Consider the following 72,089-nt stretch of genomic DNA (forward strand, 5'->3'; position numbering starts at 1 on the left):
CAATGCAAATGGACAGAGGTGAGAGATGGGGTGATGGGTATGAGGATCAAAGAGGAGGCTAGAGTGACTGGATCACAGACTGGGGCAATCAAGCATTCAGCAGTCAACAAGCATGGACTATGCACTTACTACGGACTAGATGCTGTACTAGTGCTGGGGATACAAAGAAAGTTAAAAAAATAGTCAATGCCCTCAAGGAGCTCACAGTTTACTTAGGAACAAAACATGTAAATAACTATGTAGATACAAGATATATATTGGTAAATTGGAGGTAATCTCAGAGGAAAGGGATTATTTTTGAGAGAGACCAGGAAAGGTTTCTTGTGGAAAGTAAAATTTTAACTGAGAATGGAAGGAAGAATTAATGGAACTATGAAATTATGTATCCATTATGGAAAGTAATTTGAACCTACGGACCCCAAATTACTAAATTGTGCATACCCCTTTACCATGTGGTACCACTATTAGACTCATACCTCAAAAATATCAAATAATAAGGAAAGCATTCATATGTACAAAAATATTTTTAAAAGCTCGTTTTAGGTAGCAAAAATTGGAAATTAAAGAGGGTGCACATTAATTGGACAATGGCTGAATAAGTGATTAAAAAACTCTCATGAAGTAAGAATAACAAAGGGGATGGTTTCAGAGAAACACAGAACACTTTGTGAATTAATACAGATTGAAGTAAGCAGAACTAAAAGAACAATTTATATAATAACAATAGTATTATAAAGACAAACACTTTGAAAACCTCAAGAACTCCAGTCAACACAATGACTAACCAGGTTTCCACAGGACTCATGATCACACATGCTATCTGCCTTCTGAAAGAGAAGGGTGCAGATTGAGACATACTTTTTGTTTAGACATGACCACTGAAGGTCATTTTGCTTGACTTTCATGCCTAGTAATTAAGAGGGCATCAGTTACCTTGGAAAGAGCAGTTTCAGTTGAGTGATGAGGTCAGGAGCCAGACCACAGAGGTGTGAGAAGTAAGAAGAGAAGAAGTGAAAGCAGTAAGTATAGATATCTTTTTCTAGGAGTTTGAGAAATAGAAAAGAGATATAAAATGAAAAAGTTGTAGTGTCTAGTCAAAGTGGCTTTTTTTTAAAAAAAAATCTGGGGTGACCTAAGCATGTTTGAAGGAAAGAACTAGTAGACAGGAACAGGCTGAAAGTTAGAGAGAGAAAGGGGCAGTTGGGAAGGGTAGTAATCTGCTAAGATGGGAGGGAGAGATGGAGGACACAAGTGGAAGGGTTGCCTTGACCACCTCTCCCTATAGAGCTACCATGTTAGCAGGGTGAGGGAGGGGTGTGGAGAGTGCCTGAAGGTACAACTGATGCAGGAGTGGATGAGTAAGGATGAACTGTTAAGTAGTGTTGTCCAGGGAAAGCTAGGTCTCAGTGAGAGTAGCATGAGATGAAGAGCGAAGAGAAAAATTTTGATCATAATGCAATGAGAAATTCTAGAGGGCACTCTGGAAGGTGTGAGTGGGTTTGAAGATTAATGAGGACCGGGATAGGGGAAGCTGGGGGTTGTAGAGAGTTTGCTCCTGCATGGCCTGGAATTAAGTAATACAGAGATAGTGAGAGTAACAGGTGGCAAGAGTTTGCTAGCCATATGGTAGTAGTGCGGGGGAGGAGGAAGATGAATTATAAGGCTCACAGCTTCCAAGTTGTGTGGTATGTTGTTGTCAGGCCTGAGCCAGGGGCATAGGACCTCAGCCGTTCTGTCTACTCCTCCAGGTTTACTGGGTGGGGGCAAGATGGGTGGGGTTGCGATCAAGTTCCCCTCCCTCCCTGTCCCCTCAGCCAACAGAAGACACCAGATGTAATGGAATATTGCTGTTCAGTAAGAAATGATGAATGTGAAGCATTCAGAGAAGCAGGGAGAAGGCTTAAATGAACCAGTGCATATGGGAAGAAGAACAGCTAAGAAAACTGAATGCTATGTGATTATAATAGACAAGCATGGCCCTAGAGAAGAAACGAGAAAATGTGCCTCCCTTTCTTCCTTGTAGAGGTAAGAGATTACGGGCATGAAACATTGCATATACTGTCAGACTTGTTTGATGCCTTAGTTTTACTGAACTGGTTTTTTTTCCCTTTTTTTCTCCTTTGCAACAAAGGATGGCTTTCTGGGTAGGGGAGGAATGAGAGATAGATTTGGAAATGAAGATGACATAAAAACAAAAGAGATGAATTCTCTTTGGAAACAAGAACAATGGAATTTAACTGAATGCTATGAGATTATAATGACCAAGTTCGGTTCTGGAAAAGAGATGAGTAAATGTACCTCCCTCCTTTCATTGTGGCAGGGGGTGGGGGATAGATGATCTGTACATTGTGCTCTGCTTTTTTCCCCTTTGTTACAAAGGAAGGCTCATTGGGTAGGGAAGGGCACAGGTATATTCATAAATGATTATGACTTTTCAAAAAGTCATCAATAACACATTTAATAAGAGTCATCGGAGAGGTGGCACAGAGAACTTGGAAGCAGGAGGAAGTATGTTCAAATCCTGCCTCAGATGTTTAACTAGCTGTGTGACCCTGGTCAAGTCATTTAATCTCTCTAGGCCTCAGTTTCCTCCTCTATAAAATGAGGGGGCTAGACTTAATGACCTTTGAGGTCCCTTCTAACTATGATCTTATGAACAAGTGAGGCAGAGTCTACAAGAGCCACCCTGCCAGGGCCTTTATGTCCTCTCTTTATAGGTAGAATTTTCATGTAAGCAGCCCTCATAGGCCTACTCTATTTGTACTTAAAAGATAAAGAGATTTCTGAAATTTAGTTTAGAACCCCCAAATGCAAGCTTGACCATTTGTTTGCTTCCCTAGGGCAAATGCTGTGCTCTGTTATCCATTATTTCCATCTTCTCTAGCCTGGTTTTCTTTGTAACTAGGGATGAAAAATTAATGCACTAGTCAGGGTTAGAAACTTAGAGAAGCTTGCTAGCTAAGCCAAAGAAGTTCACCTCGTGAATCTGGCCTTATGTTACCAATACACTCTATGAAACGCAGCCAATGAGTCAGAATGTATACTTTAGGAAAGTGTGAGCTACACTGAGGAAATGGCAAACCACACCAGTATCATTGCCAAGAAAACCCCAAATGGGGTCACGAAGAGTCGGACGTGACTGAAATGATTGAATGACAACAACGTTCTAGTCCTGACCCCACAGCTAACCTTGTGCAAGTCTATTAACCTTGGAGCCTCATTTTTCTCATTTATCAAATGAGGCGGGTGGATAAGATGATCTCATAACTCCGTTATAGATCTGAAATTCTCTGTTCTATGGATACTTCCTTCTCTATGTTCTTAAATTTAAGCAACTCTGAGGTTCCACCTAAATATTAGCATGGATTACAAAAAAGAAAAGGAACAGTAAATATGAGAAGAACTATTGGAAGACAGGCACATATTCATTATTGGTGGACTTGTCAATCAGTCAAACTTCAAAAGATTCAATCTGGAAAGAAAACTCACCAAATTGTTCTTATTTTTTGACCCAGTAATCCAACAATTGGTTATATATCCCAAGAAAGTTAAAGACAGAAAGAGATATTTATATACTAAAGACATTCATAGCAGCACTCTTTTGTGGCAGCAGGGATTTAGAAACAAAGTGGATTTCCATTGATAGGTGAAAAGCTGAATAAATTGTGGTATAGGAATGTAATAGGATAATGCAGTGAGAAATATTGAAATCATGAATCCAGAAAAACATGTGCGGTTAGTTTGAACAGATACAGAGTGACATAAGCAAGACCAAAAGATTAATAGAATCAATAATTACAACCATTTCAATGAAAAGAGCACTAGAAGGAAGCTGACTTTTGAGTAATTGGGGGAAAAAACCCAATAATGGTCTCAGAAAATAGATAATGATACATACTGCCTATCTCTCTTCAGAGAGCTGGGGGGTAATGAGTGCAGAATATTGAATATATTATCAGACACAGTTACCATATCAAGTGCCTTTGCTTCATTGTTTTTGCTTTTAAAATTGTGAAGGGGAGGAGTGGGGAGATGAGAGTATTTTGAGAAATGACTGTGATGGAACTCCATAAGGAATCAGTGAAACTTAAAATGAAAATTCTGTTTTTTGTTCTAGGGGTCCTTCCAGCTCTGGTATTTTTTGGCTTTATATATTTGTTTTTCTGAGGTCACAGAACTTCAGAGATGGAAAGTACCTGAGGAGCCATCGAGATGACCCCACACCTAAACAAAAATCCACTTCATTATCTCTAGGTCCAGTCGTTCAGCCAATTTGAAATCCACTTAAACATATTACTATCTAACTCACATCTTGCTGTCTTATCTAGGACAGCTAAAGAGACTTTGTCAAAGGTACCTTCCAGAACTGCCATTCTCTGTTCCAAGGAACCTTCCTGTGATAACTCTCTCTTTCGTGATCTGTCCCTTCTAACTGTTATGTTTTCTAATCAAAATACTGCATGGTTCAGTGAGTAAGTGTCTTATTTCAAACACATTATTTTTTCATGTTCAGCTAAAACTACAATATAACAAAATGTTCATATGAGTCCCCAGAGAGAAGAAAGACAAAGGAAATGAGCAGAAAAGATTATGTTCATAAGCTTGACCTGATCACTTGGGGAGGGGGGGTGTATGGGTTGGGGGTGGAGCTCTTCACTCCACAGGGAAGATGCAGGCTGGCACTGTGTCCAAGACAAGCAGGGACCCTCAGCCTCTCTGAAGTCTCCTCACATAATCTGGGCAGGAGAGCAGAGGCCGACAGTGTTGACAGAAACATAAATTAAGCCAGCCACTTTTCCCTGATTTGCATTTCAGTGAAGGTGAACAGAGAACAGTTTGGAATGCATTTGGGAAATTCTACCCTTAATACCCTCTGGCCTATCACATTCACTTATAGAGGTCAGTGTCCATGAGGGCACTGTGAGGCACAAAGTCTTCATAAGGGGAGAGAATAGTCAAATATAATGGCAATTGGCCGTTTGTGGTCATCTTTCCCACATTGAACAGTCAGAGAGGATACATGGCCTATCAAATGGAATAAATTTCCAAAGCTACCAATGATTATAAAAACTATCAAGTTCAACAAGGAACAATGGACAGCAAAATAGGGGATGTGAGTTCTTGTCCTGGGCTCTTCTCTTAAAAGTAAGCCCGTTTACAAGGGGGCGGAGCCAAGATGGCCCCATGAAGGCAGCGGCTTACCGGAGCTCTCTCACAAGGTCTGTCAGATTCCTATAAAAAAGTGAATTTGAGCAGATTTGAGAGTCAGAAACCGTGAACAGTCTGCGTGGGGCAAATTTCCGAGCCGGGAGAGTCTGAAAGGCCGAAGGCACGAATCTGTAGGCTCGGAGAGTGCTCGGCATGCAGCGTGCGGAGATGCTCCAGACCAAAGCGGAAGCGGCCGGCCAGGAAATCCACGTGGGAGACAGGCTGGGAGAAAGCTGGGTGCCCAAAACTGGCAGAGATCCCCAGGCCTCCCAACACAGGACGGCAGTCTGTGGAGGCGAGGAGAGGCAGCACAACACTACCAGCCGGGAAAATACCTACTCCTGAGGCTTGCAGCCCGAGGAATGAAACGCGGCTTCGGGGAGGCATAATGACCAGGTAAACGGCTCTAACCACCCCCCCTCACCCAGAGAATTCCTCAGGAAAAAAAAAAGAAAGCTGGAACAGAGGAGAAAGAAGTGGGGCTTCAGTGGTCAAATAGTAGAAGTTCATTAGTCCCAGAGGGGCAGAGCTGGCAGGGGTCAACACCAGGAGCCCAGACATAATCTTTCTCCCCCAGGGGAAGTGCCAGAGATCAGCTCAAACAACAAACAGCTGAGACCATTTCTGAAGAGCAACAGTGCTGGAGAACACCCATAGGGAGTGAGACGTCAGGGAGCCAGACCCCTCCCCCACACCTCAGGAAACTGAAGGCTATAATTCTAGACTCAACATCCCCAGAATAAGAAAGCTGGGACAGAGAGCCCTGAGCCCCAAAGGAAGAAATTTGTTGTAAAGCCAGGAAAAGGCAAACCAACATGAAGAAGATCACAAAAAACACCGAGGACAATAGATTCTTTTTATGGAGACAGGCAGGATCAAAATACCAATATGGAAGAGGACAGCAATGACACTGTAGATACATCTGATACCTCAAAAGGTAATATGAACTGGTCTCCAGCCCAAAAAGCACTGCTGGAAGAGCTAAAGGAGGATTTTAAAAACCAAATTAGGGAGCTAAAAGAAAATATGGAAAAAAGATTGGCGAAATGGCTACAGAGATTTAGAGTCTAGAGAGAGAAAATGACACCTTGAGAGGCAAAATCAACCAACTGGAAAAGGAGACTCAAAAGCAAAATGAAAACACTAACTCATTAAAAATTAGAGTTAAGCAAGTGGAAGCTAATGAATCTATGAGGCACCAAGAAGTAGTAAAACAAAATGTAAAGAATGAAAAAATAGAAAAAAAAAGTGAAATATCTTATTGGGAAAACAACTGACCTGGAAAATAGATCCAGGAGAGACAATTTAAGAGTTATTGGTCTACCGGAAATCCACAATGAAAAAAAGAGCCTTGACAGTATCTTCGAAGAAATTACCAAAGACAACTGCACAGAGGTCCTAGAACCAGAGGGCAAAATAGTCATTGAAAGAATTCACCGATCACCCCCTGAAAGAGATCCCAAACTGAAAACACCAAGAAATATTATAGCCAAATTTCAGAACTATAAACTCAAGGAGAAAGTACTGCAAGCAGCCAAAGAGAAGCTATTCAAATATCGTGGAACTACAGTAAGGATCACGCAGGATCTCTCAGCTTCCACATTAAAAGACAGGAGAAATTGGAATATGATATTCCGAAGGGCAAAGGATCTGGGACTACAACCAAGGATCAACTACCTAGCAAAACTAAGCATAATTTTTCAGGCAAGGTGATGGACATTCAATGAAATAAGAGAATTCCAGACTTTCCTGATGAAAAGGCCAGAACTCAATGGAAAATTTAATCTCCAAATACAAAACTCAACAGAGACATAAAAAGGTAACCAGGGGAAAAAACCCTCACAAACCTTATTAAACAATAAGGGCAGGTTGTCTGCATCTTTATGTGGGATTATATCATCATATGTATGTTTTATATATATACATATATATATATATATATATATATACGTATATATATATATATATATATATATATATATATATATATATATATATATATATATATATCAGTCTTGGGAATGGTACAGCTATTATGACAATTGAAAGGGATACACATAGATTGTGAATGCCTGTATAAATTAACTGATGTAAAGATACAAAACATAAGTAAGAGATATAAAGGGAGGGCTATGAGAGAAGAGGTAAGGAGGTAGTAGAAAAGGGTAAATTACACCTAATGAAGAGGCACAAAAACATACTATAGTAGAGGGAAAGAAGGGAGGGAGAAGATCAGTATTTGAGCTTCACTGTCATCTGATCTGGTTCAAGAAGGGAATAACATACCCTGACAAGTTTAGAAATCTAACTTGACCTACGGGAAGTAGGAGGGGAAGGCGGGAAAAAAGGGAGGGGGGTGGTCAGAAGGGAGGGGAGAAGTAGCAAGTGGAAAATGGTAATATAAAGGAGGGGAATAAAGAGGGAGGCTAAACTGAGGAAGGCAGCGGTCAAAAGCAAAACTTTGTTGAGGAGGAGAAGGGGAAAGGGAGAAATAAAAGCATAAACAGGAGGAAATAGGATGGAGAAAAAGACACAGATAGAAATCATAACTGTGAACGTGAATGGGATGAACTCTCTCATAAAACAGAAGCAGATAGCAGAATGGATTAAAAACCATAATCCTACAATATGCTGTTCACAAGAAACACGTTTGAAACAGGGGGATACACACAGGGTAAAGGTAAAAGGCTGGAGTAAAATATATTGCACCTCAGCTAAAGTACAAAAAGCAGGTGTAGCAATCCTAATCTCAGACAAAGCAAAAGTAAAGATAGATTTAATTAAAAGAGATAAGGAAGGACGTTATATCCTGCTAAAAGGCCCCATAAACAATGAAGCAATATCATTGTTTAACATATATGCACCAAGTGGTAAGGCATACAAATTCTTAGAGGAGAGGTTAAGGGACTTACAGGAAGAAATAGACAGCAAAACTATAATATTGGGAGACCTCAACCTCCCCCTTTCTGAACTTGATAAATCTAACCTCAAAATAAATAACAAAAAACTTAAGGAGGTAAACAGAATTTTAGAAAAGGCAGATATGATAGACCTCTGGAGAAAACTGAATGGGAAAAAAATGGAATATACTTTCTTTTCAGCGGTACATGGCATATACTCAAAAATTGACCATGTACTAGGGCATAAAAACCTCACAATCCAGTGCAGAAAGGCAGAAGTAGTCAAAGCATCCTTTTCAGATCATGATGCAATAAGAATTATTTTTAATAAAGAACCATGGAAAAATAAGCTAAAAACTAATTGGAAACTAAATAATCTAATTCTAAAGAATGCGTAGGCCAAAAAACAAATCAGACAATCAATAACTTCATTCAAGAGAATGACAATAATGAAACAACATACCAAAACTTATGGGATGCAGCAAAAGCAGTTTTTAGAGGAAGTTTTATATCCCTAAACGCTTACATGAATAAAATAGGGAAAAAGGAGATCAATGATCTGGGCATACAGCTGAAAAAGCTAGAAAAAGAGCAAATTGAAAATCCCCAATTAAATACCAAATTAGAAATACTGAAAATCAAAGGAGAGATTAATAAAATTGAAACCAAGAAAACTATTGAACTAATAAATAAAACAAAGAACTGGTTTTATGAAAAAAACAATAAAATTGATAAACCTTTGGTCAATTTAATTTAAAAAAAAGAAAGAAGAAAATCAAATTACCAGCATCAAAAATGAAAAGGGTGAGTTCACCTCTAATGAAGAGGAAATCAAAACAATAATTAGGAATTATTTTGCCCAATTGTATGCCCATAAATGTGACAAACTTAGAGATATGGATGAATATCTACAAAAACATAAACTGCCCAGGTTAACAGAAAAAGAAGTAAAATTTCTAAATAACCCCATCTCAGAAAAAGAAATTGAGCATGCCATCAATGAACTCCCTAGGAAAAAATCTCCAGGGCCAGATGGTTTTGCATGTGAATTCTATCAAACATTTAAAGAACAACTAATTCCAATACTTTGTAGACTATTTGGGAAAATAGGTGAAGGAATCCTACCAAATTCTTTTTATGATACAAATATGGTACTAATACCCAAACCAGGTAGAGTCAAAACACAGAAAGAAAATTATAGACCAATTTCCATAATTAATATTGATGCAAAAATTTTAAATACAATATTAGCAAAAAGATTGCAGCAACTCATCACAAGAATAATACACTATGACCAGGTAGGATTTATTCCAGGAATGCAAGGCTGGTTCAATATTAGGAAAACTATTAGCATAATTGACTATATCAACAACAAAACTAGCAGAAACCATATCATCATCTCAATAGATGCAGAAAAAGCCTTTCACAAAATACAACACCCATTCCTATTTAAAACACTAGAGAGCATAGGAATAAATGGAACCTTCCTTAAAATTATAAATAGCATCTACCTAAAACCATCAACAAGCATTATTTGTAATGGGGATAAGCTAGATGCATTCCCAATAAGATCAGGGGTGAAACAAGGATGTCCACTATCACCCCTACTATTCAATTTGGTACTAGAAACGTTAGCTGTAGCAATAAGAAAAGAAAAAGAAATTGAAGGAATTAGAATAGGAAAAGAAGAAACTAAATTATCACTTTTTGCAGATGATATGAAGATTTATTTAGAGAATCAAGTAAAAAACTACTTGAAATAATAAACAACTTTAGCAAAGTTGCAGGATATAAAATAAACCCACATAAATCCTCAGCATTCCTATACATTACTGACAAAGCCCAACAGCAAGAGATAGAAAAAGAAATTCCATTCAAAGTTAGTGTAGACACTATAAAATATTTGGGAGTCTATTTGCCAAGACAAACCCAGGGCCTATATGAACATAACTATGAAACACTTTTCACGCAAATAAAGTCAGATCTGAATAAATGGAAAAACATCAGTTACTCATGGTTAGGCTGAGCTAATATAATAAAAATGTCAATTTTACCTAAATTAATCTATCTATTCAGTGCCATACCAATCGAACTACCAAAAAATTATTTTACAGAGCTGGACAAAATTGTAACAATATTCATCTGGAAAAACAAGAGGTCTAGAATATCTAGAGTATTAATGAAAAGAAATGCTAGAGAAGGTGGTCTAGCCATACCAGATATTAAACTGTACTACAGAGCAGCAGTCATCAAAACTACCTGGTACTGGCTAAGAAACAGAGGTGTGGATCAGTGGAATAGGATAGGAATACAAGATGGAGAAGTCAACGACTATAGCAATCTACTCTTTGATAAACCCAAAGACACCAGCTTCTGGGCTAATAATTCACTATTTCACAAAAACTGTTGGGAAAATTGGAAAATGGTAGGGCAGAAACTGGGCATAGACCAATATCTTACACCATATACCAAAATAAAGTCAAAATGGGTTCATGATTTAGGAGTAAAGGCTGATACTATAAGTAATTTGGGACAGCAAGGAATAGTTTACTTATCAGATTTATGGAAAAGAAAAGAATTCATGACCCAACAAGAGATAGAAAGCATTACAAAATGCAAAATGGATAATTTTGATTATGTTAAATTGAAATGTTTTTGTACCAAAAAAGCCAATGCGACAAAAATTAGGAGGGAAGCAGAAAAATGGGAGAAAATCTTTACAACTAGTATGTCTGATAAAGGCCTCATTTCTAAAATATACAGGGAACTGAGCCAAATATATAGGAATACAAGCCATTCCCCAATTGAGAAATGGTCAAAGGATATGAACAAGCAGTTTTCAGAGGAAGAAATGAAAGATATCTATAGGCATATGAAAAAATCCTCAAAATCACTACTGATTAGAGAAATGCAAATCAAAGCAACTCTTAGATACCACATCTCTCCTGTCAGATTGGCTAAAATAACAAAACAGGAAAATGATAAATGCTGGAGAGGATGTGGGAAAATTGGAACATTGTTGCACTGCTGGTGGAGTTGTGAGATGATCCAGCCATTTTGGAGAGTAATTTGGAACTACGCCCAAAGGGCCACAGGAATGTTCATACCCTTTGACCCAGCAATACCACTCCTAGGGTTGTATCCCAAAGAAATCACACAAGTGGGAAAAGGACCCATATGTACAAGGATATTTCTAGTGGCTCCTTTTGTGGTAGCCAAGAATTGGAAATCAAAGGGATGCCCATCAATTGGGGAATGGCTGAACAAGCTGTGGTATATGAAGGTAATGGAATACTACTGTGCCATAAGAAATGGGGATGATACGGACTTCATAACAACCTGGAAAAACCTACACGACATAATGCTGAGTGAGCGGAGCAGAGCCAAGAGAACACTGTACACAACCACAGATACATGGATTCCTTGAGGACCAACCCCAACAGACTTCGCTCTTCTCAGCAACACAAGGTACAGGCACAACTCCAAAGGACTCATGATGGAGAATGCTATCTACATCCAGAGAAAGAACTATGAAGTTTGAATGCAGATTGAGGAACACTTCATGCTCGCCTTTTTCTCTTCTCTTTTGTTTTTGTTTTTGGGTTTTTTGGTTTTTTGTTTTGGTTCTGTTTCTTCTTTCTCATGACTCATTCCATTGGTCATAATTCTTCTCCGCAACTTGACTAGTGTATAAATTAATTCAATGCAAAGTTATTCGTGGTAGTTATGTGAGATTCCATGCCGTCTTGGGGAGGGAGGGGAGAAAATCTGGAACTCAAAATTATGTAGAACCGTCTGTTGTAAACTAAAAATAAAAATAAATATTAAAATAAAAAAAAGTAAGCCTCTTCCTCTATCTGGGCCTTCTCCCTTCTCTGTTAAATAACAAGGAATTTGAACTAGTAAGGCTATATCAGGTCCCTCCTTTCTCTGTCTCACCAATAAGTATTGCTTTTTTCCATGGCTATAATGAAGCAGAATGGGAAATGGACCTAAATGGGACAATTTGTGGTTTCTCTTGATTTAACGATCTCCAATCAGGCACGATATTTGTCTAGAATCAAAGTGTGATTGGAAAATAATCTCCTTCGTGTGTTAACTGGCCAATTGCTCCCAGCTGCTGCCTGGTGAAAAAAACACCTCACTGCTCAGTGCTTGGATAAATAGAATTCCATCACCTCATTACCATTTGGGCCCAATAATAGAGCTGCCGATGAGTAGCCAACCATGATGCCTGGGGTTTGCTACCATCTTTCTGTCCTCTCACCTTCAAGAGTTGCTGCAGAGAAGCAACGTAAGTTTGAATGATGGAGACCAAGCTGTATCTATTACTGATCATTAGGGTTTTTGTTCCAGGGCATCTCAGCTGAGTGCAAGACAACCTTGTGACCATTGTCAAGGTCATGGAAACCTCCGGCAATTGTCAGGATGCCAATCATTCCGGCAAATTCTACCTGGACAACATTTTTCACCAAATTCAATTTGTCCAAAAATTCTGAAAATTGGAGGATGAAAAATTTAGATATAGATCAGCTTGACTTTGAGAACACTTTATATCATTTTACAGAACAAGATAGTTTTCCAGGGGAAAGAAAATGCATATTTCAGAAGACTGTTAGCTAGCTCACTGGTTAGAAGGTAGTACTGAAAAGGCCAGCACAATGAACTTGAGTGTCATGTGGGCTAATCTTGCTTTATTCCCACGCCAAAAGCTACACACACCTGAGACACCCAGATAGCATTCAAACAATAATTCAATGCCACTGATTCCAAGTATGTAGCAACAATCTTGCTATCAGGTACTTTTGTAGCAACAATCTTGCTAGAAACTACTGTGGCTCTGTAAAACCAACAACAACCAGCACACAGAAGGCTGCTAACAAGTTCTTTGATCTGTTTTTCTAAGGAAAGCAACTTCAAGGGTTTAACAGTCTCAGTTTAATCAAACATACATATACTTATATCATTCACTTAGTTCAAGGGGAAAAGATCAGCCCTCTGAACTTCAAGGCAAATACAAACAGAAATTACAAACATCAACAAACAGACCTTGTCTGAACAAATCACAATACATAGTTACTAGAGAAGAACACCAATGGGTCTGAGTTAGCAAAGCAGGGGGAGCAGTTACGGCTTGCCCAGAGTCTCAACGCTCCTTCCATGAGTGAGCCCCAAAAGTCAAACACCAAGCTCCTCACAATTATATCCAGTTTGGAGCCCTGAAGGCTCTGACCTCATCCAGGCTGGGTGTATGAAAGTTTTTCCCCATCCCCAGCATCGCAGTGCTAAGAAATACTCTTAAACAAAAACAGCAAAAAGGTTTCCTACCCATTCAAACAAAAGAGAGACTTGATAGTCTTAGCATCCCAAAAGGGAAGAACAGGGAAAAGTCTAATTGCCTTAACAAAGGGTTCAAGCCAGAGTACTCAAACCACTTCAGAAGGTGATGAGCCAAAATCTCAGACAGATCTCAACTACCTCAGGAAGATTTTATCATCATGACTCACCTAACACTCAGATGGTTGGATATACAATCAGTGGGAAGATACCAAACATTAATACAGTATACTGATGCCCAGACGGAGGGAAAGCACCAACATATCCATGTTTCCATAAAGCTTGTCATCCTGAGGGGTAGAGATATCAACATTCCCACATGCACCTGTGATAGTAGCACATAACAGATAAGATGAAGCAACTCACAGATTTCAGCCTTCCATTGCTTCTGTCCAGGAAACTGACACCAAGGTCCAGGAAGGAGATCTGCTTGACTCTAGTAGGGCAGAATTATGAGAAATGATGTATTTCAGCTCGATGTAAGGGAAAATTTCTTAATAATTCAAACTGACCAAAAGGGGAATGGGATGCCTTGGGAGGTAGTGAGTTTCTTTCACTATATGTTTTCAACTGTATATTGAATGACAACTTATTATAGATAAAGATTAGAGATTCATAATTAAATGCAGCTAGGTGACACAGTGCCTGGAGTGCCGGGCCTGAGTCAGGAAGACCTGAGCTCAAATCTGGCTTCAGACACTTATTAGCTGCGATGGGCCTGAAATCAGGAAGGCTCATCTTCCTGAGTTCGAATCTGGCCTCATACACTTACTGGCTGTGTGATCCTGGGCAAGTCACTTAACTCTGTTTGCCTCAGTTTCTTCATATGTAAAATGAACTAGAGAAGAGAATGGCAAACCACTCCAGGATCTTTGGCAAGAAAACTCCAGTGGAGGTCACAAAGAGTTGCACACGACTGAAAGACTGAACAAAATTAGATGGAAGTTGAATGAGATGAACTCTGTTGTACTTTCCAGCTCTGAGATATCATGAGAGTATGGAAGGCTAGTACATAAGATCCTCAATAGATTTCAGGAGGTCTGTGAACTTGGATGAGAAAAAAAGTTTTTTTCACTGACTTCTAACTGTAATTTAATATTCCACATAACTTTTAAAAAATATGATTCTGAGAAGGGATCCATAAGTTTTACCAGACTGCCAAAAGTGACTATGACAGAAAAAGATTAGATCTAAAAAGAAGCATAGAGCTTTTAATATGATATTCCAGAAGTCAAAGGAACAGCAGCAGCAGCAAGAACAGCTAGGATTATAACCAAGAATAACCTTCCTCCCAAAACTAAGTATAATCCTTTTGTTGTTGGTGGTTGAGTCATTTTCTAGTCATCTCTGACTCTTTGTGACCCCATTTGGGATTTTCTTGGCAAAGATACTGGAGTGGTTTGCCATCTCCTTCTCCAGGAAACTGAGGCAATCATGATTAAGTGACTTGCCCAGGATCACACAGGTAACATGTATCTAAAGCCATATTTGAACTCAGGAAGATGAGTCTTCCTGACTCTAGGTCTTGTGCATGCACTATCCACTGTACCACTGTGTTGGTAACCAAAAATGGGCTCCTTAGCACTTAGTCAACAAGTGCCCTAGACTAGTTTGGCTTTTTCCCCTGAACTGAATGCTGTTTGTATGTTGGATTGGAGTAAGCTTGTCGGCCCCTTCACCTTGCTTCCCTTGCTTAAGCAGATCGAAAGAACCTGTGCTTTCCCCAGCGTACCTTACACCCCCACAGAAGCCGGATGGTTAAAAACAGCTTCCGTTGGAGCCAGAGGCTGCCACAGCCACAGCTGAAGCAGGAGCTGCTGGTAGCAGAGCTGACATATGTGAGGATTGAGGAGTGCTGAACAAGGACTTGAGGTCAGTGGGTAATCTTTGTACCATAGAGGGGAAGCATGTATATGATTTTGCTTTATACCATCATGCTTCTCTGTGGCCTCCTGGTTACTCTTTCAAGGTGTACTTATTGGGCCTGGAAGCTTTTGATCAAAATATCAAAATGGGGATGCTGGTTTGTGGGTTGGTTACTGTGGAGCCTAAATATATGCTTTGATTCTTCTGCCTCCTACTTTGAAGATTCCTTATATCTCACAGTTCTGAACCTTTCAGACATATATATGATCCTCTTTGAAATTATAAACTCTGCCCTCCTAATATAACCACCTGGCTATAATCCTATACAGTATAATCCTATACACAGGGGAAAAATGGACATTTAATGAAAAAGAGAATCTTCAAGAATTCCTGATGAAAAGACCAGAGCTGAATAGAAGATATGACATTGAAACACAAGACTCAAGAGAAGCATAGAAAGGTAAAAATGAATGAGAAATCATAAGGAACTTAACAATAGGAATCTGTTTATATCCCTATATGGGAAGATAATACATATAACCCCTTAAAACTTTATTTTCATTAGGGCAATTAGGAGTCTATTTAGACAGAGGACATGGCTGTGTCTATTATGTTGGGATGATCTCAAAAGAAGAATGGAAGGGTGAGAAAGAGGGATGCACAGAAGGGGGAAGAAAGAGAAAGAATAAGGAAAAATATCTCGCATAAGAGAAGTATACAAGGAAGAGTTTTTACAATGGAAGGAAAAATAGGGGGTAAAGAGAAACATGCAATGCTCGAAACTTAATCTCAAATTAAATGATTTAAGAAAGGAAGAATATATACATACACATACAGTTGGGTACATAAATTCATCTTTTCCAACGGGGAAGAGGCTAATGAAGGGATGATAAAAGGGAGGGTAGATTAAGAGAGGCAGGGATCAGGAGCAAAACAAACTTTGGAGGAAGTGACATGATGAACACAAAAAGAGAAGGATATATAGAAGCTGGTAATATACACAATTCACAACAGTGAATGGGATGAACTCACCCATAAAACTGAAGAGTATAGCAGAATGGATTAGAAGCCAGAATCTAGTATGATGTTGTTCACAAGAGACACACTGAATACAGAAAGAAAAACAGAGTTAAAATAAGGGACTGAAGTACAATCTATTATGCTTCAGCTCAAGAAAGACAAGGGAATAGCTTATTTCTCATTTACTAAGTCTAATTTTAAGGCTTCTGGTTCCAAGAAAAGGTTACATAAAGACATGCAAGAAGAACAATAGTGAGCATTTATTAAGTATGAGTGTACTATATGCAGAGAGAAATACAGTTTAGTACTTGCTCTCATAGAACTTACAGCCTATGAGAAACTAAAAACATACTTCAGCTCCACTGCAGAACATTTACGGAGGTATCTCTGGGTCCAGGTGCTTTTTAGTTTGGGGAGAAAATAAAAGACCTATTATAAAAAAGACAACTGACCAATACCACACACAATATAAGCTCCAAATGAATACCTGGCTTAGATATAAACATGTCACATCATAAACAAATTAGAATGATAGGGAAGAAGGTATCTTTTCTACCTATAGATAGGGGAAGAATTCATGACATAAGGAGAGAGGTGACAAGATAAAATGGACAACCATGTTTACATAAAATTTAAAGGGTTTTACACAAACAAAACCAACATAGCTGAAATTAGAAGGTAAACCATTAACTCAGGAAAAAAATGTTTAAAGAAAGCTTCTCTAACAAAGGTCCAATTTCCAAGATATAGAAGGAATTGATTCACATTTATAAGAATAAGAGCATTTTCTCAATTCATAAGTTATTAATGGATATGGACAGTTTTTAAAGAAGAAATCCAAACTACCAACAACCATATTAAAATGTTCCAAAGCCCTAATAACAAATAAGTATAAATTAAAATAACCCTGAGGTTCCACCGCACGACCGTTACATTAGCAAAGTGGACAGAAAGGGAAATTGACAAACGTTGGAGAAAATTGAACAAAACAGGCAGACTAATATACTGTTACTAGAGCTATGTTCCAGTCCAGGGATGGGGAACTTAAAGCCTCGAGGCCATATGTGGCCCTCTAGGTCCTCAAGTGCAGCCCTTTGACCGAATCCAAACTTCACAGAACAAATCCCCTTAATAAAATGATTTGTTCTGTAAAGCTTGGACTCAGTCAAAAGGCCGCACCAGAGGTCCTAGAAGGCTACATGTGGACTCAAGGCAGCAGGTGCCCCACCCCTGGTCCAGTTATTTTGAAAAGCAATTTGGAGTAATGCCCAAAAGGTTACTCAACCATGAATACCCTTTGACCCAGTGATGATATTATCGCCTCCACCACCACCCACCAAGAGATCAGAGAAAGAGGAAATTAACTCATATGTAGAAAAAAATTATGTCAACTCTTTATGTAGTGGCAAAGAACTGGAAACAAAGGGAGTGCCCATCAATTGGGGAATGACTGAACAAATTATAGCATATGAATGTAATGCAATATTATTGTGCTTTGAGAATTGATGAAAGGGCTGTTTTCAGAGAGACCTAGGAACACTTGTATGAAGTAAAATGAGCAGAATCATGAGTATAATTTTGATGGTAGTCAATAACCTTGAAAGACTTAACAGCTCTGATCACTGTCATGGTCAAACAGGATTCCAGAGCACCCATGATGAAGCAGGCTACTCACTTCCTCACAGAGACATGACAGACTCCAGATGCAGAATGAGACATACATTTTTGGACTGGACAATGTACAAATTCATTTTGCTTGACTATGCATATTGGTTATAAGAGTTTCTTATTCATTTCTTTTTTAATGGGGAAGAGGGAGAGAAAATAAATGACTATTATTGAAAAAATGAAATAAATTTTAAGATGGTTAGTCCAACAATTGATTTGCATAGTTAATTACTTGGTGTTTAGCAATATATAATAAAGATAAAAATATTTGCTTTGGATACACTGGTGAGCTTAAGGAGTTACAAGTAGTAACCTCCATTTTCTGGTGGTGCCAGATAAAGGGGATGTTACCATACATCTGAAAGTTTATTGCTAGGTTCTTTGCTCAGAGTAAACCCTTGGAATTCTCTCTATAGGTGTGTTCCTGCTGGTGGCAAAGCCCTCAAGGTTCAGAGCAAGTACTGGGATTGGTCCAGGTAGCTTCAGATAGCTTTGCTGACAATGCATTTGAAAATCAATATGTTTAAGCAAAATATTTGCATCTGTCTGTCAGCACTATAATGTAGGACTCTGGAGAACATTTCCTGTCAATATACATACATTGAAAGCTTTCATTTACATTGTCACATCCCTGCTGTTTGCCCTGAAGAATGGGCATACATTACCACACAAACTGATAATAGGGTGCTTAGCACGTTGCTTAGAGATGCCTGCAGTGGTTGAACAAATTGCAGCATGTGGATATAATGGAATGTCACTGTACCTTCCGATATGATTAATATGGGGGGGGGGGGGGTGAAAAAATAACAGACTTGTAAAAAGTAACGGAGAGAAAAATAATCAGAACCAGGAGAAAAATAACAAAATCAGACTTTTTCTTTATTTCTTCCGGGTGTTCTCATCCTCTCCCTCTCTCTCCTCTCTGTCCTCTCTCACTCCCTCTCCCTCTTTCTCTTTCTCCCTCTCTTTCCTTACTTGCTCCCTCTCTCCTCTCTTTCCTCCCTCCCTCTCCCTCTTTCTCCTCCTCTTTCCTCTCCCTTTCCCTCTCTTCCCTCTTTCCTCTCTCACTCTCTCTCCCTGCCCCTCTCTTTCTCTTTTCCTCCTTTCCCTCTCTCCTTCCCTCTCTTCTCTCCTCTCCCTCTGTTTCTCCCTCTCTCGCCCTCTCCAGATTTCACTCCCTCCCTGCCCTACCTCTCAATTACTTTGTATCATCTTGTATTTTTTCCAGATTGAACCTGTGAATTCATTGGCATAGCTAGCTTCCAGTGAGAAATTTCCTCTACCAGGGCAGGCCGGCATTATACCATCAGAGAAAGTTGCCTAGGAGAACAGAGATGTTAAATGAGTTGCCCAGAATCTCACATTCACCATATGTCCAAGGTGAGACTTGAACTCATGTCTTCCTGACATAGAGGCTCACTCTCTATCTGCTATTACATTCATTTGACCACACATTGTATCTATTTGTCTGTGTTATAACTCCCCAGTATAATATAAGCTGCTGGGACATAGGATTTAGGTACAGGGCAACCTTGCTACTGTTGCCAAGGTCAGAAAAACATTGCTTGCACATTGAAAACTACAGTGTAGGCCCCTTGAAAGCAGGGACTGTGCCTCTGTATCTTCAGGACCTTGAACATAGTGGGGACTTTAATAGATGTGTACTAGATGGATGGATGGATGGATGGATGGATGGATTGGTGGATGAATGAATGAATGAACGAATGATCTGGATGGCGTGGATTAAAGTGCCACCTGCTACCTTCTCTGAAATGGTAAAGCCCAGGATGGTCACTTTATTCAGAACCGGCATCATTCTTTATTATTACTGCTGCTAGCAAAGCATGATCAAGAATGCCATTGTTAAATTATTAGCTGCCCTTGATTTACACCTTCTTCCTGTTCCATCTAGCTGAAAAAAAATGTGTGAAATAGCGGTCGAACTGCATTAAACTATCAGATAAAGTGTGAGACAGTGAGTGTCTGAGCTAGGAAGGCCCTTATAAAACACACCTTAGAACTGAAATTTTCGCCCTGACAGGAATCTAAGAGATGAAGCACTGGCTCTAGAGCTGGAAGAACTGGGTTTAAACCCTGCCTCTGCCACTTACTAGCTTGTGACCTTGGACAAGTCAATCTCCATAAGCTTCATTTGCTTCATCTGTAAAATGAGGCAGCGGAACTAGAGGTGGCCTCTGAGTTCCCTTACAGTTCAATAGCTAGGATCCTATGATCTTTGAAATTACAGATGAGGAAACTGAGACCCATAGATGGGGTGACTTGCCTGAGGTCACAACTGATGCAGAGATTGGAGGCAAACTCAACTTTCCTGACTCAAAGACCAGATGTCTTTCCAATCTACCCTGACTTTGATACATAGATATAGAAGACCATGTGTCTTTCCAATGTACCCTATTTGATACACAGATTTCAAAGAGCAGGAGTCAGACCAGGTTATTAAAAATCTTACCCTGCAGTTCTTGGTGGGGCCAGGCGGGGGGGAATCCTGAGTTCTGTAGGATACTAGCAAAAGTTGATAGAATGCTAGATTTAGAGCTTAAAGGGACCTTAATAGTTCTTGAGATGAGCCTCCTCATCGTACAGCTGAGGAAAGTGAGACTTAGGGAGATGAAGTCACATGCAGAATCCTAGATCTAGATCTGGAAGGGTCCTTGGAGTCTGACCTCTTCATTTTACAGAGGAAGGTCCAGAGGCCCAGAGATGGTAAATGGTTTTCCCAAGCTCCCACCAGTAGTAAGTGGCAAAGGCAGGTTTTGAACCCACTGACTCCAAAGTCAGTTCTTTCCATTGGATGATTCTAATGAAGCCAAGATGGCTGTTTTTAATGCTGGGGGAGATCAGTTAGCTCTGCTCTTTTAGACAGCACTCTAATTCTGGTCAATTTCAAAACATGAGCTCCACATCCCAAGCCTGTTGGGAAGGCATGGCATGATATCATCATGATGGGGGGGCTTCAATAATCCATACATCTGTGGGAGCTCCCACTCTGCCAAAAGCTATAATTTTCTTGACTTGCCTTCATGATAATTTCACCCTCTAAAATGTGGATGAACCAAGAAGCAGAAATTCTATACTGAAGCTGATTTTCAACAATACGGAGGAGTTGGTTGCTGAGATAGAAATGATGAAAAACTTCAACAAGTGAACATAATGAATGCTCAAATATCTCTGCTCCATGCAAGGTACTGAGAATACAGAGACCAAAAAATATGCCCTTCCCTCAAAAAGTTTACATTCTGTGGCAGAAATACAATACACACACAGATAGGTGTTTACACAGTAATTTCAAGAGGGGAAAAAAACCAAGCAATTTTAGGTGTGGGAGTTGCAGGGGAGGGATCAGAAAGGGCTTACTGTATGATATGGCACTGAAGCTATCACTGAAAGGAGGGAGCAGGAGAATATAAGCATTCTACAAGGCAGAGGTCACGAGAGCACAGAGGGCAGCCTCTGCAAACAGGAACAAAAGATAAAATGACACGTGTGGGGCAAAGTTAGTAGGCCAATTTGACGGGAATAGAATCAAAGGCAATTCTATGTTTGGAAGTGACCACTCCATCTTATAATTTGTGATAGAAAAGGAAAGAATAGCCAAGCATAGCCTGGTATACACCCTAGATTTGAGGAGAGCAGATTTCAAAGGTTTCAGAGAAAGAATATGTACATAGCCATGAACTAAAAATTCGACAGGAAATTCTCAAAAGATTGGAAAGTTCTCAATGGTAAAATTCTGAACACAAAAACCAAAACTATTCAAACGAGGAAGAAAAGGGTAGTTTTCTAAACAGTCCAACGTGGACATACAGGGACGTGCATAGCAATTTGGAGTCTGTAAAAAAACCCACAAAAGATAGAAACAGGGGTAACAAAAGATGAATAAAAACATGGAGTGGTTCTGTCAGAATAGTGTTGAGGAGTGCTAAAATTCAGAATGAGCTAAGGCTGTCAAGGAAAGCTAAAGAAAACAAGAAACCTCCTTTGTTGTACAACCTACATTAGGAAAATGAAGAGGCTCAAACAAAGCTGCTTCAGGTGGATGGGACAATGGTATCCAATGACAAGAAGAATGTAGTCAACTATTCATCTAGGTTTACTCCTGCTTTATCCACCAACATGAATGATATTTGACCCAGAAAGGATAGAACAAATATGATTAATAGCTGATATCCGAGATAAGTAAATAGATGGTGAGAGCATCTAGAGGTCCTCGATGAGTTCAAGTCACTTGATGCTGATAAACAACATTTTCAGATACTTAGTGAACTGACAGTTATGATTCCTGATCGACTCTAAGCAATATCTGAAGGGTCAGAGAGCATTAGAGAAGTCCCAGGGGACTGGGGGTTGGATAAAAGGTAATGTCCAAAACAGTTTTAAAGAAAGAAAGGAAACAAGTATTAAGTAGGTACTTTGTGCCAAGCAGTGCGCTAAGAGCTTTACAAATATTCTCTCAATTGATCTTCACAGTAACTCCTGGAGGTAGGTGCTATCATTATCTTCATTTTGCAGTAGAAGAAACTGAGGCACCCACAGTGAATTGTTTGGGGTCACACAGGTAGCAAGTATCTGAGGACATATTTGCACTCAGTGCTTCCTGACTCCAGGTCTTATGCTATATCAACTTACAGGCCTATATGAAGAGAAGGAGGAAGGGTGGGAGGGAAGGAGCGGGGGGGGATCTGCCTTGATTTTGATATCTTGCAAAAGTTTAGTACATTTTTTTATTCTCACATAAATTGGATATAAGTGAGGCATAGCTGGGCAAGGTCATCAGTCTCACTCTGTCTTCCAGGGTCATCAAAGTCCAGTAGCAAGACAAAACCAAGACAACATATTATTAAAGGGATGGTTAATGGCCATCTAGAAAAGGAAGCCGTAATCACAAAGAGTTTCATAGAGAACAAGTCATGCCAAACCAACTGTATTGCCTTTTTTGTTAGGGGTACCAAAATTGCAGATTAGTGGAAACTTGTCCAAATAGTTTACTAAGATCTTAGTAAAACATTTGAATAATTTTGCCTTGGTCTTCTCATAGAAAAGATGGAGAGATGGGAGGTAGATGATATAATATTTCAATGGATTCATAATCAGTTAACTGGCCATATCAATATTCCTGAAAGCTATGCCTTTCAATGCAGACCAAGATTGAATTAACATTTTTTGGCTACCACATCACACTGCTGGCTCATAATGAGCTTGCTGACCATGAAACTAAAAAGTGCTCTCTAATCATGTTGTTCCCACCTTGTACTTGTGAAATTTATTTTTTGAACTCAAGTATCATTGGGGGACTGGCCAACAAGATTACACACCATAGAGCATGTGGTGATTCTGTGAGCCTGCCTTTGCAAAGTCAGTAAGTGCTATAAAGGCTCTCCCCAATTCAAAAAAAGCACAGGCTCCCAAGACTGTGCCCTAATTGCCCAGTCTTCTGTTAACCAAGTACAACTATGTATCATCTACCCCTATTGAAATTTAGCTTACAGATTCAGCCCAGTGCTCTAGACTAGCAAGATATTTTCAGATCTTTATTCCATCAACTAGCATGTGAGCTAGTCCTCCCAGCTTTGGGTCTTCTGCAAATTTGATAAGCTTGCCATCTATGTCTTTATACAAGTCACTGATAAAAATGACAAACTGCACCAGGCCAAGTAGAGATCCCTGGGTATTTGGAAATCCCTTTCCACAGTGACAATGAACATTATTTTTTAGTCTGGCCAATCAACAAGTTCCAGATCCAGCTCATTGTATTATCATCTCCTCCAGGGTGCTCAAATATATGGCCCTCAGGAGCATTCAGCCCACAAGACTTCCAAAATGCAGTTGAACAAGATTAAAATGTAATTGAGAAATATTTGACAAAATAAAAATACAATAGAACATAGATGATGCTAATATATGGTTTTCTAACTCAATGTGTAACCTACAGAGATCTTCATGTACACTTTAGTGACCCTGGTTTCTATTTGAGTTTGACACCACTGATCTAGTCTGTAGTTCTCTATCTTCTCTGAAAAGAATTATACCATTGTTCAAAAGCTTTCCTAAAACTTGGGAGAACTACAAATACATTAGACTTCTCATCTACTAGTTTAGTAATCCTGTCAGAAAAGGAAATTAGGTTAGTCTGACATAGTCTATTCTTGGTGAGGCCATACAGGTTTTCTATAATCACTACTTGTATTACAAGGTGTTCAGCCACCATCTATTTTTTGTATAATACAGTAAGAATATTTATTGCAATGAACCATACATTTCCAAAAAGAAAAATAATTAATTTCAGAAATATTAGCTAAGGCATAAACTAAAAAATCATCTAAGGTATAATGTTCTATATCACAACCAAAATATAATATTTAAAGCAATGTGAATTAGATATTTATCTATGACAAATAATGCTACCATTAATTATACTGTAATTTTTTTCAAAGTGACTTTGTTTTATTATCTATTTAATATTTTTCATTTTCAGCGTTGATTTCCAAAAGACTTTGAGTTACAAATTTTCTCCTCATTTCTGCCCTCCCCCCACTCCAGGATGGCATATATTCTGATTGCCCTGTTCCCCAGTCACCCTCCCTTCTGTCACCCCACTCCCCCATCCCCTTTTCCTTACTTTCTTGTAGGGCAAGATAGATTTTTATGCCCCATTGCCTATATATCTTATTTCCCAGTTGCATGCAAAAACAACTTTTTTTGAACATCTGCTTTTAAAAGTTTGAGTTCCAAATTGTCTCCCCTCTTCCCTCCCCACCCACTCTCCCTAAGAAGGCAAGCAATTCAACATAGGCCACACATGTATCATTATGTAAAACACTTCCACAATACTCATGTTTTGAAAGGCTAACTGTATTTTCCTCCATCCTATCCTGTCCCCCTTTATTCAATTTTCTCCATTGATCCTGTCCCTTTTCAAAAGTGTTTGCTTTTGATTACCTCCTCCCCCTATCTGCCCTCCCTTCTATTGTGCCCCCTTTTTATCACCTACTTCCTTCATTCCTAAGGGGTAAGATACCCAATTGAGTGTGTATGTTGTTCCCTCCTTAAGTCAAATCTGATGAGAGCAAGATTCACTCATTCCTCCTCACCTTCCCCCTCTTCCCTTCCAAAGAAATGCTTTTTCTGGCCACTTTTATGTGAGATAATTTACCCCATTCTAACTCTCCCTTTCTCCCTCTCTCAATATATTCCTCTCTCATCCCTTAATTTGATTTTATTTTTTAGATATCATCCCTTCATATTCAACTCACCCTGTGCCCTCTGTCTATCTATATATGTATATTCCCTTCAACTACCCTAATACTGAGGTCTCATGAATCGTACGCATCATCTTTCCATGTAGGAATGTAAACAAAACAGTTCAACTTTAGTAAGTCCCTTGTGATTTCTTTTTCTTGTTCTTTTTCTTGATTACCCTTTCATGCTTCTCTTGATTCTTGTGTTTGAAAGTCAAATTTTCTATTCAGCTCTGGTCTTTTCACTGAGAAAGCTTGAAAGTCCTCTATTTTATTGAAAATCCATATTTTGCCTTGGAGAATGATACTCAGTTTTGCTGGGTAGATGATTCTTGGTTTTAATCCTAGCTCCATTGACCTCCAGAATATCATATTCCAACCCATTTGATCCCTTAATGTAGAAGCTGCTAGATCTTGTGTTATCCTGACTGTATTTCCATGATACTCAAACTGTTTCTTTCTGGCTGCTTGCAGTATTTTCTCCTTGACCTGGGAGCTCTGGAATTTGGCAACAATATTCCTAGGAGTTTTCTTTTTGGGATCTTTTTCAAGAGGCGATCTGTGGAATCTTTCCATTTCTATTTTACTCTATGGCTCTAGAATATCAGGGTCATTTTCACTGATAATTTCTTGAAAGATGATATCTAGGCTCTTTTTTGATCATGGCTTTCATGTAGTCCAATAATTTTTAAATTATCTCTCTTGAATCTATTTTCCAGGTCAGTGGATTTTTCCAATGAGATATTTCACATTGTCTTCCATTTTTTCATTCCTTTGGTTCTGTTTTATAATATCTTGATTTCTCATAAAGTCACTAGCTTCCACTTGCTCCAATCTAATTTTTAAGGTAGTATTTTCTTCAGTGGTCTTTTGGACCTCCTTTCCCATTTGGCTAATTCTGCCTTTCAAGGCATTCTTCTCCTCATTGACTTTTTGGAGCTCTTTTTTAAGGTGTTATTTTCATCACTATTTTTGGGGTCTCCTTTAGCAAGTCATTGACTTGTTTTTCATGGTTTTCTTGCTTCACCCTCAATTCTCTTCCCAATTTTCTCTCTACTTCTCTTACTTGCTTTTCCAAATCCTTTGTGAGGTCTTCCATGGTCTGAGACCAATTCATATTTTTCTTGGATTCTTTTGATGTAGGCTATTTGACTTTGTTGATGTCTTCTGGCTGCATGTTTTGGTTTTCTTTGTCACCAAAAAAAGATTCCAAAGTCTGAGTCTGAATCTGAGGCCATTTTCACTGCCTGTTCATGTTCCCAGCCAACTACTTGACCCTTGAGCTTTTTGTCAGGGTATGACTGCTTGAAGAGTAGAGAGTACTTTTTCCCAAGCTTGAGGGGCTGCACTGCTCTTTTGAGAGCTACTTCTACACAGCAAGCTCTGCCACACCAGTGCCACTTCTCCCCCAAGAACCACCAACCAAGATTGCGGCCTATAGATTGCATACTTTGTTCTCTCCACCCCTCCTTTTTCTCTTTCCATTTTGAAAATCAGGAGGACCAGCTAGATGGTGCAGTGGATAGAGCACTGACCCTGGAATCAGGAAGATATGCATTCAAAACTGGCCTTAGACAATTAATTTCTAGCTGGGTGATCCTGGGAAAGTCACTTAAACCCAGTTGCCTCCAAAAAAAATTAGTACAACATGTGTCCTTTTCCTATCTTGTGGTACCTTTCTTGTTTTCCATGATCTTTCAGATATCACTGACAGTGACTTAGAAATCACATCTACCTAGTCCCTTCAGTACTCAAGGAAGGAGTTCATGTGAAGAGGGACCTAAATTCTTCAATGACAACTCAGTATTCTCGATCTCCTTACATATCTTGGCTATCCACTCCCTATCAGCCAAATTTTGTTGTTATCTTCAGGGCAAAAGTCATCTTCCTGGGTAGAGAAAATTCAAGCCAGATTACAAATAGCAAATTTACCTTCCTTCTGTTCTCAGATATTATTTCATGCACCAGGTAGCAAAGGTCCCATCACCTCTTTGATGGTCCTTTTTCTCCCAACAACCCTTGTTGTTGTCATTAGTTTCTCTTGCCAACCTCCACTCATTCTGAGATGTAGCCCTAGAGTCCCATTCTTTATATGACTTTTCTATGACTCTTGTCCTCATCCTCTGTCACCTTGCCCTGCTTCCATCTTCTGTCAATTCCTTTATTTGAAGATTTCCCAATACAATCCTACTCTAAACCAAGTATGTCTTCTTTCCCCACTATCATTTGACACCATTCTAGAATGCTTGCTACAGCAATAAGAAAACCCAAATCAAATATAACCATCAGAAAAGAGGAGATGAAATTATCTTTGATTGCAAATGGTATGATGGCTTATGAATGTAATGGGACAGTACTGTGCAGTAAGATGTGACTATGAGGGAAATGCGGGAAGACTTATACAAGCTAATCCACAGCAAAATAATCAGAACCAAGAGAAAAATGTACACAGTAACTAGAACAATGTGGATGAAAAGATCACTAAAAGGAAACTGAGCTCTGAGTAATAGAAAAAAAAATGAAGCTACTATAGAAAAGGTATGTTTCTTTACCTCCTCAGAGAGAATAGCATCTAAACTGATAGGAGTGACCTTTGGATCTGATGGTTTTCACCTAATTGTCTTTCTTTGCTATGAGGGAAGGCTCGTTGGGGTGGGGAGAGGGAATGGCTGTGGTGTAAACTCAATGAAATGTATTTTCAGCACCAAATAGAATGCGCATACTCAAGAGGTAGAGGGTTTGTGGGTTCCACCTGTCTGAAGGTTTTAAGCAAAAATTCAATTGACCATTTGTCAGGGAAGTTGAAAAGAGAATTGTTTTCCATGTATGAGACAGACTAGATATTAAGAGGAGGAAGAGGAGGGGGAAGCGAAATACTAGCTAGCATTTATATAGACCTTTAGCACTTTAGAAATATTATCTCGTCTGATCCTCACAACAAATCTGAGAGGTAGATGCTCTTATTATCTCCATTTTACAGTTGAAGAAACTGAGGCAAAGGTTAAGTGATCTTCCTGGGGTCTTATAGCTAGTACTGTCTGAGGCCAGATTTGACTGAAGCCAGAGTCTTCTTGACTGCAGGTTTAGTGCTTTATCTACTGAACCACCTAGATCTCATCTCTCTAAAGCTTGCCACTGAAGTCTCTTCCAACTGTAATTCTGAGTCACTGAATTTTGTAGGCAAAAAAAATTAGAAGGACCTAGAACTTGAATCTGCAAAAACTCGGTTTGGGGACCTTTATAGTATGCCATGCTGCCCATGAGAGAATCCAATGTTGTTACGTAGAGTGAGGAACAACTCTAAGTATAACTAATGCTTATGAAGTATAGTGTTAAGATACAGTCTTTCTAGACTGGGTCCCAGATCATCTCACACACAATCTAATACTCTAGTTCTAGATGTATTCACATGCCCTATCCCCACCCCAACTGTTCTTCTTCCCCATGCAAAGACTACTAGGTACTTGGAACTGTGCTAATGAGTTTTAAAATCTGTTGTGTTTTTGTCATCACTGCCACCAAATGTTGGAATCTCTCTATGATCAGCATGTACTTGATATCACCAGGTAGACAGGCTCACTCTAGTCTAATCTTAATTTTCCCTAATTCTCCATAAATCAAGGTTCACCCTCTAGGAAAACTCAATTAATTATTCAGGGTAGTTATATATCTGGACAGCCTCACAAATCAGTGAGCTGCCAAGGTTCCATATGTGAACATACCACCACATGCATTGGCTCTCATTCTCTCAGATTCAATATAACTGCATCTCTCTCTCTCTCTCTCTCTCTCTCTCTCTCTCTCTCTCTCTCTCTCTCTCTCTCTCTCTCTCTGTCACACACACACACAGTATCAGTTACTCTAATTGCAGTACTAACTTTTTGTCCATACTCATTTCTCCATTTCACCAAGAGCTGGTCACACAACCACACTTATTCCACAGTTCACCAATGTCAGTGGAATGTCCTGATCACTCCTTTATAACCAGGGATAATCAATAGTTAAGGACAGTTATCAGTCTTTGACCAAGGTGGACTTTGTTCTCTATCACACTTGACTGGGTATTAGAATACCTGAATTCTAGTCTGATTCTGACATAATAAGCTTAGGAAAGTCCCTTTTCCTTCTCTGGGTCTCATTTACTTCCTCTGTCAAATTTTAGGAAGGACATTTAAAGATGGATAATGTCCAGAGGAGGCTGAGTAGAATTTAAATCATAACACTAAAGAACTAGTTGAAAAATTGGGAATGTTAAGTCTGGAGAAGAGAAGACTTGGGGCGGAGGGAAGACATGATCATTGTCTTCTAGTATTTGAAGGGCTGTCATGTGAAAGACAAATTAGATCAGACTTTCTGTGCAATAAGGTGAAGTTGCATAGTGAGGAAAAACTTCCTAACAATGGGAGCTGTCCAAAAGAGGAATGGGTAACTGCTGGAGGAACTGGGTCCCCCATTACTGCTAGTTCTCAAATGGTGACTTTACAACCCTATGTAGAACAAGGCCCATTTCTCTTTTGTCACTGTATGCTCCATATAATTTCTGGCACATAATAGCATGTGTTGGATTAGATGGCAGTGAGCGATGCTTTGAAGGGAGTCTTGGCCACGTGTAGCTTGGACTCTGAAATCACTTCCACCGTGTTTCTGTGACACAGAGAAGATGCACTAGACCTGGGGTAGAGAACTTGCAGTGGCCTCAAGGCCCCATATGGCCCTCTAGGTCCTGAAGTGCGGCCCTTTGACTGAATCCAAACTCCACACTTTGTTCTGTGAAGCTCAGATTCAGTCAAAGGGCTGCACCTGAGGACCTAGAAGGCCACAGGTTCCCCACCCCTGCACTAGATAATTAGATGGGTCTTGGTGAATCTGTAGATCCTTCCTCAAGGTAGCAAAAATGAGCTTAAAGATGCTTCAGATTTGATGGGGTTTTGCTTTCAAGAGAGGGGACATATCCCAGGGTCTTAGATGGAATTGAGTTTCCTACTTAGGAATTTCTTTTGCATGGGAAAGATGAAACTGCTCTCATCACCAGCAGGAAAATCATGGCAAATGAACACTGTGATCTGCTGCCAAATGTTCTTCCTGGAGACCCAGGCCCAGCATAGCAGGAAAGACAAAGTTGACCAGCAGTCCCTATTCTTTGTCGTCCTCATCATCAACCTCCTCTTCCTCCTCCTTCCAGTTCAGCTCCTGGCCCCTCTCTCTGCCTCGTGCTGTGGAAGAGGATGGGGCCCCTGAGCAGACACAGGCTGCATTTCCTTCCATGGCCAGCTCTTCCCTATCAAAGCGCCATTCACTACAGGCTAAGCATATAGAATTACAGCCATCCATCATGCCGCTTGTTGGATTGCCCCATGCAGCTGCCGCTGCTGACAACAGGGAGAATGGAAATGCAAGGACTGGAGCTTTGCAATTAGAGCAGATTGAATTCAGTCAATTGAGTGATTGTTAAAAAAGGGGGGAGGGGAAGATCATCTCAGCAGGTTTTAAGGCCATTGCCCACCCTTACCTGAGCCACCTTCACGTGTCAGAGACAATATTGATGGTCTATGCAATTGCAGAGAAATAGGCAAACTTGTTGTTGCTCTTCCTCTCTCCCCCCTCCTCTTCTCTCCCCCCAACAATGAACAAGAAAGGGCTAAGCAGGCCATTGTTGTTACCTCCCGGTACCGAGTGGGTCATCATTAATTACTGAGAGCAGCTATCTTGCCTATGTACTTGCTGTGCTGTTTAATCGGCCGGCCCCAGGGTCCCAGCCACTAAATGTGCCGACTGCTTCAGCCGGTACAGAGAGGCAAAAGATGTCACTGCGACAAAAGCCTGTGATCTCCACTGCTCGACTTGCTCCATCTCTGGGCATTTATTATTTCACAACGAGGAGAATAAAAAATGATAATCCCAGGAAATTAATTAACTTCAGGCTAGTCGCATGCTCATCCCAAGCTCCGCGGCTGCTCCCGGCTCCCCACCGGCAGCTTCACTGCAGACAAATCGAGCCTGATACATCTTCATACCTATCAAGAGAGTGCCGGAATCTGCTTTGCCTTCTGGATGCCTATCTCCAGGCCTATCCAGGAAATCCTTAGCTCCTGGCCACCTAGGATTTTCAGCACCCTCAGAATTACCAGAGCACCCGGGCCAAGCTTCTACAGGTGCAGAAGCAGATGAAGGCTCCGGGATCAAAGAAAATGTCTCTTGGCAGAGGAAGAAAGGGAGTTAGAACCTGGATTCTCAGGCCTTACAGTTTAAAGGGCCCTTAGAGATTATTTAGTCTAAGGATTCTCAATGGTTTTTGTGGCTTGGACCCTTCGGCAGTCTGCCAAAGCCTATAGTTCTCTTCTCAGCATGTTATTGAATACATAAAATCAAATCCATAACATAAAGGAAAGTAATTATGCTGAAATATAGCTGAAATATTTTTAAAACAAATTCACGACCCCAGGTTAAGAACCTCTGCTCACTTCGTTTTCAGAAGAAGAAAATGAGACCCAGAAAAGAGAAAGGTCTTGCCTAAAGTCCCCCAGGCATTTAAGTGGCAGGCATGAGATCCATAGGACTATGGATTAAGAGCCAGGAGGGACATGAGAGATCATTCAGTCCATTTTCCAGAGGAAGAAACTGAGGCCCAGATAGGTGCAGTGAATTGCCATAGTCACAGAGGTAGTTCGAGTATTTTTCTGGGGTGTAATCCATGGATCTAACATGTCTCCCTTGTCCAAGAGCAGCAGCAGAAGACTAACCACTGTACTCATTCTCATTCTGTCCACTCCTCTCCTCTCCCCAAGGTGCTCAGGTGGTGATACAGGGAGTTAGGGGCTGACTGGCTGGAAGCTGGGAGGTTAGTATCTGACACACAGAAGGGGATGAGGATAGGGACTGGACCTGAGATCGAAGTGACATGATGAAATTTCTGGTATGGAAATTACCTCTACCAAAGCAACTTAGAATCTTGGACCATTGTCTGGGACACTGAGAAGTTAGGTAACTTGGCCAGGGTCACACAGTAACATAATCAGAGAGCTCGCTATCCTCCAGACACACTCTCAGAATACAGTAGGCAATTAAAAATGCTTGGGGATTGGTTGGTAGGCAGGAGGTATTAGAGGGGGCCTGGGGAGTAGTCAGAGTAATTCTTAGCCAAGTCTTCCCCAGTTCCTTGGGCTCTGGCAGGAAGCAAGGCCAGTCCTGTTTGTAGGAGATATTTCTAAAATGTCTTTCTGGTATAATTAAAGTGAAGAATGAAAAGACCCTCAGTCCCCAAACATTTCTCCTGCTGGTCAATCTCAGGGCTTAAAATTCCAACTCCCAGGTGCTTCCCTTGGCTGAAAGTACTGGGATTTCCACGAAGCCCTTGGAATGTTGCAAACAGGCCTGGAAGGAGGACTCATAAAACCATGAGCAGGTATAAGCACTTCCCTGTGGATCAGTCACCTAGCAGGGCCGGCATGGGAAGGGCAGTAGCAATTATGAGTGATATGTATATAAGGCTTTAAGGCTAAACCATCTCCTCATTTGATCTTTGACATCACCCTGGAAGATTAATATTACAGATATTAGTATGCCCAATTTACAGTCTAGTAAACAGAGGCCCGGAGAAGATGAGAGAGTTGCAAACATAAGGGATGGAATCAATTTGCTCTTAAACTCCAATTTCATCCCTCTTTCCATTGCTCCCAGCCTGCCCCTGGAGCGCAGATCAGAGGTGCAAGGTGGGCATTTTCCAACATGCCTAGGGGAACGGAAAGCCCTGCAATCTAGTACAATGTCCACAGAGAACAGATTGCAAAGAGGCACTATGGGAGGGGCCTAGGGCACCTAGGATGGGGGGACCCGGAAAGCGGATGATGTGGGGGCCGAGGTCAAATGCTGCCCAGTGGCTGGCCTGGCAGGAGCTCACCTGCATTTTTCCCTAGACATTATTAAGCATCTATTATGCTCAGCATGGGCAAAGACAGATGAGAGCTAGTCTCTCATCTGAGGTAGGTAACAGTGTAGCTGGGGGATGGGAGACAAGGAAGAAGAGCAAATAACTATAATTCACTATTACTACACAATAATAATGTATAAGGTGCATTAGAGAGGGGCAGAGCAAGGAGAAGAGGAGCACTGGCTTGGGTTCAAATCCTGATTCTGATACTTGCTGCCTGTGTCCCCTTGGTCAGGTCACTTTACCCCCCCTCCCCCTTGGGCCTCAGTTTCCTCATCTGGAAACAGATACTTGAATAATATGGTTTCCAAGGACCCTTGTAGCTCTAGATCTGTGAGGCTCTGGGTGGCCTTAGGCCAATCATTTCAAAATGCTAGGCTTTCATTTCCTGGGTAGCTGGGGACACCAGAGTACACAGAGGGCTGCATCTGGAGCCAGGAAGATCCGAGTTCAAATTTCATCTCAGACATTAGATGTGTGACCCTGGGCAAGTCACTTCACCTCAATTTGACTCCGTTTCCTCAAATATAAAAGGGGGATAATAACAGCACTTACCTCCCAGAGTTATTGTAAGGAACAAATAAGACAATATTTGCAAGGCACTTAGCACAGTGCCTGACACGTTAGTAGGCACTATATAAATGCTCATTCCCCCTCTCTCTGTAAAAAAAAAAATGAGTGGGTTTGGTTGGATGGCCTCGGAGATACATAATTCTAAGCTTTGTCTCACTAGAAGTCAGCAGTTTGAGCCGTGGAGTTGTTGAGTTGTTGGTTTTGCAATTTGCAGAGGGTGAAGGGGCATTTACAAAATATTTACCTGGAGAGGTAAGGCCAGAAATGAAGTTTATAATGTTGACTGCAGGCATTATGGCTGTTTAGGGAGCACATTGCAAAGGTGATGATGAGGCAGCCTGGTATGCTGGAAAGAATGCTGCCTTTGAAACTAGACTCTGACACTTTCTAGATGGGTTACTCATCTCTCTGAACCTCGGTTTCCCAGAGTGAGCTCTGGGCTCACTCTTCTAACCCCCACTGGGACTAATGGTGTGGATCCCTACAGGCCAGCTGCCTTCTCTCCTCCGGACTTTAAGGTAACCCTGAGCAGTTAAGAGGAGTGATTCTACCAGTTATCAGTTGATATTAATTAATTAGCCAGACAATTAGCTTTTAGAGACTGGTTTTAGTATGGTGAAGGCAGCTAGGTGGCACAGTAGATAGATCACCACACTTGAAATCAGGAAGGCCTGAGTTCAAATTTGATTTCAGACACTCACTAGCTGTGTGACCCTGGGCAAGTCACTTCACCCTGTTTGCCTCAGTTTCCTCACCTGTAAAATGACCTGGAGAAGGAAATGGCAAACCACTCTAGTATCTCTACCAAGAAAACCCCAAATGGGGTTATGAAGAGTTGGATACAACTCAACAACAAAAATACATTTACTATGATGATATAATAAGAATGGTTGGTTAAAAAAAATCCTCCCTTACCAGGCAGCCAAGAAACATTGATTGAGTACCTACTATGTGCCAGGCAGTGGGGTTACAAAGAAAGGTTAGAAAATAAGCCCTGATCTCAAGGAGCTCACAGTCTGATAGAGGAGACAATATATGAACAGCTAAGTACAAACAAGATCTATAGAGATCAATAGATATAGATGCGTGTATGACGTATAATACATATTTTATATCTTATGCATATCACGTGTGCCATATATCATAGATATTTTGTTTGTAGGGTCACAAAGATGCCTTTCCTCAGATTTCTCTTCAGCCCCTGTTGCAGCCACTGCCTCCTGCAGTATCAACAATCCTGCCAGGATGTTGAGGACAAATCCAAATCTCCCAACCTGTCATAGTTCATATGGTCTCTCCCTGTCAAAGCAGAGAGGAAGAGACTCATCTCCTGTCCCTGAACCCCAAATTCAACCTTTGGCTCCATCTGTTCTCTCCTCTAGGCTGACAGATCACATGAGTTTCAGGGTTCTGAAATGACTTGTTCCTTTACCCCAAACCGAGAAGGCACTTCGGCCATCCTCAATACACTTTCTGAGTTGCATCATTCCACTTTATCGAATGACTAGAAACATTTAAGTCCTTCCCAATTCAATTAGCTAGGTTGTTTACACTAAGTTCAATGTCCAGCACTGACAGATGCAAAGATCTCCAAAGGAACTGGAGATGCACACATTTAGAGCCATCTCCACTGCAAATGTTCATGTGGACTATTTGTGCCCCACGAGTTTGTATTGGTCTGATCAGCCATAGTCTGGCACACTGTACCTTGGCCCTGACATAGTGATGTCATTTTGGTCCTCTTCAAGAATGAAGAACAATTCTCAACTGTCAAAAATCAGGGCGAGAGCATTTTGTTAGTCACTTTAAATTGGGAGGGTTAATCAATTCAATCAACCCCCTCCTTAAATATACAGTGAAATTAATAATGCTCTAAAGATTTTTTTTCTTTTTTTATCTTTCCCTCCCATTACACTCCACCACTACCCCCCAATTAAACAATTAAAACACAAAATAATACTCACAAAAAAACAAGCAGAATCTAGCAAAGCAAATTCCCACATTAGCCCCACCCCAAATGCAGCTCTCATTCTGGCCACAGCTCTTTCCACTGGATTGGTCGCCATCTCGGTGATCAATCCATCAGCACGTATCTATTCTCCAGGCAAAACCCTGTGCTCAGCACTATGTCTGATGAACAGAGGCAAATCATGGTCCCTGCCCTCAAAAAGCTGATCCACAATATTGTCACGAGGCCCTTGTTAAGTTTCTGATAGGGATACTTTGTTGGGAAAACAAAACACAAACCACAATTAAGGTTTTAAAAAATGGTTGGTTTTATGCTATGTTGTGCTACTGTTTTCTGAAACAGCTTTTAGGGTAATTATATGGCTGACTGGGCATAATGGAGGGGGGCAGGATTCAAGATTTAAGACTGTAACCCAATACTGTGATAATAGGAAGGGATACTGACATGGCAGGAAGGGGAGACCAGAAGATAATCACACCCCTGAGAATTGCAAAACTCTGGTGTGCAAGCACTCACTCCGCCTGCATCCCAGTGTGATTGTCTTCTAGTAGGTACACCACCTGGAACTGCCTAATTGCTAGCCTCAAAGTTTCCAAGACTAAAAAGCCCGAAATGCATGTACCACAACAAATATATTGGCAGGGCAAGTTTGGAAAGCATGGTGGCTTGAACAGCAGTCAGAGCTGAGTTGCCCATTTTGGAGTGTACAAACACACTGCTTCTTTTATGATAGTGACCCTATCTTTGAGATTTTTGAAATTAGAAAGGGGTGTCTTATGGCAGGCATAGGGCAGAATTAGCCCGGCTGCTGAAACATCTTAGTGGAGAACCATGAGATCTCAGAACTGGAAGGAAGAGACCTTGGTGGGCATCTAGACTGATCCAACCTCCCACACCATGCAGGAATTCCCTCTATGACATCCCTGATAAAGAAGTCACCTGCCTCTGAGGGGAGACTGTCAGAGACGGAGAGCTCACTGTCTCTCAAGTCAGGGTATTTCTCTTGGAACTCTACTCACTCAGAATGAAATTTCTCCTGATTTGGAGCTGAAATATACTTCACTGTACCTTCCCTCCTTTCACTCCTATTTCTACCCTCTGGGACCTAACTACAATAACCGAACAGGCCTAATCTCTTTTCCGCCTGACAGCCCTTTAAATACTCAGACCCATCTATCATGCACCCCATGAGTTTTCTCTTCTCTAGACTAAATATCTCCAATCCTGTCAATTAATGATACTCATATAATATGGTTTCCAATGCCCTGACCATCATAGTTGTCTTCTTCTGGACCTGCTCCAGCTCCCCAATTTCCTTGTTAAAAATGGAACATCCATATCCTCTCCCAGATGAGTGTCAAGCATGGTGAACGATTCCTACATCCTTTCCCCCATATGGCCATGGAGTCAAACATTTTGGTGAACATAAGTATGTGTGTATATGTATGCATGTACATATGTATTTGTGATTCTTCACTATAATAGCCTCTAAGTGTGTAATTGGGGAGCAAGGGGGGCAACCCCCTTTTCTGTGGCTGTTATTCTTAAAGAATAGAGACATGAATGCCTTAGAGATATCTAAAGACAAGGAAAGGCTTCCTGAACCAAGCCACAGATGAGCAGATCCTGAGAGAGGAATATTAATTCACATAACTCAACAGTGGTGGGGGGAGGGGCAGAAGAATTAGATCTCAGCATTGCAGGTGTAATGAAACTTCTAGAAAAAAAACATCTACAGTAGGTACCTCCACTTTCACTCCTCTCACTCTTCTTAACCCTTTATAATCTGGACCTTAACATTCCACTGGGACTGCTCTCTCCAACATCTCTTAGTTGCCAAAACCAAAGGCTTTTTCCTCAATCCTCCTTCTCCTTGACCTCTCTGTATCCTCTGACACTGGTGATTACTCTCTTCTTCTTGATGTTGTCTTCTCTCTAGGTTTTTGGGACACCATTCTCTCCTTCTTTTCCTCCTGTGTCTCTTTTTCTGGATCTTCCTCCCGACCATACTCTAGGCGTCCCCTAGGGTTTTGTCCTGGGCCCTCTCCTCTTCTCCCTCTATATTACTTCACTGGGTGATCTCATCAGCCTCCATGGATTTAATTACCATCTCTATGCTGATGATTCTCATATCTACTTTTCCTGCTGCAATCTCTTTGCTGGCCTGCAGTCTTGTATCTCCAACAACCTTTCAAACATATCAAAGCAGATATTCAGTAGGTGTCTTCAACTCAATATGACCAAAACAGAACTCATTATCTTTCTCCCAAACCATCCAATCTTCCAATACTACTGTAGAGAACAACCTCATCCTTCCATTTCTTCAGACTTGCAACCTAGGAGTCACCCTGGACTCCTCACTCTCATCCCCCATATCCAAGTTTTTGCCAAAGCCTGTGGATTTCACCTTGGCAACATATCTTGAATGCTTCTCCTTCTCTTCCCTGTCACTGCCACCACTCTGGTCCAGGCCCTCATCACGTCAGGCCCTGGCCATTGCAACAGCCTGCAGGTGAGTCTGGCTGCCTCAAGTCTTCCCACTTCAATCTACCTTCCATTCAGCCACTAGAGTGATTTTCCTAAAATGCAGATCTAATTATGTCACAGTCCCAACCCTCCACTCAATAAACTCCAGTGGCTTCTTATGGTTTCCAAGAACAAATGCAAAATGGCTCTGTTTGCCTTTCAAAGCCCTTCCTAACCTAGTCCCTTCCTACCTTTCCAGTTTTCTTACATATTACTCCCTGATACATACTCTTCAATCCAGTGGCACTGGCCTCCTGGCTGTTCCATGATCCACAAACAAGGCACTCTGTCTCTCAGCTCCAGGCATTCTCTCTGGCTGTCCCCCATGCCAGGAATGCTCTCCTTCTTCCATTCTGACTCCTGCCTTCCCTTGGCTTCCTTTAAGCTCCAACTAAAATCTCACCTTCTACAGGAAGCCTTACCCAGCACCTCTTAATCTCAGTGGCTACCTTCTGTTAATCGTTTCCTATTTATCCTGCATACAGCTTGCTTTGTATACATTTGTTTGCATGTGGTTTCCTCCATTGGCATGTAAGCTCCTTAAGGGCAGGGACTGACTTTCGCCTCTTTTTGTATCCCCAGAGCTTAGCACAGTGCCTGACACATAATAGTCACTTAATAAATGTTTAGTGATTCACTGACTATACAGTTTATTCTGGGGGTTATAAGTGAGAAGGAAGGGAAGAAGGAAGGGAAGGGAGGAAGGAAATAAGCACTTATTATACATCTACTTTGTTCCAGGCCCCGTGCTAAGCACTATAGCAGCCGCAGCATCACAGCCAGCATTTATATGACACTTACTATGTGCCAGGCACTGTCCTAGGCACTTTACAAATACTATTCACTTGATTGTCATAACAACTCTGGGTGATAGGTGCTATTATTTCTCCCATTTTATAGGTGAGGAAACTGAGGCAGAGGTTAAATGACTTACATGACTTTCCTTAAGTACATGTGGGGCTGCTTCCTTTCTATCAGGTATTTTCTCAAACACCTAAGTTGTAACTTCTCAGCTGATAACATGCTATAAGCATTTAATCCAACTAGTCTTCTCCCAGTGGGCCCTGAAGAGATTGTAAAGGCAGAAGAAGCAGCCCAAGGCGTGCTTAAGAACTTAATGCCACATGTATTGACATTTCTCTTTCAAATACTGACCATCAATCCATTCCATTAAATCAGGTGAGATGGTCTAATTTGATCCACCAGATTTAGGGTATCACAGTCAGACAATAAACACTTAATAAGAACCTAATAAACCTTAATAAGAACCTGGCTATGTGCCAGGTACTGTGCTAAGGAATGAGGTTACAAAGAAAGGGAAAAGACAGTCCCTGACTTCACAGAGCTCACAATTTAATGGGGGAGATGATATTCAAACTACTATGTGCAAAAAAATTGTATGAAGGATAAACTGGAGAAAACCAAGAGAGGGAAGGCACTAGGATGAACAGAGATGGAGAAAGGTTTTCTAGAGAAGGAGTTTAGCTTACACTTAAAGGAAAGCAGAAAGTGGAGATGAGAAGGAAGAGAAATCCAGGCATGGGAAACAGACAGTGAAAGTTCCTGGAACTAGGAGATGAAATGGCTTATGTGAGGAACAGTAAGGAGGCCAGCCAGTGTCACTGGATGGCAGAGTACATATTTGGGGTGGGGGGTGGCAAAGAAGACTGGAAAGGTGAGGGCTAGGTTATCAAAGACTTTGAATGTCAAGCAGATGATTTTATATTTGAGCCTTGCTCTCGTTGGTGTTGTTTTTCATCCTTCATTCTCAAAAAGGACCAATGATTTCAGGAGGGTGATGTCTTGACTTGCAAGCAAATTGGATTTAAGTGAGGCAGGGCTGTGCAAGGTCATCAGCCTCACTCCCTCTCCCAGAGTCATTGGAGTCCAGTGGCAAGACATAGGTCAAGATGACTGGTGATGGCCAGATATTTGATCCTAGAGGCAAAAGGGAACTGTGGAATTTATTGTGAGGGGACCTACACTTTAGGAAGGTCACTTTGGCACATGGGTGGAGGTTGGACCAGAATGGGGAGAGACTTAAAGCAGGGACACCAACCAGCAGGTTATCCCAATTGTCCCGGCATGACTAACTACAGATATAGACTGAATATAGATATGTAAACAACATAAGATTATAGGATCATAAATTTATAGCTACAAGGTACCTCACAGGGCAGCTAATCCATTTTACAGATGAGAAAATTAAAGCTGAGGGAGCTTGGCCATAGTCAAACAGGTGGTGAATGCTAGACATAACTGCTGAACCCAGGTCCTAGGACATAAGAGCCCAAACTATTTCCACCGTAGCAATAACCAGTTTCACTCTTTCTACCCTCTTTTAGGCTGTGCTGTATAGGCCAAGCCTGGATATGTTCACTAGCCTCCTGTTAGGGTAGGCTTGCACATACACAACACAATAGTAGTCATACCCCATTCAGACATGAAACACGTATTCACGTGTGACAGACGTAAATAGAGTCAGACAAGACATTGATATGACCCTAGGCAAGTTACTGTACTGCTATGAACGCTGGTCATCTCATTTGTAAAATTGGAGTAAGAATGCTAATGTTATATACTTCACAGCGTTGCTGTGAGGATAACACTGTAAAACATGTATGCAAAGTAGTATAAAAGCAGGGAGCTGGAAAGGCCTTCAGAGGTCATTCAATCTCCTCCCCTTTTTCAGATGGGCCACCTAAGGTCCAGAAAAGTTCAGTGATCTCCCCAGGGTAGTAGATACCAGAGCCAAGAGGTAGAAATCCAGTTCCCCTTGACTTTCACTCTCCCCCGCCCCCAACTTTCTATGTGGTTTCACTCTCAATATCTGAATATCCAAGTGGCTTGATTGTTATACTGGGGAACCATGTAAAACACTGTTTTACAGAGAGCAAGGAAGACGGCTTCAGAGGGAGGTTCAGATCATGCTGAATTAAGGCCTAAATAGAGCCAAACTGTCATCTTTCCATTCATGTTGGCTTCTCGAGTTGCTGCAGCACAGCGTGTCACACGCCGCCCCCAACCACCGCCTTCAAAGACAACTGCAACCATCTCAGAATCGTTGCCCAAGATTACACTTAATTGCTTACAAAAATTTTGGCTGTATTTGCCACTTCAAAAAAAGAAGTAACTTAGGTATTTGTCAAAATAGCAAGGCTATGTAATTAAATTCAACTGAAGATCTTTTTTTAAAATCTGTTATAATTATGTGGGACTAGATCAGCTTAAAACTTGAGCCAGGAGGCCAAGGGGATACCAGATGACCTTCTCCTGGTTTCCATGGAAATAACCAAAAGGAAAAGAACTGTATATGCTTCTTAATGGGTCTCTGATTGGACTGGAGGCTTTACAATAAACTTATCAAGCTCAAGGCTAAAGGAATGTGTTCCTCTTTGGAGGCAGTCCAATTATTCCGACTTCTTCGCAACTAATTGCTGTCCTTCCATTGGGACATTTGGATGGGGACAGACTTGAAGATAATAAAAATTAACTTGTTTCCAAACCAAATGTGATTTTGCCCTTACAAGATGATGCAACAAAAGCTGAGGAATGCCACATATTGGTCAATAGGATGCTAACTTCAGAAGTATTTTAGTGGGAAGCTTTGGAAATCACAGAATACAGGATTTTGGTGTTCAGGAGGCCTTTAGAGACCATAAACATCTTGTGCTACAAATGGAGGGAATAGAGGCCCAGATAAGAAATAGTTTTCTCATGGCCATGGTTTATAAATAGTGGACAGGAATCAGACTCAGATTTCCTGAAACAATTCCAATGAAGAAGAAAAAGGGGAGTTTTGTAAAGACAGTGATGTGGATGCAGAGGGAGCTCACTAAACAGGTTACATTTTAAGAAGGCATATATAGAAGATGGAAAAAATTGCAGGTGACGTAGTCAATGCCAAAGCATGGCACAACCCTGTAAGAATAGGGCACAAGGACTAAAGCTCAGAATGGATTGAGGCTGGTGAGGAAAGCTCATGGACCAAAAGACTGGGGCTTCTAAGCTATACTAGAGAAAAGAAGAGAATCAAAGGAAGACTAGGACAGCTGCTCTAGGTAAATAGGACAGCGATGACTGATGAGAGAAAGCAGAGCTTCTCAACTCTTAATTTGCTTCTGTTTGCCCTGCCCCCCAAAAGATGATCTTTTGTACTGAAAAGGATGGAACCAATCAGGCCAAGCAGAAGTTGATACCAAAGATAATTCAGTAAGGATCACTGAGATGTGATGGGATGAAACTCATGATAATAGCATGGCTCTAGAATAGCAGTAGGGAATGTGTGTCCCTCTAGGTCCTCAAGTGCAGCCCTTTGACAGAATTCAAACTTCACAGAACGACTAGGATTTGTGAAGTTTGGATTCAGTCAAAGGGCTGCACTTGAGGACCTAGAGGGCCACATGTGGCCTTGAGGCCACAGGTTCCCCACCCCTGCTCTAGAGTCTAGATGGTTATATCATATCCAAAAGACATGGGATAGGTAAAAGAGGCTGAGGAGGGATAGTGATGTTTATTCATTTGATAAAATCTAATATCCAGAGGGAGAAAGCCTGATGAAGAGTAAAGGTCAAAGGAGGGAGAAAGAAAAATGATTTTGTCATTTCAGTATACTACAGGTCACATGAACAGGAAGAGGAAGTACACAGAGAGTTTGGGAAACAGATGAGAAGCTTGGCACTGGGGCATAAAAATTGTGATGGAGGATGCCAATTACCCAGATATCTGCTGAAGGTTGCTCTCTGACAAAAGCAGAACCATGAATCAATCCTAGACTTGCCTTAGTGATAAGTTCATACTTAAAAAGGTAGATGAACCAATAAAGAGAAATTCTATACTGGACCTGATCCTTATTAACAGGGAGAAACTGGTTACAGGGGTAGACAGGATGAAAACCTTGGGGGGGAGGTGATCACTCCATCCTAGAATTTATGAAGGAGAAGGAGAAGAAAACTGGACCTTGTATGACAAGTAACCTAGGTTTTAGGAAAGTAAAGTTCAATGGATTCAGAGGAAAACTAGGTAGTATCACATGAAATAAAATTCTTTAGGGGAAGATAGCCAAAGAAGGATTGGAAATTCTCAAGAATGAAATTCTGAAGACATATGTAACATGTGGGGTGTTGTGTGTGGCTCATAGGGAGGCCAGAATAGATACATCTCTAGCGTCTCCTCCCCCCATCCTTCTCCAAGGGAGACTCTGGTTCCTGCCAGGAAGGGAAGGAGGAGGTTGGAGCCAGAGGCTGCTCTGCTCTCCTCAGAGAGTACATGGTTAGAATTAGATCTATTTGTTCCCTTAGATATGATTAGTCTAGGGGATGTAATTTTTAGATTCAAGCTCAACTCTTGCTAGCAATTAATTAGTGGGGAAAGAAGTACTCCAAGCTTTCTATCAGAGGCCGAATTACTTTCCCACCAAATGCCAGTTCCACAATGAACGCATATAGCAAATAGCAAAGAAACCCTTAACCAACTTGATAGCTAAACAGAAATTTGAGAAGGTATACATGGGAGAATGTATACAAGAAAATACAGAGAGAAGGAGCTCTCCTTTTGGGAGTAAGGTAACTCAACTCAACCAAAAGAGAGAGTCCTAGATCTCACCCATTGGGGAAAACTTCCTGAAGTCTCTAGCATACCAAGCTGGGGTATAGGAACATGAGAGAGACTGCCAGCTTATCTCATGTCAGCTTCTTCCCAGACTCTTTCTCACCTCAAGGGGCTGAAGAGAGATTGGAATGCCATATTTTATCTCTTGAAGCTAAAAGCCAGAAGAGCCAGAGAAAATTGAAGGGAGCTGATTTTTCTTCTCTCTCCTCTCACCAACTCCATTTCATTTTTCATGCTCATGCAGGGCATTGATCACCACCAATGAGGAATAGAATCTCATACCAATGAGCTTTGGGGCTGAGGTAACACATAAAAGAAAACAATTCCAATGAGGAGGAAAAATGGAATCTGATTAAAGAGACTTATGTGGATACAAAAGAACCTACAAACCAACTTAGATAGAAGATGGAAGTGAGAGCAGATTACAGAAAAGAAGAGTATGGAATTGCCCTGTAAAATAGTGTCAGGAATGCTAAAGCTCAGAGTGACCTGAGGCTGGCAAGGGAAGGGAAGGACAAAAAACAGTGGGAATTTTTGTTGGTGGTGATGGTGGGTTTTTTTGTTATACCCTTCCTCCTCTTAGATCTATGATCCTCTGAGATGGAAGGAATAGGAAAAAGGTTTAATGTGAAGTTAAAAAAATGGAAAAAAAAACAAATTAAACCCCCCCCAATGAAACACCAAAATGGAAATTCTGAAAAGCAAAGAAGGGATTAATAAAATTGAAGGTAAGAAAACCATTGAACTAATAAAGAAAACTACGAGCTGGTTTTATGGGGGAGTAAAATAGATAAACCACTGGATAGTTTAATTTAAAAAAAAAGAAGAAAACCAAATTACTAGTTGCAAAAATGAAAAGGGTGAAAGCACCATTAAAGAAGATGAAATTAAAGCAATTATTAGAAGTTATTTTGCCCAATTATATGCCAGTAAAACCAACAATCTAAGTGATGATATGATGATATACTTACAGAACCCTATGGATTCCACTAAAAATCTAAACAATGACCTTAGCAAAGTTGCAGGTTATAAAACAAATCCACATTAATCATCAGCACTTCTATATACTACCAATAAAACCCAGCAGTAAGAGACAGAAAGAGGAATTTCATTTGACAGATAATAGAAAATACTTGGAAGTCTACCTCCTAAGACAAATCCAGGGACTATATGTATACAATTACAAAATATTTTTCACACAAAGACAGATCTAAACAACTATAAAAATATTAATTGCTCATGGCTAAGCCAAACCAATATTACAAAAATGATAATTCTACTTAAGTTAATTTACTTAATCAATGTCATGCCAATCAAACTACCAAATAATTATTTTATAACGCTAGAAAAAATAATAACAAAATTCATCTCGAAGAAGAAATGGTCAAGAATATCAAAAGAATCAATGAAAAAAATTGTGAAGGAAGGTGGCCTAGTAGTACAAGATTTCAAACTATATTACAAAATGGTGATCATGAAAACAATCTGCTACTGGCTAAGAAATAGAATCTGGATCAGTGGAATAGATTAAATACACAACGTATCGTAAATGACCATAGTAATCTAGTGTTTTATAAATCCAAAGCAAAGACCAGCATCTCACACTGTATACCAAGATAAGGTCAAAATGGATAAACGATTTAGACATAAAAGGTGATATCATAAGTAAATTAGGGAAGCATGGAACAATGTGCCTGTCAAATCTATGAACAGGGGAAGAGTTTATGACCAAACAAGAGTTAGGGAGGATCATGGGAAGTAAAATAGATAATTTGATTACATGAAATTAAAAAAGGTTTTGCACAAACAAAACTAATATAGCCAAAATTAGAAGGAAAATTGAAAACTGAGAAAAAAATTTATAGCAAGCATCTCTGATAAAGGCCTCATTTCTTAAATATTTAGGGAACTGAGCCAAATATATAAATATAAGAGCCATTCCCTAGTTCATAAGCAGTCAAATGATATGAACAGGCAGTTTTCAGAAGAAATCAAAGTTATCAATAGTCACATGAAAAAAATGCTCTAAATCACTACTGATTAACACAACTCTGAGATACCACCTTGTACCTATCAGATTGTCTAACATGACAGAAAAGGAAAATGACAAATGCAGGAGGGGATGTGGAAAAACTGGGACATTAATGCACTGTTGCTATAGTTGTGAACTAATCCAATTATTCTGCATAACAATTTGGGATTATGCCCAAAAGGTTAAAAACTGTACATACCCTTTGGCCCAGAAATACTACTACTAGAAAAGGGAAAATGACCTATTTATACAAAAATATTCATGGCAGCTTTTTTGTGGTGGCAAAGAATTCGAAGCCAAGGGAATGCCTATCAATTGGGGGATGGCTGAACAAGTTGTGGTATGAGATTGTGATGGAATACTATTGTTCTATAAGAAATGACAAGCAGGATGGTTTCAGAAAAACCTGGGAAGACTTATATGAACTCATGCAAAGTGAAATGACCAGAACCAGGAGATCAAATGTTGCAATAGCAACATTTTAAGGATGATCAACTATGAAAGATTTAGTTACTCTGATCAAGACAATGATCCAAAAGAATTCCAAGGGACCCATGATGAAAGTTACTATCTACCTCCAAGGACAGCACTAATGAACTCTGAATACAGATTGAGGCATATTTTTTTTACTTTCTTTTTCTTGTTTTTTTTTGTCTGTGTTTTCTTTTCTACCATGACTAATATGGAAATATGATTTTGTATGATTTCACATGTATAATCAATATAAATTGCTTGCCTTCTCAAGGAGGGGCAGTAGGGGGGCAGATAATTTGGAAATCAATTTTTTTTAAATGAGTGTTAATATTTTTTTACATAAATTGGGAAATATTTAACAAAATAAATCTTAAAAATTGGAAAAAAAAGAGGTTGTGAGTTCCTTCTTTTTGGAGGTCATCAAGCAGAAACTGGATGACTACTTTTCCAGTATATTACAGTGGGGTTTCCTTTGTTTATTAGTTTGACTCTACAGTCACTGAGGTCCCTTCCAGCTCTTAAATTCTAGGATTCTGAGAAGGTAATGGAATATCTGTTTTTGTTGAGTTCAAGTCCCCAAGTCCAGATGACCTTTATCTTCCAATACTGAAAAATTGAGGAGATGTGATTTTCAAGTCACGGTCAGTGGTATTACCTTAAAAAGGGCAAATATTCTCCAGATTTTGCAAAAAAGGGAAGAGAATGGAGTCTGAAAAATAGGAATCTGTGACCTTGACTTCAATTCCTTGCAAAATTCTAGAATATATTATAAAAGGAATGTCTAGTGAACATCTGTAAAAGGAAGTTGGGATCACATGGGAGCAATGAGTTTTCATCAAGAATGGGCCATGCTAAAACAATGAATACAATTAATTATAATAAAAGAAAGTCACGTGGTCTTAGGAATAGATACAGAAAGCCTTTGACAGTGTAGAATACTGATTCTAACAACCATACAAAACATAGAGGGGACTTTTTTCAAAAATAATAAAAAATATCTAACAAAACCTAAAGCTAGAATTATATGCAATGAGGAAACAGTAGCTACCTTCCTAATAAATACATGAATAAGCTAAGGTGTTCTCCTTCCCCTTCATTATTTGATATAATTTTGGAAATGCTTTGTTGTTGTTGTCTCAGTTGTGTCCAACTCTTCTGACCCCATTTGGGGTTTTCTTGGCAAAGACAGTGGAGTAGTTTGCCATTTCCTTCTCCAGTTCATTTTACAGATGAGGAAACTGTGGTAAACAGGGTGAAGTGACTTGCCTAGCATCACACAGCTAGTAAGTGTCTGAGGCCAGATTTGAACTCAGGAAAATGAATCTTTCTGGCTCCAGGATGAGAATTCTATCCACTGCACCACCTAGCTGCCCCCAAATATTGGAAATGCTAGCAATAGCTATCAAGACAAAAATAATAGGGCATAAAGGCAAGCAAAGACTAAATAAAACTCTCTGTAGTTGCTGATGATATGATAGTTTACTCAGAAAATCCCATAGAATCAGCAAAGAAATTGAGACAATTAATAATTTCAATCAAGTAGCTGGACACAGTACAAACTCATTAAAACATCAGCAGCATTTCCAGATAGCAATAACAACGGCCAAAAAGAAATAATGGAATGAGAAGTCATGTTAAAAGTTAGTACGAAATTCATGAACTATCTGGAAGCCAATCAATGAAGGCATGCTCAAGAGCTGTATGAATACAATTGTGAAACTTCTTAAACTAGTCAAGAATGAATAAAACAATTGAAGGGTTAGTCAATACTCATAGTTCAGTTGTGCTAATATAAAAAGGGTAATACCACTGAAAGTAATTTACATGTTTAATGCTATCTCAAATTATTAAGGGGCTATGTTATAGATATAGATAAAATAGGAAAATCTATTCTGAGTAGCAAAATACTTGGAATATCTAGAGAATCAGTGAAAAAAATTAGGAATAAAGGGGGAAGAGCACTTCCAGATTTCAAATTATCTTATAAAGAAGTAATCATCAAAACTACTTGAAATTGGACAAAAAGAAAAAAAAAAGTCCATTAACGAAATGAACTAGATAAAGAAGGATAAGAAGCAATTGATCTCAACTATCCAGTGTTCAATAAACCCCAAAACATAAATTATCTATGGAAGTACGCCCTACTTGACAAGAACTTCTCAGAAAATTGGAAAGCAATCCAGCAGAAATTAGGTATGGTCCATGTCTTATGCCATTTACCACAATAAAATCAAAATGAATACATGACCTGAATATTAAAGGTTATATCATAAAATATAGAAGAGAATCAGATCAGGTACCTTTCACAACTATGGCTAGGCAGTAAATTAGACATGGACTCAAATCCTGCCATCTGACACCAGTTGTGTAACCATAAGCAAGTTACAACCTCTTTGACATGCAGACAATTCTAAAGTCCTTATCTACTAAACTATACATAGGTTATGATCTGCATTAGTGCTCAACCAACAAAATCATAGATCCTTAATGTCTGTTGGAAGCAAGAGAAATATAAAAAGAGAGATACAATCAGTCCTACTTAGAATAGATAGAATGATTTTATTGGACCATGGTGAAACAAGAACTCTATTCAGTGTTTATTTTTGTTTCTGCTATGTCTTCCAAAGAGAATGAAATTTGGACTTGGAAGGATAGACCAACACTGGTAACTATGGATCAGAAACCCAAGAGAGGAGACAATCAGACAGCATGTAGCTGCTTTCAGTGAGTTCAAGTCACAGGATCTAGGCAAACTTCATTCTATAGTACTGAAAAAACCTGGTAGTTGAGCCCATGATCTTTGAAAGATCTTGGAGGATTCAAGAGGTAACCCAGAACTAGAGAAAGGCAATGGCTGTCCCATTTTTCAAAAAAGAAAGGAAAGAGGTTGGGGTCTGCAAAGTGCAGTCCAGTGAGCTCAATCTCAGGGCAAAAGTCTAGGCTATATAATTAAAGGGATTTTTATGACCTCTTAGAAAAGAAGAAAGGGATCACCAAAAGCCAGCACAAGTTCATCAGGAGGGGGACATGCTAGATCAATCTAATTTCCTTTTTGGACAGACTGACTATGCTGATAAGTCAGAGGAGGGTTACAGACATAGTATATACAGTTTTCAACATACCATTTGACTTTCTCATGCTATGCCAATAGACAAGATGGAGAAATCATCTACATGACACTATGGTTAGGGGGGTTTGCATCTGTCTGAATTACCAGCCCTCAAAAGTAGTCAGTGATGGGTCAACATTAACTTAGATGAGTGTGGACCAGTTTGCCTGTGACATAAGACTTCATAGGATGAAAGATTTCGAGTAAAAATAAATCTCTTTGCCTTCTCTCATTACAATTGAGGAAACTGAGGCCTCTCTGTTGAGACTTTTTGGATATGGACTTACTAATCCTTCTAAGCTATGCGTCATCTATAAATCTGCTATGTATAACATCTATACCTTTATTCGAATCATGGATAAGAAGATTTTTACTGCAGAGTTCCAAAGACCAATAGCCCTGGGGAATTCCACTAAAGATTCTAATTTGAATGACAACTCTGAGACATTAAAGATTTACATCATGGGCTACTCCCCTGCAAGGGTGGATCACTGCCAAGACAATTTGGGGGCTCATTCTGATGGAGCATGCCCACCCACTCAGATGATTTAAAGGACCTATGGTTTGCCAAGGGTTCCTACATGTTGCAGGAACTCCAGAATAAATGGTAGAGATAACACCTTCCAACACTGCTCCTGTCTCCATATGTTTGTTCCAGGCGTCTCACACTTGAGGCAGGAAGTATATCCTGCCATGACAGTTTTTCTGCTGTGGCACTGCATGACACCCCTTTCCAAATCAGTGCCTCAGTGAGCTGTCATTGCAAAGGAGCAACCTGTCTAAAAATATCCATTTGGGCCAAGAGGTGCCTTCTGGCAAATCCCTGAAGCCAAAAGCTCATGGCAGACGTGTTTGGAGGATGGCTTGGGAATAACTGATCTCTTTCCTACTTTAACTCCTGGGAAAAACAAAACAACTATTTATTTTACATCTTGAAATCTGGTGAAAACATAAACTTGGCTTCATGAGAGGTCTTTCATTTTCTCAAAATCAAATTAATTTCAGATGCCAACATTACACCTCAAATCAAGTACCATTTCATGAATGGTACTTGAAGGTCCCAGCCTCAAGAATTTTCCCTCTTTTCTTTATCATCTCCAGTACAGTCCTCCAGTATCTCGTTGCAGGATGGAGGTAGTTCTATTTTTATTAATGTTATTCATGCTTTTCTTTACTTTGTAAAATGATGTATTGATTTTTTAAACATTGCCTTCCTCTCAGCATGTCATTCTTCTCCCCTTCCCTCTCCATCAACTCCAGTGGCTCCCTATTACTTTTAGGATCAAATATTTAAAGCTCTTTTTGACTTTAAAATTTATTTTCCAATGTAGTCCCTTCTTACCTTATCAGTCTTCTTATATGGTACTCCTCTACATACATTCTATGATTCAGCCATAGTGGCTTACTTGTTCCTCACACATAGCTATCCTTTTCCTATCCTCATAATTTTACAGCACCTGACATAGTGAACACTTAAATGCTTGTTGATTTTCAAATCTCTCTTTCCCTTTCTCCCCACCAAGAGAGCCAACCCTTCAACAAAGAATCAAAAAAGAGAGGGGAAAAACACAGGTTGGCAAAGCTGGTCAACCATATTCACACACCCCTGCAAAGAAAGAAGGGAGGTATATTTTCTTATCTCTTCTTTGGGACCAAACTTGGTCACTATAATTAAACAGCATTTAGTTTCATTTTTTCTTTGCTTTGTTGTTCTCTCCACTGATGTTACTGCACTCATTGCATATATTGTTTTTCTATTCTGCTAATTTCATTTTGTTCATGTAAGTCTTTTTATCCATCTTTGAATTCTTCATATTTATATGGCATCGTAATATTTCATTACATTCACACATCAGTATTTGTTTAGCCATTCCCCAATCAATTGGTATCTGCTTTTTCCCCAGTTCCTTGTCACTACAAAAACTGCTGTGATTACACTGCTATATATGGGGCTTTTGACTTTTTTATCTTTGATCCACTTTGATTCTCTTGCCTAGTAATGAGATCTCTGAGTCCATGGGTGTGGAGATTTTAGTTGCTTTCTTTGAAGGCAATGACAGCAGAACACAAGCTTTGAGCAGGTCCCGCAATGGATTCCTTGTTTGTCCTCCAAGGATCAGCCTAGCTATGGGTGCAGAGGCCCATCACCAGAGGGTTAGCCACCTGGTGATGAATTTCTTGGCCTATGGACGTTTCTGAAGTTTACTAAGGGTCATAAGGGCTATGGTTTGCATTGTTGAAAGTGGTACCTAGTTTGACCAAAATCTAGGTCTCTGTGATGTTAAAATGTTTAACATCTAGCCCACACATTCGAATTTGTTCTGTGTCAAAGGACAGATTTGTCTTTCATAGGATCATAGATTTAAAGAGGAAGAGACCTTTAATCATATATTAAAACTGGAATCTAGTCCAATTCTATTATTTTTTATATGATGAAAAGGAAATTTACATAATGGGCAGAATGTGTTTGTTCCTAAGAGTTATGGGATTTTATCTTCAACTCCCCTTCCCCAATCCCAAAGATCCAAAACAAATTAATGATGTGCAAGAACCCTGGGAATAGAAATTTTCCCCAGGCCACTGATTCTCTATCCAGACTGGGGCCCCACAGGGATCATCAGGAGGAATCCTCTGGAGAAAGCCGTCCCTGCCAATATTAACTCCATCCTCTGACGAGATGCCATCAACAGGAAGGTAAGGCCAAGAGCCCCAGGATCTGAGGCTCTGCATTCAACCTGTCCCCCATCATCTGAGGAAAGCAACACTTTTGTAAAGGTATGATCTAGCAACTGCCTCTCCTGCTTCCTCAGTAGCAAAGGTTACTAAAAACCTGAGAAAAACGTTTTCAGCACCGTGTCCTTGGTGCTGTCAAATGGCTCAGGATCAGAAACGGATATGGTTTTCAAAGAAAATGACATTAACATTGGGAAAACATGTACACAGCATAGACTTTTAAGTTTAATCTGCAACATTAATATTTTTTCCATCACTTTCTTAAGGTTAGATAATCCATAAAAAATAGACAAATCAAGCCCTGGTTTAGAATGTTTGCCTTTGTTCTTTGATGTGGCCTGACGCTAAGGATTAGCAATTTAACCCTTAGGATTCATAGCAACCAGACACCACCTATCTCTAAGCATGGAGCTCCAACAGGGATCTCCAGACTGTGCTATTCTGGATAGTCTGCCACCAGTTTAGCCCCACATCAACCCTTGACCCCTCCTGGCCATCAACCAATAAGCATTTGTTGATTGTCTACTACGTGCCAGATGTAGTGCTAGACACAGACAACAGGGAGAACATGCTTGCCCCCGAGGAGTTTTATTCTACCAGAGAGCTACAACATGGTTCATAGATGAGTCTAGGATACAATAAGTATATATACAAAATAACGGAGTAGAACACAGACAAATGGTGAAAATTGGGAGGGGCTTTTGAAGGAGATCACACTTCAACTTAGCCTTAAAGGAGATGGGGATTCCAAAGAGGAAGGTGAGGAGGAAGAGCATTGCAGGCATAGGGAACAGCTTGTGCAAAGACACGGAGGTGGGAGATGACTGTCATATACAGGGAGTAGCAAGCTGATTTGGCTGGAGGACAGAGGACAGTACATGGTGGTGGACCAGGGAGACCAGGGGTTGGGGGGAGGGTGGCTAATGTGTGGACAGATAAGCCAGAGCCAAAGCATAAAGGACTTTGGCTGCCAAAAAGAGAAGTATATATTGGATGCTTAAAGCAATGAGAAACCATTGGAGCATCCTGAGCAAAGGGCTGACAAGGTCAGAGCTGTGTTTTAGAAATATCAATTTGGCGGCTTGGTAGAGAATGGATTAGATAGGGCAGAGACAGGAGGCGGTCCCATCTGGGATTTCAAAGAACAGAGACAGAGGCCCACACTCAGTTGCTCTAATTAAGGGGTTTATTAATAGCACATATACCAATTTGGACAAAAGATACTGAATCTATGAGAGCTCTGACAGTTGCCTACCACTCTGGGTCTCAGTTGTTTGGTTCTGATCTGGAAAGAGACAACAGAACACACGAAGGAGCCACCAGGCCTGTGTCAGGGCTGGATCCAAGCAGCCCCAAGTAGCTAGGGGAAACAGGCATGCATGTGTCTGAAGGCCTCTCTGAATACAACAATCCTGAGCGGGCCAGAAAAAGCTTGGCACAATTCCTTTGAGGGGGTGGGGGTTGTTGAGGTCAGGAAGAGTGGAGAGGGCTACAATGAATAGCTTTAATAGTTATTTTAGCCATTTCTTCCCATCTAGGAAGGGTGTGATCTGATTGTTGTTTCAATCATGCCCAACTCTTTGTGACCCCATTTGGACTTTTCTTGGCAGAGATACTAGAGTTGTTTGTCATTTCCTTCTTCAGCTCATTTACAGGTGAAGAAACTGAGGCAAATAGGGCTAAGTGACTTGCCCAGGGTCACACAGATAGGAAGTGTTTGAGGGCAGATTTGAACTCAGGAAGATGAGTCGTCCTGCCTTCAGTCCCAGTGATCTAGTGCAGCGCCACCTAGCGGGCCTCTAACTGGACTGGTCTCCTTCAAAGTCATAGAATTCACACTTAGGAGAAAATAGTTTCTAAAAAGCTTGGTTTGGAGCAGAGTCTGCATGCTTGTTTGGCTTTCCAGAAGAGACACTAAAGGAGGCAGGAAAAAATGTCAAGTCTTTCTCCTACCCTTCTATATTTCTCTGCTGTTGCCATGGAATTGTTTTACATATACGTGCATATATATATATATAAAAACACACATATATGTGTGTGTACACACATATATTATGCATATAATATATACATATATACATACATATTATACATAATACACATATTATATATACCTTCTTTTCTTTCCTTCCTTCCTTTCCTTTGCTTCTTTCCTCTTCTTTCCTTCGTCCTCCCTCTCTCCTTCTTTTCCTTTCCTTCTTTCCTCTTCCTTCCTTCTTCCTCCCTCCCTCCTTTCCTTTCCTTCTTTCCTCTTCCTTCTTTCTTCCTCTCTTCCTCCTCTCCTCTCTTCTCCTCTCCTTTCCTTCTCATTTCTGAAAAATAAGGCTCTACTGGCATTTCACCTGGTGCTTAGCAATCTCTCCATCCTAAAGGAAGAGATAGAGTTGTTGCCTCACAAGTTGGTTCTTCTGTCCAATTAGGGAGAAAATAGCAATAGCTAATATTTTATAAAGCACCTTGAGGTTTGCAAAGCACTTACAGCAGAGTGCTGGTAAATGTTTAACAACTGGCTCTCCCTCCAAAAAATGTATGCAAGATACATATCGAATTTGATCTGTATTAGATTTAATTAGATTGTGAGCTCCTTGAGGTCAAGAACTGTCTTTCGCCCTTTTTGTATCCCCAGCACTTATCACAGTGCCTGGCAGATAGTAGACACTTAAAAATGTTTATTGACTGACTGATCTGTATTATTCACGTTCCTCTATCAATTTCTTCACTCTAGACAATCAACAAAACAATAAATCAAGCCCTGACTTGTAGTGTTTGCTGATTTCTAAGTTATGCTCACACTGAAAAATTAGCAATCAGCTTGTTGGAAATGGCATGCCCCTGATTTTACATATGTTGTGTCATTTGATCCTTACAACAATTCTGTATCATAATTATCCCCATTGTAGAGATGAGGAAAACAAAGTTGAAAGCAGTTAAATGACTTGCCCAGGGTTACCCAGCTACTAAGTATCTGAGATGATTTGAACCCATATCTTTCTCATTCCAGGTCCAATGCTCTAGTCACTAGGCGGCCTAGCTGCCCTCTAAATAATACACTGATTTCCAAGTACATTCTCCTGAACAACACAAGAATTGGGGGCCATCTCCAGTTGCCCTGATGCATATCTGGCCACTGGACCCAGATGGCTCTTCAGGAGAGAGTAATGCTGGTGACTTTGCATAGCCCTCCCTCACTGAAATCCAATTCACTTGTAAGTCATGGCATCCCCTCCCTGATGTCATGGTCCTCTTTGAGAATGAAGGACAAATAACATATTTGAATCTCAGAGCTGGGAGGGACCTTAGAGGCCTTCTGAGCCAAACTATATGTACCGACACCTTCCCTGGCAAATGGTCCTCCTGCTTCAAGATCCCCAGAGAAAGGAACCCCACTACCTCCCAAAGCTGCTCATTCCACTTTGGAGCTGCTTTAATCATTAAGACTTTGCAGCTCTTGTCCCCCACCCCCCTATTTATAGCACTGAAGCCTGCTCACTCTGGAACTTCCATCTGCTCCTCTCAATTCTGCAATCTGAGGCCAAGCAGTACAATCACTAATCTGTCTTTCAGGTGACAGCCCTTCCAATGGTCAAGGAAGATGGTCACATTCCCCACGAGCCTTCTCTTGCCCTGGTAAAACATGCCCAGTTCCTTCAACCGATTTTAATGTTATTTTGTCGAGGAAATTGAAGCTTACAATAATAGTAGTCTATTTCCTCCTTTCAAAGGGGAAGTGGAAATACACAGCTTGTTCACCTGAAAGGAAGTTATTACACTCCTAGCTTCTTATGGCTCAAGCATGTTGCCTGTTACTATAATCATGTGCCTATAATTTGCACCTATAGACATTCTGTACTTCACAACCATTAAAAAACCCTCCTGGGAATACATGGCTAACAGCTGGGCATCAAATGATGACAGGTTCTCAAGTGAAGACTAGGCTCTAATGCCACCTGACGCTACCTGGGTAACCTTGGTCAAATCTTTTCAGTTTGCTGCCTGAATCTTTCTTTAAGGAAAATAAGGGGTTAGAATAAATGTTGTCCAAGGTGCCTTCCTGCTCTAGATTCTTGGGCTGCAAGGTTGTCAAAAAGATGACCAAGGAGTAGGGACATCACAAGAGGATATTAGCAATTCTTTGACAACCATCTCAAGTATTGAATGTACTTCTTTCATAAACCCAAACACACTGGGTCAGAGGGAGGCTATGCATACTTCTTTATCTTTACATTCCCCCAAAACCCTCATACAGCATCCTCTCCTCCAGCCACTCCATCCAAATATATCACTCTCTCCAGATCCCAGAGGTTGTTTCTCACAAGGCCCCAGATCATTCTTCCTCTTTCCTCAGGGAGTTCAGGAAGTGGCTCACAGTCTCTATCCCAAATACTGCCCTTATAGGGATTACTTATATTCAGATTTTAATGGAGTCTTCATGATATTTTCATGAAGAGTGGTCACTACCATTGAGGATTCCACACAGCTATCCATCCATGAAATAAATTTTTATTAAATATGCTCTGCTGGAATATTCTAGTTTAAATAGGCTTTTGTGAGACTCAACCATCATTCCTCTATGTTTCTCTGAGAAGATGCATTGAATTCCAAACAAGTACCTTCTTGAACTGAGGATGGCTCACTGTGGTTTTTATAAAATCCTCAGCGGAGTTAGGAATGATTACTCTCACTGTACTAATGACAATGAGTCTGATGAAGAAAGACAGAGCAAGGTATAACTAAAAGACACAGACTGGACTGAGAAGCAGGAGTCACTGGGTTCTAGCCTCAGTTTTGTTCTTCATTGTGTGACCTTGGGTAAGTCACTCCCACTTCTGTGCCTCAATTCCCTCTTCTGTAAAATGAAGAGGGTGGATTTGATTACCTCTAACACCCCTCTAATCTCATACATTCAATAATTTTGTGATTCAAAAAAGACAGACATCAGCTTATGGAGGGAAAACACCCTCAACAATATTACTGAAATGACCAGCCCATTTTGCTCCTGTACAAGTACTAAGCTATATAAGAGATGTGATATTTTAGAAATATGACTCACACAAGAATCTTATCTGAAGATAAAAGACATGATTACTGTTCCCTTGCTATATATCACAGCCAAGGAGTCTTGAAAAAAGCAAGCACTGTGTCAGGTTTCCATGTATTTACACACACAGAAGTGATTCTTTTTAAATCCCCTCAGCTTATTATTTAAGGCAAAAGACTTGCACAATTCTAACTAAGTATATAAGGTTCTGAACAAATGTTCTTACCCAATTTGAGTTCCAACCAAGACGATGACCATTAACTCCCACAGTTATCCGGGAACAATGACAGCCTAGCAACTGCATTGCATTATGCCATCAATCCTGAAAGCAGAAACAAACAGTTATTGATAACACTTATAGGCTCAGAGGTGGACAACTGGTGGGATCTCAGAAGCTACCTAGTCCAAGCCCCTTTAAAGAAGAGAAAACTGAAGTGGGGCTGGGAAGACTTGCCCAAAAGCACACACAGGATCACAGGAGGGGACCCCAACCTCCCTCCAACGAATCCAACCCTCTCCTTTTACAGGGGGGAAATGGAGGCCCAGAGGGCATGCAGCACCTTGTCCAAGGTCACATAGAGGAGCCAGAGCTAGAAGGAACCTCAGAGGCCATCAAGTCCAACTCCCTCATTTTACAACGGGAGAAACTGAGGCCCATGTGAAATGACTTTTCACATACATGGCCACATACATGGTCACATACAAGGTAAGTGGCAGAGCAAAGATTAGAACTAGGTCTTGTGATGCCAAGTTCGACACTCTTTTCACTGAACCACTCTGCTTCTTGAGATATTTACAAGAGCCAAGATGATTCGGAGAGAAGAAATGACACAAATCAAAGAGAAGTTATGTCTTGAGTATTGGCAAAAACGTTTCATAAAAAAAGAGAAGGATCTAGTTACATTAAGACTAGATAGACAGCCCTTGAGGGCAAAAAATGATATATTATTCTCTTTTGAATCTCAAGGACACAGGAGACAATTAATGATTCCTTGGTAATTCGTACTGAATTAGGACCTTGAGAGAGGTATCCCTCCAGTTGAGGTTCTTACTCTTGCTATTTGATTGGCTAGTGTATGGAGCTGATTGTTGGTGGGGCAGTAGTTTGGCTGGTGGGGGAAGGTGGAAGGATGACACAGTTTGACTATAGATATAGTCAGTCCTCTGGAGAGCGGCTAGCCTTATCAATTAATCCAAATGAGTGGTTGGGGGAAAGAAAACGGAGCCTGGGAAAAGGGGGCATGGTGATTGACCCTGTGGGTGGTGACCCTCAGGTCATGTCTACTATGCTGCATTGGGCACAGTAGTCTCCATGGGAAGAAAGCATGGCCATTCTTCCTCCCCTCACGTAAAAAGATACCTTTGACCAAAGCCTCATTTGCCTCATTCAGGTTAGTTGCAGCTCCAGGAACAACTGCTCATACTGGGAATTAATGACTCTGTAAGTACAGCACTTGCCCCTACCCCCACCCCAAGTACTTAGGTTTAAGTATCTATGGTTCATTTCCATGACTGAAGCAGAGACCAATATTAGAACTGTCAAAGACATTTGGACCAAAAGCTACTTTAAGGCTTCCTAGCTGATAACTACTGGCACATCTGGAGGACAAAGCAGTCTGTGAATACCTTCCCATGTCACTATGCTAGAGACATGTCTACGGATCACCCACCCATCCTTCCTCTTCGCCCCCAAATCCAAAAACAGGTGGATGGTATATCAGTAACTCACTGGTAGAAAGAATCTCATAGGCCATCTAATCTACAATTGCCTCTAAAAGCCTGCCTATTTTCAATCCACATTTTTTATTTATACATAGACCATTCTTATAAAGATTTTCTAGAGATGAGAAAGCATATGAATGAGCAAGCATGCATTAGCATTTGCTAATTTCTTCTTAGTAGCTTTTTCTTTTTGTGGTGGGCATGAGTGGGAGGTAAGAGCACCATCTGAGATGACTTCTCATTTCCATTCTTTTGGAATCTTTCTCTCTCTGAGATATCTTGAGAAACAATCCCTGACTATTAAAACTGTCATATCCAGCATAGATTTCTCCAATACGTATTTGGTCAGATCTAAATAGTCTTCATCTTCTTCTATTCAGGTGCCAGTAACACTTCTTCACAGGTACACGGGTGGTAGATACCAGGTGCATTCTTTCTATTATTGCCACCAATGAGAAGAGATCGCTGTCAAAATACAAGCAGATCTGTTCCATTTTGTTTCAGGTTGTAGGCCTTCCAGTTTGGAGTGCAAACATTCTACCCATAATCCCTTTTACCTGGAGCTCAAACTGAGCTCTCCATGAGTTTCTTTTTCCCTCGATTGCTTTTTACTCTGATGCATTTCTGTGTCTTCTTCCAGAAGGTTTTGTTAACAAGCTGAAACTAAATTAGTATTGCCCCCAGTTGCCATGTCTCTCCACTTGGCAAGAAGATTAAGCGTTTGCTAATTGAGGTGGTTTCTGTGCTCTTTCAGCCTTGTTATCTTGCTGACATTTTTGTAGCAGTTAAACTTTTCTAGAAAAAAATGGTCATAATTATGGTCCATAACTTCACGTTTATCCATTTCCCATTTTGGAGGAACATAACTTAGTTTTAAATGGTCAGTACTAGATCAAATGTAAAGACATCTGGTGCCTTCTCTCCTTTATCCTTCCTTCCACTTTGGTGTTAACTTCAACCTCTGCTTTGTCCAGCCGATGACCTGACCACCTAGGGTAGACACAGCCACAGACACGTAAAGAAAGTAATTCTTAAATGAAAAAAAAAATTTGTGGGGCTGGAACTTCGATTTGAGACAAGAAGTCTTCGGATCTCAGATTTAGCTAAGACCTTTTTTTCTCATTTCCATCAAAAATCCCATTTGTTTCTCCATGTAGTCCTTATCTCTTTGATGCAGGAAATGACTTGTTGACTGTGCTCAGCACCTAGCGAAGTTGCATCTGAACTAGAGCTCATCAAGGAAGGCTTTGTGGAGAAATCAGGTGGCAAGGAGGACTCCAAGGTATGAGTTGGGTGGCCACAGACAGGTTTGGAGGTGGAAGAAGCAATAATACACACAGAATTTCTCCACAGACAGGCAAAAGAGCAGAAGCAAAATTAAGGAGACTTGTTAGTGACCCCTGTGAAATTATTCTCCTAAGGAGAAATTTGATAGAAAGAATTCACAATCTGAGTTTTCAATTTTTATGCTTGGTTCCAAACCCAAGTCCATATCTGTCTCACTTATCTTCCTTTTGGGAAAGCGAATAACTTATGTACTTTTACCTCACAAGACATCAACCTTTAAATGACATGGAATCTTTTAGGTGCTAAAATAATTTCACAAAGAAATAAGCAAGGGGGACCAATTAAATGTATCCAGGGGCAAAATGTGATTTCTTTTTATCAATCTTTTTTTTAATCGATAGCACAAGTCCTTGGCCAGCTGGGTGCTTCTTGGTCTCTTGTTTAATTAAAAAGCAGTATTTATTAACAGCGCTCCTCGACTAACACCGTTAATGCTCCTATCAAACTCGGTCAAGAAATGATTAAATTCATACATGTGCTTTCATTGCATTTTAATGGAAATGAAATGAGATCTTTTTTATCAGAGGTGGGGGACTAGTCAACACTTGAAGGAGCCAGGCTGGTGCCAATACAGTCAATTTACATAAATAAATGTGCCTCCTTTATAAAAATATAGTCAATTTACATAAATAAATGTGCCTCCTTTATGAATCGGGAGGTCTTTGCAGGAGAACTTGAAAAGCAGCAGAATTCCCCAAACATGCTCAGAATTGATGTACCGGTGGTTAGGCTGATAAGGTTGAATTGCAAGCCCCGTTCCCCTTTGCCCACAGTAGGTAAACGTGAAGGCTTCCTTCCTCCCTGATGTCTATCTCAGTGAAATCAACGAGAAGAGGCCCACGCCAGCATCTTCTGCTCAGAGTGAAATAACAAATATTCAGAAACATTTCCTACTTCCTGAATAATTCATCCTCATAATCTTCCCCAACAAAACCAGCAATGCGGGATTCTTTAGGGCCGGCTATCTTTAGTTGAAAGATGATGCAGCAAATTATATTGTGCTGCCCCCTACCCCTTCTCTCCACCCTACCAGACCCAAGATCGGGCTCAGAAGGTTCACTGGCACATGATGGGCTGGAAGACATTGGGGGAGCTTCATCTAACTTGTTTTCCATGGGTGGTACTCCTGGGTTGGAAGTGACACTGCTACACGCCAAAACTTCCCCACTTGTAGGATCATTAACATACATTTCCCAGAGGGCAGATTGGAACAGGGTCAAGGATTTCTGCATTTATAGTGGCTTCAGGTTCTTGGTACAAGGTTTCCTTTTGTGTTTGCTCCCATGGACTTTAGACTCTAGGGAACTGGTCAGATGTGTGTTTCTAGAAGGGTAGAGATCTCTGGAGAGATGTGTCATTCTCTGAAGGTAATATGGGACATGGCCTAGGCTGGCGAGTCACAAGGCGGAATCAGGCTGCAGAGATAATTGAGCCTGGCCTCTGCTGAGTTAGCATTTTCCTGAGGCTTTCCTTGTTCTTAGAAGTAGGGAATCATATCAGGGAAATGGAGTAGTTATGTCCAACCTTTCATGACCCCATTTGGGGTTTTCTTGGCAAAGACACTGGAGTGGTTTGCCATTTCCTTCTCTCACTCATTTTACAGATGAGGAAACTGAGGCAAACAGGGTCAAGTGACTTGTCCAGGATCACACAGCTTTTAAGTGTTTAAGGCTGGATTTGAACTCAGGTCTAACTGACTCCAGGTCTGGCGCCAATATACCCACTGCATTACCTATGCTAAAATAGTCATAGGGAAGGAGAACGGACTAAGTATGTACCAGTGCCTACTGTGTGCCAGGCACTGTACTAAGCACTTTAGAATTGTTGTCTCATTTGATCCTCTCAACAACCCTGGGATGTAAATGCTGTCATTTTGCAGTTGGGGGAAGTGAAGCAAACAAGTGAAATGACTTGCCCCATCATGTCTGAAGGGCAACAAGGCGGCGTTGCAGCAGATAGCATGATGGGCCTGAAATCGGGAAGGCTCATCTTCCTGAGTTCAAATCCAGCCTTAGACACTTAATAGTTGTGTGATCCTGGTCAAGTCATTTAACCGTTTGCCTCAGTTTCCTCATCTGTAAAATGAGCTGGACAAGGAAATGGCGAACCACTCCAAGATCTCTGCCAAGAAAACCCCAAATGGGGTCACAGAGAGTTGGAAATGACTGAACAATAACAACTAGCTGTCTGAAAGGGAAAGATACCCTATCTTCTGGTAAAGCCTTCATTACATGAGGTAAATAGGTGGTATAATGAATATACTGGACTTGGAGTTAGGACGACCTGAGTTCAAATCCTGTTTCAGACACTTACTAGCCATGTGACACTGGCAGATCATCTCATGGATTCATATCCATAACTAGCACAAGGTGACCAGGACTTAGTCCTCATGCCCCAGCATCTGGTGGAGGGGGAAGTGGCAGCCTTCAGAGACAATGTTCTGATTGAGCAATTCATTTCTTAATAGAAGACGGTGATAGAGAGTATGACTATCGGGCCCATGCCTGGCTCAGGCTAGCACTGCCGTGGTCCCATTATCATGGCACTTCCCTTCCAAGGCCTGGCCTCTGGCATTTGGGGAAGTGGTTTGGGACTGTTAACTCTTGAGGATAGACTCTATATGCCCCTAGGGACAGGCCACCTCTTCTCCCAGTCTGGCTGTACCCAGAACAGACTGTCCTCTGTACCCCTGCTTCTCCCTTCACTTTGACCTAACCCTAATGCACTTTTACTGTTCTGGGGGTAGCTAGGGGTCTCAGTAGATAGAGTGGGGGGGGCTAAAATCAGAAAGACTTGAGTTCAATTCCAGTCTGAGATTCTTTGGGGCAGCTAGGTGGCCCAGGGAGTAGAGCACAGGCCCTGGAGTCAAGAGGATCTGAGTTCAAATGTGGCCACAGACACCTGACACACTAACTAGCTGCGTGACCTTGGGCAAGTCACTTAGCCCCAATTGCCCTGCCTTCCCCCCTCAAAAAAATAGAAAAAGTAGAGATTCTTCCTAGCTGTGCAACTTACCTAACCTATGTATCTCAGTTTCTTCTCAGTAAAATTGGGATAAAATAACATCTACCTCCTATGGTTGGTACAAAGACAAAATGGCCAATATTTGGGAAGCACTTTGGAAACATTAAAGCACCACGTAAATGTTATTATTTATTTTCAAGTCTCATGCCAAACCTTTTAATCTTTCTGAAAATTAGATTATCCTTTCAAGATCACAGCAATGTTTTTTCATGTTATAAAATGAGGGTGCTAAACTTGGGGACCTCTAAGGTCCCTCCCATCTCTGAATTTGGGATACTTTAATATAGAAAATTCCTGTTAATCAAAGCCTGTGGGTGTGCATGGGCAGTATCTCCGGTGTGACTCAACGTGGATTTCCCATTAAATTTAGTCATCCTAACATTCGTTTGGTAATGTTTTGGGGAGCAGTCCTCAGGGTGCCTCTCTGCCTTTCAGAATCTTATATGGATGTCATTTTCAGTCTTTTTCCATTGATGAAGGAGTCGTCAAGTAAACGTGCCCTTTTGCTAGTTCACAAGAAAAAGAAAGTCCTAGAGGCATTCAGTAAGAAAGCACGTAGAAATGAGGATTTTGAATCCCAGGTCGACTAAAGCTCTATTAGCTGAAATCAGGCTTACGCTTGAAAATGTTTCCCTGTCGGAAATAAAGTCGCACTGAAATCTTTCACATCAACTAGAAAGGGCATCTCTTTCACTGCGAGTTCTGGCCATAATTCTTTCTCTCAGTCTCTCTGGCTTTAAATGGCTCTTTTTGGTATGTGGGAATGATTTTTAAAGATAAATAAAGGCACTATGCTGCCTTTCACCCACTGTACACATTCACACACAAACCCTGCAAGAGACACTGAAGGCCTAGCCCTGGGTGCTGAAGATATCCCCTCTTTTGCGCATAGCTTATATTGTGCATGTATATTTCTCAACCACCTCAGTTAACAAACATTTCTGTTTCCGTATACAAAAGGTTTGAAAACACTACTAACAGGCGGGCCACTAAAAGAAAGAAAGATAAAGGAGATCCCAGGGAAAACAGAAGTCTAGGACTCAGGGTCCACCTTAGCAGAAGTGACCACCCACATCAAAGTGATTTTCACTTAACCTCTGTTTGCCTCAGTTTCCTCAAATGTAAAATTGGGATAATAATAGCACCTACCACCCAGGATTATTACAAGGAGCAGATGAGATGATGTCTGGAAATAGCCACAATGCCTGAAATGGAGTGGGTACTATATAAATGCTAGCTAATATTTTTGGTGTTCTTGTTGTTTGGAGGAATTCCATGAGGCACCAGTTTTCTCTACACCTTGCCTGCACTGGCGCTTCACATTCATAATATGAGAGTCATTCCTTTAAATTAAGACCCTGACCACAGGAGGTCCTGTTCAAACATATATGCTGTTTTCTCCTGGATTATTAGGAATAGAGGGTTAGGGTTAATACAGGGAATTCCCAGGTGAGGAAACTCCATCCTTCTACCAACGTAAGTTGGTACCTTCTCTGCAATTTATAGTATTTGAGTGATACCTAGAATCTCAGTGATAAAGTAGCTAGAACACTGGACCTGAAATCAGGAAAAACTGAGTTCAAATTTGGCCTCTGATACTTACTAACCACGTGACCCTGGACAAGGCCCTTAACTTCTTCTTGCCTCAGTTTCCTCAGCTGTAAAATGGGCACAGTAATAGCATCTACCTCCCAGAATTGCTATGAGGATTAAATGAGATAATATCTATAAAGTACTTAGAACAGTGCCTGGCACATCCAAGGTGCGTAATAAATATTTGTTCTCTTCTTTGCCTTCCCTCTTCTTAGGATCATACAGGTATTCTATGTCAGTCATATTACTTGAACCCAGTAGGCCACAGATGCCTCTCTAACAATGACTTAATGTATCAAAACAATTAAAAATGAGGCTATTAGTTATCAGTTGTGCTAAGTACTACCTCAAAGGAGTCTAGAGTCAGAGAGAATGAAAAAGGTCAAGCAAAGTTTCCTTTATGGGAAGGTTTTTTTTGGGGGGACAGCAATGAAGAAGTTGGGAAGGGTCTACTTCCAGGGTTCTTACTGATATCAATGAACTTAAAAATATTTTGAGGACCCACATGTACAAAAAATATTTACAGCAGCTCTTTTTTTGTGGTGGCAAAGAATTGGAAATTAAGGGGATGCCCATCAGTTGGGGTAATGGCTGAACAAATTGTGGTATGTGAATGTAATGGAATACTATTGTGCATGAAATGATGAGCAGGCGGGCTTCAGAAAAACCTGGAGAAACTTATATGAACTGATGCTGAGTGAGGGGAGCAGAACCAGGAGAACATTGTACACAGTAACAGCCACATTGTGTAATGACGAACTTTGATAGACTTGGTTCTTCTCAGCAATGCAAGGATCTAAGACAACTCCAAAAGGCTCCTGATGGAACAGGTTATCCACATATAGGGAAAGAATTACAGAGTCTGAATGTAGATCAAAACATACTATTTGCTCTCTTTTTTTGTTTTGTTTCTTCTTTCTTGTGGTTCCTCCCATTGATTCTAATTCTTCTTCACAACATGACTAGTGTGAAAATATGTTTAATATGAATGTATATGTAGAGACTATATCAGATGGCATGCTGTCTTGGGGAGGGGAGGGTGGGGGAGAAAATTTAAAACTCAAAAACTTATGGAACTAAAAATAAATAAAAGAAAAATATTTTGATAACTGCAACTCAACATAATTATTTTGTAATCTATGTATTTTATTGTATACCTTTTAAAATTAGGATTCTGAGAAGGGGTCCAAAAGCTTCAACAGACTGCTAAGGGGTCCAGGACACACAAAAAGGGTAAGAACCCATGAGCCAGATCATTTGGTGGGGTACAAGAAAAGGCAGTCATACAATATCAGAGAAGCTAATTAACTCGGGAGGGTCCTCTGAGATCCTCTAGTCCAAGGCTTCTTAAACTTTTTGTACTCATGACCCCTTCGGCACTTCTTAAACTGTGGGTCAAGACCCACAGTTTAAGAAGTGCTGTACCTATATCAGAATCCCTTCTATTAGACCCTCCCTGAAAACCAGAAGGGAGAAGGCAGCTACTCCCTTCCAAGGCAGCCCATTTCTCTTTTGGAAAGTTCTGAGTGGTAAGAAGATTTCCCTCACATCAACATTCCTATCTATGACTTCCTTTCATTGCTCTGGGTTCTGTTCTCTGGGGCCAAGCAGAAGAAATTTAATCTCTCACATTACAGTCCTTCTAATACTTGAAAATAGCTATCATATTGCCTCTCTCCCACCCACACCAACCCCTACATCTTCTCTTCTCCAAACTAACCATCCTTAGTTCCTTCAACTGATCCTTGACTTCACAGTTTCTGGCTTGTTGATGTTTCCTAAAACATGAGAGCCAGAACTGAAATGTAATACTCCTTATATTGTCCAGGGCACAGGACAGAGGACTATCACCTCCTTAGTCGCCCATGCTATGCCTCTCTTAATGCAGGCTACATTTGCTCTACATTTTGTTTCTTTTGGTTGTGGAAAAAAATGATGTATATTGAACATGTGGTACCTTAAAACCTCCAATCTTTTCCCAAACAAACTCATACCTAATCACACATCCCTCATTTTATACTTGTGAAATCAATTTCTTTGATTCCGAGGTTAATACTTTGAATCTATCCATATTAAAATTCATCTTAAGAGGTAGTGTAGAGTAGTGGGTAGAGAGCCAGTCACAGAACCAAGAGAAATGGGTTCAAGATCCACATCAGCAAAATACTGGCTGTGGCAAGTCACTTAACCTCTCAGTACCCTGGACAACTCCTGAAGACTTTAAGTTACTAAGAATGTGTTGCTCTGATATCACTCAATCAATCAATATTTGTTAAGTGCCTACTATGTGTCAGATAAATGGTTTGCTCAGATGGGAATTCCCTACACAAATAAAGTCATAGATCTAGTAAAAACTTATTTTCATCTTATTGAATTGAACACAATGTTCAAAGCCATCAAAGTCCTTTTGTATCCCGATTCTTTCACCCAATGGGTAAGCTGCTCCACCTAGCTTTGTATCACCTGCAAACTTACTAATTATATCATCTATGCCCTTATCCAAGCCATAAATAAACACGTTGAGCTGAGCAGGGCCAAGCAGAGATCTCTGAGGCCCTTCGTTGCAGAATTACTACCCTTCAGCCTAGCCATTCAACTAGCTCTGACATCAATCAACAAACAAGTATGAAGCACCTGTATGTACCAAGAACTGTGCCAGATGCCGGAACAAAAGCAAAAGCAACCTCTGCCCTTAAGGACTTTACAATCTACTAGCAGACTACATAATCATGGTTCTGAGTAGAACCATCCATTGAGTAGTAGATTGTCATACCTTTCCCCACAGCAACGCTAATGTTGTTTTGATTGTTTTTTTTTCTTGAACAAGAAGTTGAAATTGGTTGGGGCAAGGCATCATTTTGTATTTCCTCTTCCGTGTATATGTTATATAGAATGAAATTTCCTTTAGCTTAGGGACTGTTTTATATTTGTTGTTTTTATCGCAAGAACTTACCATAGTACCTGGCACATAGTAGGCACTTAATATAGATGTTTGTTGGAATGATTTTAATTGAGAAGAAAGGAGTTTAGGACTGGATGTGTAAGTTAGGGAGTAATCTGCATAGAGAAGATAATTAAGCTCATGGGATCTGATGAGATCACCAATTCATAAGCAATTGTTAAGTCCCAGGACAGGCACTGTGATAGGTTATAAAGACTGAAGAGAAATAGCTCCTGTTTCCATGGGGCTTACACTCTACTGGGGGTTTCCACACAATCTGTGGATAAGCTACACACAAAACAAATACTTAATGATTGGGAGACACTAACAATGGGAGGGGAAGGTGAGGAACAGACTCTTGAAAGGAAGTGACCTTTGAGATGAGACTTGAAGGAAGCTGGGAGTTCCAGGAAGCCAAGGTGAAAAGGGGGGAGCAGTTCAGGCACGGAACACAGCCTTACAGAGACATGGGAAATAGAACGTCATATGGGGAGCAGCAAGTAAGCAAGACTGGCTTAATTGTAGAGGTTGTGAGCGGGAGTAATATTTAATCAACATGGAAATAGAGACTGGAGTCATATTAAGAAAGGCTTGAAGTGTCAAATAGGAATTTGTTCAATTTTTCTTAATGTAATGGGGATTCACTGAAGCTTCTTGAGGAGTAATGTGATCTGAATTGTCTTTTAAGAATATTGGTTCAGCAGCTATAGGGGAGAGGGTTTGGAGAGGGGAATATTGAATACAGGAAGACCAGTTATAAGGCTATCCCAATATAGATGAGCAGTAGGCTAAGGGTGGTGAGGGCTTGAACTCTGGTGATGGTGATGTGAGAAGAAAAGGGGAAAGACATGAAAGATACTGAGGAGGTAGAATTGGTAAGACTTGGCAACTGATTTGGCTATCGGTTTGAGAATCTGGCTAACTAGGAAGAATGATGAAGCTCTCAAGAAAAATAGCAAAGTGAGGAGGAAGAGTGGTCTGAAGGGAAAAGATAGTAAGTAAGGAATGAATGAGTGAATTGACCAAGAATTCAGGGCTTCTTTAACATTTTCCACTCATGACCCCTTGAGTGCTTCTTAAACTGTGGGTCACGATCCCATACGGGGATCATGAAGTGCTGGACTAGATGACATCTAAGGACCCTTACACCTCTAGGCCTACAATTCATAAGAAATGATGATGGAATAGGGAAGGAAAGGAGCTTCTAGGTACACCCATTCATGGGGTTAGGACTTGGATGATGAACCTGCAAAGGAGACTGAGAAAGAAATGTTTGACAAGCAGGGAGTGTCACAAAATCCCAGGGAAATGAATGCCTAGGAGGAGGAGGTGGGTCCAAAGGGTCAAACACTGCAAAGAGGTCAAAAAGCATAAAGACTGAGAAAAGACCATTGAGTTTAACAGTTAAGAGGGGATTTGTAATCTTTGGCAGAGACGTTTCAGTCAAGTGAGCACAAAAGCAAGATTGCAAGTGTGTTGGGTTGGGGGATTAGAAAGTGGAAGAAGTAAGTGTAGACAGCTTTTTGTAGGAGTTTCACTGTGAAAGGGAGAAAAGGGATAATGTGATACCTTGATGGGATGATAGAGAAGAGTGAAGTTATTTTCAGGAGGGGAGAGATGCAGGCATTAGGGAAATAACCAGGTAATAAGAAAATATTCAAAATGATGGAGAAGGACGAAAGGAGGGGGAGAGAGGGGGAGGGAGGGAGGGGGAGAGAACAGAAAAGGATGGAATGGGCCTTGAGGTGAAAGAGCCTTGACTTCATGGGATCTCAGGATGGAACTTGAAGGAACTGAGGAAGTTTAGCCTGGAGAAGATTCAAAGGAGACATGATAGCCATCTTCAAGTATTTGAAGGACTGTCAAATAGAGGAGGGATTTGACTCATTCATTTTTACCCTAAGAGCAACAAGATGTTGCAAAGAAGCAAATTTTGGTTCAGCGTCAGGAAAACCTTAACAATTAGAGCAATCCAAAATGGAATGCTCCACCTTGAGAAGTAGTGGGTTCATGTTCTTTTTTCTATGATTTTTATTTTTTTTAAATCATTATTTATTTATTTAATATTTTTAGTTTTCACCATTAATTTTCACAAGGGTTTCAATCACAAATTTTCTCCCCATTTCTACCCTCCCCCAACTCCAAGATGGCATATATTCTGATTGCCCCATTCCCTAGTCAACCCTCCCTTCTGTCACCCCACTCACCCCCAGACCTTTTTTCCCTTACTTTCTGGTAGGGCAAGATAGATTTTTATGCCCCATTGCCTGTATATCTTATTTCCTAGTTGCATGCAGAAACTTCTTTTTGGAACATCTGCTTTTAAAACTTTGAGTTCCAAATTCTCTCCCTTCTTCCCTCCCCACCCACCCTCCCTAAGAAGGCAAGCAATTCAACATAGGCCACATGTGTATCATTATGCAAAACCCTTCCACAATACTCACGTTGTGAAACACTAACCATATTTTGCTCCTTCCTGTCCTATCCCCCTTTATGCAAGTTTCTCCCTTGACCCTGTCCCTTTTCAAAAGCGTTTGCTTTTGATTACCTTCTCCCCCTATCTGTCCTCCCTTCTATAGTACCCCCCTTTTTAATCTCCTTTCTCCTTGTTTCCTGTGGGGTAAGATACCCAATTGAGTATGTATGTCATTCCCTCCTCAGGTTAAATCCGATGAGAGCAAGATTCACTCATTCCCCCTCACCTGCACTCTCTTCCCTCCCAACAGAACTACTTTTTCTTGCCAATTTTATGTGAGATAATTTACACCATTCTATCTCTCCCTTTCTCCATCTCTCATCCCTTAATTTGATTTTATTTTTAGATGTCATCCCTTCATATTCAACTCACCTTGTGGACTGTATGTGTATGTGTGTGTGTATATATATATATACATATATATATATATATATATATGTCTGAGTGTGTGTATATATATATACACACATAAACATATATACACATATGTATATTCCCTTCAGCTACCCTAATACTGAGGTCTCATGAATCATACACATCATCTTTCCATGTAGGAATGTAAACAAAACAGGTCCACTTTAGTAGATCGCTTATGATTTCTCTTTCTTGTTTACCTTTTCATGCTTCTCTTGATTCTTGTGTTTGAAAGTCAAATTTTCTATTCAGCTCTGGTCTTTTCACTTAGAAAGCTTGAAAGTCCTCTATTTTATTGAAAATCCATATTTTGCCTTGGAGCATGATACTCAGTTTTGCTGGGTAGGTGATTCTTGTTTTTAATCCTAGCTCCATTGACCTCCGGAATATCATATTCCAAGCCCTTCAATACCTTAACATAGAAGCTGCTACACCTTGTGTTATCCTTATTGTGTTTGCACAATACTCAAATTGTTTCTTTCTGGCTGCTTGCAGTATTTTCTCCTTGATCTGGGAGTTCTGGAATTTGGTGACAATATTCCTAGGAGTTGTCTTTTTGGGATCTTTTTCAGGAGGCAATTGTAGGATTCTTTCAATTTCTATTTTACACTTTGGCTCTAGAATATCAGGGCAGTTCTCCTTGATAATTTCTTGAAAGATGATATCTAGGATTTTTTTTATCATGGCTTTCAGGTAGTCCAATAATTTTTAAGTTTTCTCTCCTGGATATATTTTCCAGGTCAGTGGTTTTTCCAATGAGATATTTCACATTGTCTTCCATTTTTTCATTCCTTTGGTTCTGTTTTATAATATCTTGATTTCTCATAAAGTCACTAGCTTCCACTTGCTCCAATCTAATTTTTAAGGCAGTGTTTTCTTCAGTGGTCTTTTGGACCTCCTTTTCCACTTGGCTAATTCTGCCTTTCAAGGCATTCTTTTCTTCATTGGCTCTTTGGAGCTCTTTTGCCATTTGAGTTAGTCTATTTTTTAAATTGTTATATTCTTCAGTATTTTTGGGTCTCCTTTAACAAGTTGTTGACTTCTTTCTTATGGTTTTCTCTCATCACTCTCATTTCTCTTCCCAATTTTTCTTTTACTTTTCTAACTTGCTTTTCCAAATTCTTTTGGATCTCTTCCATTGCCTAAGACCAGTTCATATTTTTCTTGGAGGCTTTTGATGTAGGCTCTTTGACTTTGTTGACTTCTTCTGGCTGTATGTTTTGGTCTGCTTTGTCACCAAAGAAAGATTCCAAAGTCTGAATCTGAGACTGTTTTTGCTGCCTGGCCATGTTCCCAGCCAACTACTTGACCCTTGAGATTTTCATT

This window comes from Trichosurus vulpecula, chromosome X, assembly GCF_011100635.1.
Source record: "Trichosurus vulpecula isolate mTriVul1 chromosome X, mTriVul1.pri, whole genome shotgun sequence".
Lineage (NCBI taxonomy): Eukaryota > Metazoa > Chordata > Mammalia > Diprotodontia > Phalangeridae > Trichosurus > Trichosurus vulpecula.